General features: G+C 38.4%; 1 protein-coding gene across 2 annotated transcripts; it reads right to left on the bottom strand.

The window, feature by feature from the left end:
- Positions 1–30,919: 30,919 nt before the first annotated feature.
- LOC110107851 (uncharacterized protein At4g29660) lies at positions 30,920–68,466 on the bottom strand. Of its 2 annotated transcripts, none has more exons than XM_020838276.2 (3): positions 68,104–68,466; positions 44,907–45,110; positions 30,920–31,367 (listed from the first exon to the last, which is right to left on the bottom strand). In XM_020838276.2, the coding sequence occupies exons 2-3, from the start codon at positions 45,087–45,089 to the stop codon at positions 31,257–31,259; spliced, it is 294 nt and encodes a 97-aa protein (XP_020693935.1). In that variant the 5' UTR covers positions 45,090–45,110; positions 68,104–68,466; the 3' UTR covers positions 30,920–31,256. The 2 variants fall into 2 exon arrangements, with proteins under 2 accessions (XP_020693935.1, XP_020693934.1); XM_020838275.2 differs by having other exon boundaries at positions 68,216–68,463.
- Between the last annotated feature and the right edge of the window lie 1,186 nt (positions 68,467–69,652).

The following is a 69,652-nucleotide window of genomic DNA, read 5'->3' as shown; positions in this document are numbered from 1 at the left end:
AGATGATACAATATTTTTCTTGTCATATCTAAATAAAAGAATGAAACTTTTTTCAAAAAAACGTATTTCTATTTTTAAACATATTATGTAGAATTTCATGTTCATCTTTTGAGATGATATGTTATTCTTTGAACTATGTTTGATTATAGAAATATCAATTTTCAAAACCCTATTTTGATATTGAATCCATTGTAGAATATTATGTCAGCCTCTCGAGACCGTACTTTATTCTCAATGCAGTATTCGATTACAAAATATGAGAAATCAAAATCTATGTGGTGACACAATTTTTCCCACCACATGGGTTTTGGGTTTGGAGATTGGAAGATTTGATATTTAAATAGAAATTGTACCATCTTGCACTTAAAGCGGATGGTGGGGGAATGGATGATGAACCCGATCAAGATCCCATGGTTTTGTCGTCCTGGGCCATCATGGTCCCTAGTCTAGTTAGTCAAAGGAGGTAGTCGACCCAACCTAACAGAAGGATCCTTGTCAGCAGCCATGGGTTACTTCGTCCATGGGGACCTTGTAGACCTGGGATGGGTATTTGCCTAAGGGGACAAATTTGAATCCACGTTAGCTTACGGAGAGCTTTGTACCCTATCAATCATATCCTATTGATTCATATCTCAAGGATTTGATGCCAATAAGTAACGTATTGGCTCTGGCCATAACCGATATTTCGTGGTGCCATTTAGCGGCAAAACCACTCAGTTTAGAGGGCCCCGAGTTGTCATAACCGTTTATCCTGCAGTGCCATTTGGCAGCAGACAGCCGGTTAGAGGACACGTACCACGTCCTTACTAGCAGTAGATTGTTTGAGAATGGATCCTTGTGATATTTTCGACCAGGCATTTGGCACTTTGTGAGCTGAAGTTATATTTAAATTTGTCCACCTTAGTAAACTATTGCGGAAGATGGATGGATTTTGCTTTAAGTGTTGGGATGGATAGTTTCATTTTTAAATATCTAAGATTTTGGGATTTTGAGATTTTTTTGGATTTTGTGGAGTTTTGATTTTTTGGGTGGAATTTGAAAGTGTTTGGAATGGACCCCTCCGGTTGAAATAAGCAATCAACACGGCCATCATCGGGGTGACCTTGAGGTCACTTAAAAAATATTTGGATTTTATAGAGGTTTGAGGGCATTTTTGAAATATATTGTGGACCCTCCGGTTGAGATAAGCAATCACAACGGCCATCATCGAGGAGTTTTGGAGTTATTTCTTTTTATTGATTGAACCCTGTCGAGCTGTCGACAGAGGATCGGATTTTGTAGGCTTTATGCCTTTGCTTGTGAATTTTCTTGATTGTAGGCCTTCAAGGCCTAATTTGAATGTATTGAAATAAATACACTGGTCGCCACAACCATGTATTCGTTTAAAGATTTGAACCCTGTCGACTGCTATTGGTCCATATAGAAGGATCAGGTTCGAACTAGAATTCACTTATCGATCCGTGCAGCATCTCTAGGTGTCACGTGTGTACCAAAAACACCCTCGTCGGGGCCCATGTGGGTTACGATTGTATTTATCCCCTTTTGGTGTACCTATGTGTATACAATTTATAGTGTACGTGCATGGGTATTTAGAAATATTTGTAGACGCCTTCTGTCTTCTTGTACAGAGGTTGCAGATCCGGTGGCATGCTAGTCTTGATATTGACTCCCCCCGTTCTCAATCACCGAAGATGATCTTTCTGAACTTTGGAGTCAATGACTGCTAGTTTGGAAAGAACTCCTTTCAGGATCTTTGGTGTAGAGGACTTTTAATTTTTGATATTTGTAGATATCGAAGCTGTTTTCTTCCTCAGTATAGGATCAAGAAGAGGCATTGGAACACCAAAAAGTTTAGTTCTGATTTATTCAAAACACTTCTTTTCGATCTTGCCAGGGAGGGTGCTTTTTGTACATCGAGTTGCCCTTGTACTCGACGTACTTGTAGATCCTGATCACCACTGTTATAGGTGATATCTATACTTGAGCCCACAGTAGTTCGTTGTACCTATGACATATCCACTGTTGTTATCCACAAGTGATTTGTGCTCATTTGTAGGGATCCATTATATCCACTACGAGCTCTTAGGAGTATTCGTAGGGAGGCATTGTCAACTTTTGTCATCTCCACCTTTCACCACTCTTGGGTGGTTTGAGGATTGCATTTTCTTGTAGAGGATGGTCCTCTACTAATGATCTCCCGTATTGTCATCTCAATCAACAGGCATTGTAGGGATTGTCGTAGGAGTTCGTTGCATTCATCTTTCGTGTGCATCGAGATTTCATCTCCTACTTGCAACTTGTTGTTAGCTTGGACGACTGTGCACTTAGATCTTGATTTGTTCATTCATCCAAAGCCCAGTTCTATGTATTCCATTGAACCCAAGTCCAAGGTTCAACTCATGCTTAAGTCTTGTGTGTTGTTCTTGAAAGTTTAAGTTCTTTATTGCTCCTGTCAAATTTGGATCCAACTTGAGTTCAATTTGAGTTCCCTACTCTCCACATACTGTTCCAGTTTTGAGTTCAAGTAGTGAGCTTGAGTGATCTTATTCAATTAATGTTAGAGTTCATTTGAGTTTGAGTTATATGTTCGGGTCCCCTGATGTTGCACAGTTCGAGTTCCAAGAACAAGTTCAAGTGCTTGTTCAAAGTCTTCTGGGATCTTTTGAAGTCCTTGCAAGTTCAGTTTCATATTTGGATTGACTTGAATTTGGCTTTAATTTGATTTTATTTCGTTTGATTTTGACCCTTAAAAATCATTTAGAATTTTGTTCAAATTTAGGTCCACAAGTACACTGTTCTTCGTACAAGTCCTTTGCTCATTTAGTTCAATTTTCTGTATATTTTTGTTCGAGTACATGTCTTCTACATTGTTGCCTAAGAAGATCTTCTTATTGTCAAGTCTTCGTATATGTCAGTGAAAATTTCAGCAGCACCTTGGCATATCCCCCGTTTGGGGGAAAATAGGGGAGCTAGGCCTTCCCACCACGCTACTAGAGCGTGTATGGTAGTGTCCTTAGACACGCGCGTAGTAATTTTCATACCACCATGCTACAAAGAAGCATGTATGGGGCCTTCAGCATACCCCGTACCTAGAACAACAGTGACGTACCAGAACAGCAGTGACTCCCCACCACCTACAGAGCGTGTATAGGCTTACCACACCTCGTCGTATGCGTCGCACTGGGCTCCTCCTACTGTGCTTACAAGCGCCGTATAGGTGGTTTCCTCGGTCCGCTGCAAATGTCGAAAATGGGATTTTGGAACATCATACGTTTGCGTAGCAGTCGTTGGCGCCGATGTCGAGGTCAAGGACTGTCCCACCATGCACAAGAGCGTGTATAAGCTTACCCCCTCGTCGTATGCTTTGCCTGGGCTCCTCCTACCGTGCTACAAGAGCGCGTATAGTGGTCTCTGTCCGCTGCAAACGTCGAGAATGGGATTGGAGTTAGAAATTTAATACCTTGGGGTTGTCGCGACTACATCAGCAGTATCGGGTAGAAAATGAGGTAAGGGCACTTTATTTTTTTATTATATTTAATTTAATTTAATTAATTAATAAATTATTCAATAATTAATTATATTTATTTATAAATAATTATATTAATTAAAAATAATTAATTACATTTAGTAAAAGTAATTAAAAAATTTAATTATAATTAACTTTAATTGATTTAATTAATTCATATTAATTAACTTTAAAATGAATAATAATTAATAATAATTAGGAATATTAATTAAATTATACTTTCAATTAAATATATATAATTATAATTAATTTTAAAAAATTAATTATAATCATTTAATTAAAATTAAACATAATTAATAATAATAAATATAATTAATTAAATTAATTATAATTAAAATAAAATATAATAATAATAATAATAATAATAAAATAACATCTCTCCCTCTCTCTCTCGGGTTCGGCGGATCCACGGGATTTGTCCGAGAAGTGCACGAAAGGGATGAAGTTACCTTCACTGCACGTGAGCTCTCATCGTTGATCCCGATCAAAATGTTGTAGCTTCCGGTCCTACAGGATGGGAATGCCGTCGAAGGAGCTAGGCCGAGCAGCCACACAGGAGCCGGAGAAGTAGCACCAAAGGGAGAAAGTTTTCTCACAGCCAGCGAGCTCCCTTGCTTCCGATCTAAATGTCGTAACTTCCGAGCCTCAGGATCGGCGAGTCGTCGAAGGAAATGGAGTCAGACGGCCTCGACGGAATCGGAGAAGCGCACGAAATGGAGGAAGTTATCTTTTCAGTCGGCGAGCTCCTGTTGTGCTTCCGATCAAACTGTCATAACTTCCGCTCGAACAGAAAGGGAACGTCGTCGCTAGAGGAAAATGAGAGGAGGAGAGCGGGAGAGGAATCAGAGAGGAGAGAGCTCGGGAGGAGAGGGATTTCTTTCGGAGCTCTCGCGTGGGGAGGAAGAATACACGAGAGCTTTGCTCTCGGTTTTAACAGCACGAAGGGTGCAGCGAACGAGGCTGGGTCGTGCGACGTGCATCCTGCTTCGACGACGTGCGGAGATGTCCGAGCAGGTGAGGATTTGAAATTTAATTTCTTCTCTTTTCTTTTGGTACAGCAGGTCAACAAATGCCCCCCAACAAATGTGGTAGGCGTCTGGAGCAGGCCACGTTTATTGCATGCTCATTGACCCTAGGGATATCTAAATATTTCTTCTAGATGTCACACTAGGGTTTTGATTTAGTGGATCTCCAAAAATTTTCTTGGATGTCATACTAATTTTCTCTCTCCACTGTTGTTTTAGAAATATCCATAGATGGTTGATATCTTGATGAAGTTTTAAATATTTATTTGGAAATCTTGACGTGCAGCGCGATGTCGACCTAAATAAATATTTAAAAATCCCCCAATCTTTAGGGACATTTGTAGATGTCATCTAGTGAACTCATTCTACAGATTTGGCCTGAGTCCTAAGATTTTGATCCTTCTGTCCTGTGCTTTGTGCTATGAACTTGGTGAAGGGTTGTCTGATTTGTCTTTGCTGACTTGTTAGAAAATTTGTATGCCTTCTGCCCTTTGCTTCTAGCTTTGGCGGGATTGATAAAGGGGTAGATGCCGGTGACCTAAATCCTTAGGTTTGTACTAGGTTAGTGGCGAAAAGTCATCGGTCCAAATCTTTGTGCATAGCAGACTTATTGATGACAAAATCCTCTTAATTCAGCGATAGGTTTTTCATGAACTTTAGGATAGTTTTCTTTGTCCTTTGCTTTGTGCTTTGATGGACTTGTTGAAGAAAAATTCCTTCGATCCTCGCTTTGTGCTTTATGGATTTGTTGAAGGATTTGCAAGTTCTGGATTAAGTTGATAGTACCGAATATAGATAGTATCTTAATCCTTAACCACTTGAGAAGACTTTAATCTGAATCGCTTAAGTTCATCAGATCGGGAGAGCTGAATTTTGACAGCTCTTGGTCCTCTGGTTGCTGAAATGGGGGTTCCTCTACTACGGCCTTTCTTATGGCTTGTTGAGTAGATGGAGCTGCCAGCGATCCAGCCATATTTGGGCTTGTTGGATCCGACCTTTTACACCCATTCAGGCTTCAAACTCGAGCTATGGAGATTGTGCTTCCCAATGCTGATTTTACTGAAGTTGGCGGATATTAAGTCATCCTTTGTGGTTGTAGATTTTGGAGCCTACGAACATCCGGTAGTTGCTCAAGACTCATCTTCCCTTAGAACTTTGATTCTCAGATCAATTAGGAGAATTTTGTATACTACGATCACTTGAACTGATCGAGTTAAATTGGCCTTTGTTCTTCCTACAGTCCCTACTGACGGGTTGATGAAGTAGGGGTTCAGCAACTACGGCCGTTCTTATGGCTTGTTGAGTAGACTGAACTGCCAGCGATCCAGCCATATTTGAGCTTGTTGGATCCGACCTTTTACACCCATTCGAACCTTAAGCTTCAGGCTGTTGAAAGACTTCAAGCTTTTCCGGCTCAACTTTGTAGGAGTGTGTAGTTATAAAAGTCTCTTTCTTGACCTTTGAGTCTTGATTTGCTGGAGGAGGTGTCTCTAACTTTTGAAAGATCACCTGCATATACTTTAGAAAACAAGTTTTTATATTCTTTAGCATAAAAGAATATTTGAACTGATAATTTTAAATATTTATTCGGGGATCTCGGCATGCAGCGCGATGTCGACCCGAATAAATATTTAAAATGCCCCCTATCTCGCAGGGACATTTTAGAGCAAAATAAAATTGCAATTTTTGAGATTTTAAATATTTATTCGCAGATCACGAAGCTTCTGAACTGCGAAGATCGGGGCCAAGCAATGCTTCTCGATTGGAGAGTAGCAGATTTCTTCTCCTATCAACCTCCGGCTGATACAGTATATTGCATTCTCCTTGCCTTCTTCATTATGCTGGGCCAATAGTGCTCCGAGGGACTCTTCTAGTGCTGTCGTGTATAGTATAAGAGGCTTCCCGGGGATTGGCGCTGTAAGAATGGGTGAATTTAACATATATCTTTTAATGCTATCAAATGCTTCTTGGCACTCTTCGTCCCATTTGAAACGGACATCTTTCTTCATCAGCTTTGAAAATGGCTGGCACCTACCCGACAGAATCGATATAAATCGCCGAATGAAAGCCAACTGCCCTTGTAAGGAGCAGAGTTGTCAAAGGTTCCTTAGAGGTGGCATCTCCATGATCGCCTTGATCTTGTTAGGGTCAACTTCAATACCTCAATGTCGAACAATATACCTCGGGAATTTCCCTGAGGATACCCCAAATGCACACTTGAAAGGGTTCATCTTCAGATCGTACTTTCTGATCCTTTCTAACACAATTCTCAAATCATCAATATGGTCTTTTTGATCTGTGCTTTTGACAACAAGGTCATCCACATAGCACTCAACCTTTTGATGAATTAAATCATCAAATATACGAGTCATCACCCTTTGATATGTGGCACCAGCATTCTTCAAGCCGAATGGCATAACTATGTTGCATAATATGCCTATAGGCGTTCTGAATTATGTATGCCTTTCATCTTCAGGTGCCATTTTGATTTGATTGTAGCCTGACGATCCGTCCATGAATGAGAATATATCGTAGTTGGAAGTATTGTCAACGAGAAGTTCTGATACTGGGAGTGGAAAGTCATCTTTCGGGTACGCCTTATTGAGATCCGTGAAGTCGATGCAGATACGAATCTGGCCACACTTCTTCTTTACAGGGACGATATTGGCAATCCAGTCGGCGTATTTTTCTTCTCGGATGAAGCTTGCTTCTATGATCTTCTTTCTTTACGCAATTACCTGCTCTTCAATCTCTAATCTCATTCTCCTTGGAGCTTGTTTGACGGGTGATACATCCGGTTTGATTGCTAATCTGTGAACTGCTATATCAGGGGATAAGCCAGGTATTTCAGCATATGTCCAGGCAAAGCAGTCCCTGAATTCACATAGTAGCTCTTTTATTTCTTCTACTTGATCTTCCACAGATTGATCATCATAAGCTTTGGCTTCATATACCTCATCTTCATCATTATCAGATTTGATTTCCTCACAAGTAACTGTTCGACAAGTCTCTTTTCGGAGGAATTTTTGTTTGATGAATCTGTGCCCTTATATGCATCTATATCCTTTTGTCGTAATGGACGCCGATTTCTTCCATACCAGAGGCCCAAGCTTGTACGAAGCTGTCGTTTAGTGGTAGGAATATTGATTTTCTTTCGTAACATTCTTTGAATATTTTTGGTATTAAACCTAGGTAGCCTCGTAGGAAATGATTCTTCAGAATCGAGGAGCATACAACACCAATCATTATTCTCCTCTTCACGTACTCCCGTAGAATATAATACATTTCCAGGTGCAGTCCCATTTTTACGGGGAGGCAGATAAAGAGTGAAGAGTTCTTTAACCTTATGCACCTCACGTGAAATGATTTCTTTGAAATGTTGCAAGGGAACACGTGTGACTACGAGTATGCTGTCTGAAATTGACAGACTGTCTATTCTTCTAGAGAACACATTCTGCACTGAGTTCATGTAGATTGAGTCGTAGTCATAATCATCATTTGAAAATTCAACATGCCTACTCCACTCATCCGTGGACGACATACTTTCCAAGATTTGTCAGGAGTAACATCATCTTCATCCGTGTCACTCCCAAGATGAGGTATATGTTTCTTTTCTTTATGAATGGTTGGTGATTTGGGAAGATTCGGTGTTGCCTTCTTTCTTCCTGTACGCTTCTTCTCATCTTCTTGCTTAGGTTTCTTTACAGTCTTTGAATTTGATGCCCTAGCCTCAAGAGAACTAGAAGGCTTTTGCTTCTTTGGCATGAAGTACCTAGCATCTTCATATATTGTTACTTCATGTACTACAAAGGGTTGAATATCACCAGAAATTTTGAATTCGTCTCCTTCTCTGAGATACTTCATACACTGGTGTAATATTGAAGGGACAACGCCATATTCTTGCACCCATGGGCGACCTAGTAGCGCCTTGAATGAGGTGTCCACATCAATCACGGGAAATTTGGCTTCTGTACGGAGTTCTCCAAATACAAGAGGGAGCATAAATGATTTAAGGGTTTTCTGTCCTTTCTCATTGAAGCCATGCACCATCAACTTATCTTGTCCAAGATGTTCCACATCGAGGCACAATGATCTCAATTTTTAAGACTCATGAGATTTACAGAAGATCCAGAATCGATCAAGATTCGATTGATCATCATACCATCACTCTCTGCCGTAACATACAGAGGGTGGTTGTGATCTGTTGTTCCAAGCATCAGATCAAACTCAACAAAAGTGATAAGAGGTTCATTTCGAGCTTGCAAAACCTCAGCCAAGTTACGTTCAGCAAAATACACCTCATATCTTTCAGGGTCCTTGAGAGATTAGATCAAAGTCTCCCGAAGGTCTTTAGACATTAGTAAGGCATCATATATACTGAGTTGCGATGGGATCTTCCTCAAGTGAGATAAGATATTTTAATCTATCCCATTGGATAAAGTATTATTTTTATTGGGATCTTCGGGGATAATATCTTCATTGATAACTATCACTTTTCCCTTATCTTTATTCGAAACCCCCTTCTTTGGTGGAGGTGGCAGTACTTTACCACTTCTCAACTGTACTTGGGCCACCTCATCTGATTTAGACTTATTTAATGAAGCATTCTCTTCAGAGTCAGCCGTTATCACGCCTGGAGATTCGCCTGTGGACTCGGAATCGTCTCCCAGTTTCACTTACTTCATTTGCGATGCTACGCTTGGGTCTGAATCTTCATCATCTGGAAAACATAGATCTTCTGAACTGAATTCCATTGATGACACCATTAGACAGAACTCAGGGGCCGTTTTTTCAGCGTAATTCTCCCTATCTGATATTTCTGATGTCGTAAAGATGACTCGGCATGTCTCTGTAGGAAGGGATTCATCCTCAGCTTCTTCTTCCTTTTCATCTATTTTAAGCTCTTTCATAAAATCTCCAAGCTTGATAGGCCTCCTAGCGGTCTGATAATATTCACCCAGACTATCAATAGCCTTTTAAGTTGCAGTCTTCTTCGCCATAGGCTTCTTCAGCTTGGCTTTGTTCTTTGAAGACTTTGACTTTGACTTTCTAGATTTTGATGAGCTAGCCTGGCGAGGTTGTTGTTTAGAGGTGGATGCTTATGACACAGGCAACCATTTTAAGTTCAGTACTGGCTCAGTAGGAGATTTTCACTTGATACCCGGAACTCCTTCCAGCTGTTTCAACATCTTGGTTGTCTTCTTGGAGACCACATTCTCCCATTGCTCATCTTGAATAGGTTTTTTTATTTTTTTTTCTTTAGGCGGGAGTACGGAAGAGGACGTGACTACCAGGGTGAATTCCTTTCTGGGACGAACTAATACATTATCTGATAATATTAATTCTCCCCTCTTGTATATCTTTTCCACCAATCTTTGATTACATAGCAATCTTCAATTGGATGGCTAACTACCGGATGATATGGGCAGTAGTTTGGGTCGCCACTGTGTTTAAACTCTTCAGGTCTTTTGCATTCTGGCAATTCTAGACCATTCTTGAGTGCTTTTCGGAATAGTTTGGCAACACTCTCCTTCTTAAATGAATATTCTTTATTCATTTTCTCCTTGAGAGAGGGGAACGTTCTATCACCAGTTCCTGTGATTTGCCAATGGCTCTCTCCTCCACCGGGAAAGGCTCGAGGTTTTTCATTTCCTCCAAGAACCAGCTTTGGTTGAGGATTTGGATTGTAAACTTGTTTTGATTTTTCTTCATATTTTATAGGCTGCTTTCCTTTATCCATATTATACACTGCCTTTTTACCTTTATCAGGCCTAGGAAGAAATGCGGAGTAAACATCATTTCTCCTAGCATCAGGCGCCATGGCCTTTTTGGGTTTATCTGGGAGGCTTTCTGACTTTTACAAGTTCAACTTTTCAAATTTTTCCATATCCAATAGATCTTGAAGGTGGTGATTCAAGACATGCATAAGAAGGGTTGTATTTTGTCATCAATGTTTCCCATCAGTAGTTGAATTACATGTTCTTCCTCTAGTTGTTGCTCGCACTTCATACTAAGATTGCGCTAGCGTATTATATATTTCGTTACTGACTCATCCTTCCTCCCTTTATCAAGGGCAAGATCAGCAATGGTAGTCTTCTCTGTTGCACTGGCAAACCTTTTCATGAATAATGCCTCTAGTTCCGCGAAGGTCTTTAGAGAATCATTTGGCAGTTCGGCATACCATTCAAAAGCAGTTCCACTCAAGCTGCTTACGAATTACCTGAATAGCAGAGCATCATTACCCCCTGTATTCCCACAGGTAGCTTTGAATTGTGCGAGATGCTGTCTGGGATTTTTATTTCCATCGAAGATGTTGAACTTCGGTACAGAATACCCCTTTGGATAGGGAACCTGATCGTACTCTGCTGGGTACGGGCGACCTTTCCCTACCAACTTCTTTGCCTGTTCAGCAGCTAAAATGGCCTTGATCTTTTTACTAATTAAGTCTTCCAGCTGTGATGCAGTTACAAGTTCAGAGGCACTCGCCACATTTTGTCGAGTACGCTGGCGGGTTGGATCATCATTCTTATCGCCACCTTCAGGTACACCTTTCACTCCTGAGGCTTGGGGCGCTTGAGAATTTTGAGGATTAGCAGCTTGGTTGACGGGTTGAGCCGGTGCAGGGCCCACAGAAGTGGTCTTCTGCATCATCTCCATCATGACCGTCATCTAAGTCATCATCTCAGTCATTTTATCATTCAACTGAGAGATTTCTCTATCATTCTTCCACATTTGTCTCCTCATTTAATTTCTCATTTCAGCGAGTGTAATGTCTTCTCCAGCGAAGGGATTTCTCCGACCTCTTCTTCTTCCTCATCTCTTTTCTTTTGAAGAGCGAGCACATCGGCTGGAAATGAATCTAGCCCTGTGGCGACGTCGATAAACATGTATGCGCGGCTATGATTGTTGGTCATCTTCATCACCATCATCATCTTCAACATCAATGTGGCTGACCAAATAAACCACCTCGATCTCCATAGTATCATCATCGTCATATTCTTCTTCATCTTCTTGTACCTGAATTTCTGAGCGACGGCGCCACTGAATTTCAGGTTCTTGACTTCGAATGACTACTTCTTCAACCCGTGGACTACGATCAAAGTGAACTTCCTCTTTAGCTGAAGTAGGAGAATGACGGGATCTCCTGGAAGACTCTCCGGGATGTCGACTCTCATTATAATTGTCTTCATTATGGGCCTTCTTTTGGACCCATTTCTGACGAGTTCTGTTGGCAGGGGCGGATCTCCAGGAGACATCTCCGGATGTCACACCCAAACTAATCCTTTCTTGCAAGATATTTTCTCTTCGAGGCTTCGGCCTCCAAACTTGCTTCCCTTTCCACCGGGACCTTTCGACGGCGGATCCCCGAACGTATGGTTCAGGTGTCATGCCCCGATGTTCACCGCACGGAGCCTGTTGTCGGTAATCCCTTATTTTAACTATCACAACAGATGAAAGTCTATCTCTTGGAGGAGTTCTTCGGGCCTCAACAATTAGTGGCCTCTAGAACTTCTTTTTCATTAAGCCTTTTTCCTTGACTGTCTTCAGTACACGGTGTACCCGGGCAGACAGACATTCAGGCTCTTTTATCTTCTGAGGGGCTGGGGCTTCAGGTCGACGCTCCCAAAAGGATTTCTTGAGCTCACCAGAAGAGCTATTTCTCTTTACCCACTTCAGATTAGTGAATTTATTCTGAGAGAGAATATTGACTTCTGGTTCTTGTGCTGGCATGTTAGAGGGATGTGTTGGTACAGATAATTGCTGAGCTCACAGTTCCACATTTCTCTTCCTCCTCTGCCTTCTATTAAGCCTTCCTTCAGATGAGGAAGCCTCAACATCATACCTCCCAGATGCAGCAGTCTCTCTAGGCAGGTTAGTGGTGTTGGCAGTCACCACAGAAACTTTCCTTCCATCAACAACCTCTTTGTAGTAAGGGTTTCAGGCTGGGATAATCTTTCAAATACAGAGGCTCTTCCTTGAGCAGCACCTCTGACAGCAGTCCTTACAGAGTGAGACCTTCCAGAAAATTCATCAGAGTTTACGCCGTATACAGAAACGGCTGATACCCTTGCAGTAGCTACTAAGAACTCGAGCCCACCAAAGTGGATGGTGGCTTCAGCATTTCCAGTTTCAATTATAGCATTAGTCAGTTGAATCCTGGCTCCTCGTCCCAATTGGACGGTCATCGGGGAGTCCTGCATTTTCATTCTGCATAATTTAAAGGCAGGGGTTAGTAATCAGGATTTGATACGTCACCCCACACTTTCATACCACAGAAATAACGTAGAACAAATGATAGAAGCAGGTAAATATAATAGAATTAAAATCTTGCAAATTGAATTTCCATTGATCTTATTTAAAAGATTCATTTTCAGGAAATTTAAAATTTAATTTGCTTGCTACTATAGCATTTTAGTGACCAGCCAAAGATGGAAAGAGAAACCAATCCCCAGCGGAGTCGCCAGAAATCTGTGGGCTCCGAAAATTTTGCCCCGGCCTCCCCGCCGCGCATACTGATTGATTGTACTTTTGCTTGAGTGAGGGAGTTTTAACGAACTAAGTTTCAGGGTAAATTTTAGAAGGCAGATGGGTTTGTAGATAAGACACTACCCAGAGATTTCGCCCTCATTTTGTGAGGACTTTATAATCTGAGTTCTGGTTTCCTATAGGCGCAAGCCCCTATAGTTAATTACCCCTCCCAATCATGAGAGAGAACTTTCGATTAAGGCTAGTCATTGATCAGATACGTAAAATATACGTGTTATCTGGCATATAGTAGCAGCATGGGTTTTGGGTTTGGAGATTGGAAGATTTGATATTTAAATAGAAATTGCACCATCTTGCACTTAAAGCGGATGGTGGGGGAATGGATGATGGACCCAATCAAGATCCCATGGTTTTGTCGTCCTGGCCATCTTGGTCCCTGGTCAAATTAGTCAGAGGAGGTAGTCGACCCAACCTGACAGAAGGATCCTTTTCGGCAGCCATGGGTTGCTTCGTCGGGTATTTGCCTAATGGGGCAAATTTGAATCCTCCTTAGCTTGCAGAGAGCTTTGTACCCTATCAATCATATCCTATTGATTCATATCTCAAGGATTTAATGCCAAAAAGGAACGTATTGACTCTGGCCATAACCGTTATTTCGTGGTGCCATTTAGCGGCGAAACCACTCGGTTCGGAGGGCCCCGAGTCGTAATAACCGTTTATCCTACGGTGTCATTTGGCGGCAGACTACCGGTTAGAGGACACGTACCACGTCCCTATCAATCATATCCTATTGATTCATATCTCAAGGATTTAATGCCAATAAGGAACGTATTGACTGTGGCCATAACCGTTATTTCGTGGTGCCATTTAGCGGCGAAACCACTCGGTTCGGAGGGCCCCGAGTCGTAATAACCGTTTATCCTACGGTGTCATTTGGCGGCAGACTACCGGTTAGAGGACACGTACCACGTCCTTACTGGCAGGAGATTGTTTGAGAATGGATCCTAGTGATATATTCGACCAGGCATTTGGCTCTTTGTGAGCTGAAGTTTATTTGAATTTGTCTACCTAGGCAAACTGTTGCGGAAGATGGATGGATTTTTCTTTAAGTGTTGGGATGGATAGTTTCATTTTTAAATATCTGAGATTTTGGGATTTTGAGATTTTTTTATTTTGTGGAGTTTTGGTTTTTTGGGTGGAATTTGAAAGTGTTTGGAATGGACCCCTCCGGTTGAGATAAGCAATCAACACGGCCATCATCGGGGTGACCTTGAGGTCACTTAAAAAATATTTGGATTTTGTAGAGGTTTGAGGGCATTTTTGAAGTATATTGTGGACCCCTTCAGTTGAGATAAGCAATCAACACGGCCATCATCGGAGAGTTTTGGAGTTATTTCTCTTTATTGATTGAACCATGTCAACTCTGTCGAGCTGTCGACAGAGGATCGGATTTCATAGGCTTTATGCCTTCGCTTGTGAATTTTCTTGATTGTAGGCCTTCAAGGCCTAATATGAATGTATTGAAACAAATACACTGGTCACCACAACCGTGTATTCATTTAAAGGTTCGAACCCTGTCGACTTCTATTGGTCCGTATAGAAGGATCAGGTTCGAACTAGAATTCACTTATCGACCCGCGCAGCATCTTTAGGCATCACGTGTGTACTTTAGACGGTCGCCGGGGCCCATGCGGGTTATGATTGTATTTATCCCCTTTTTGGCGTACCTATGTGTATACAATTTATAGTGTACGTGTAGGGGTATTTAGAAATATTTGTAGATGCCTTCTGTCTACTTGTACAGATGTTACAGATCCAGTGGTGTGATAGTCTTGATATTCACTCCCCCCTTTCTCAATCACCGGGGATGATCTTTCTGAACTTTGGATTCAATGACTGCTGGTTTGGAAAGAACTCCTTTCAAGATCTTTGGTGTAGAGGACTTGTCATTTCTGGTATTTGTAAATATCGGAGCTGTTTTCTTCCTGAGTAAAGGATCAAGAAGAGGCATTGGAACACCATGAAGTTTAGTTCTGATTTATTCAAAACACTTCTTTTTGATCCTGCCAGGGAGTGTGCTTTTTATACATCGAGTTGCCCTTGTACTCGACGTACTTGTAGATCTTGATCACCACTGTTGTAGGTGATATCTGTACTTGTGCCCACAATGGTTCGTTGTACCTATGACATATCCACTGTTGTTATCCACAAGTGATTTGTGCTCATTTGTAGGGACCCATTATATCCACTACGAGCTCTTAGGAGTATTCGTAGGGAGGCATTGTCAACTTTTGTCATCTCCACCTTTCACCACTCTCGGGTGGTTCGATGATTGCATTTTCTTGTAGAGGACGGTCCTCCACTATTGATCTCCCGTATTGTCATCTCAATCAACAGGCATTGTAGGGATTGTCGTAGGAGTTCGTTGCATTCATCTTTCGTGTGTATCGAGATTTCATCTCCTACTTACAACTTGTTGTTAGCTTGGACGACTGTGCACTTAGATCTAGATTTGTTCATTCATCCAAAGACCAGTTCTATGTATTCCATTGAACCCAAGTCCAAGGTTCAACACATGCTTGAGTCTTGTGTTGTTCTTGAAAGTTCAAGTTCTTATTTGCTCCTGTCAAGTTTGGATCCAACTTGAGTTCAATTTGAGTTCCCTACTCTCCATATATTGTTCCAGTTTTGAGTTCAAGTAGTGAGCTTGAGTGATCTTATTCAATTCATGTTAGAGTTCATTTAAGTTTGAGTTCTATGTTCGGGTCCCCTGATGTTGCACAGTTCGAGTTCCAAGAACAAGTTTAAGTGCTTGTTCAAAGTCTTCTAGGATCTTTTGAAGTCCTTGCAAGTTCAGTTTCATATTTGGATTGACTTGAATTTGGCTTCAATTTGATTTTATTTCGTTTGATTTTGACCGTTAAAAATCAATTAGAATTTTGTTCAAATTTAGTTCCACAAGTACACTATTCTTCATACAAGTCCTCTGCTCATTTAGTTCAATTTTCTGTATATTTTTGTTCGAGTACATGTCTTCTACATTGTTGCCCAAGAAGGTCTTCTTATTGTTCAAGTCTTCATACATTTCAGTGAAAATTTTGGCAGCACCTCGGCATATCCCCCGTTTGGGGGAAAATAGGGGAGCTGGGCCTTCCCACCACGCTACTAGAGCGTGTATGGCAGGTGTCCTTAGACACCGCGGCCGTAGTAATTTTCATCCCACCACGCTACAGGAGCATGTATGGGGCCTTCAGCAGTACCCATACCAGAACAGCAGTGACGCACCAGAACAGTAGTGACTCCCCACCACGCTACAAGAGCGTGTATAGGGCTCTCCCACCTCGTCGTATGCGTCGCATCGGGCTCCCTCTTACCTGATGGATACAACAGAGGCGTATAGGGTTCACTCGGTCCGCTGCAAATGTCGAAAAATGGGATTTTCGAAATCATACCGTTTGGCGTAGCAGTCGTTGGCGCCGATGCGAGGTCGAAGGACCTGTCCCCACCAGCTATACAAGAGCGTGTATAAGCTTCACCCGCTTCGGTCGTATGCTTGCACACCGGGCCTCCTCCTACGTCTACAAGAGCGCGTTAATGTGTTCTCTCGGTCCGCTGCAACGTCTAGATGGGATTTGGGGAGTGTAGAAATTTACCTTGGGTGTTGTCGCGACTATACACGTATGGTACGACAAAACTGAGCAAGGGCATCTTTTTTTTTTATTAATATTAATTAATTTAATTAATTATAATTATTCATAATTAATTATATTTATTTATTAATTATATATTAATTAAAAATAATTAATTACATTTAGTAAAAGAATTAAAAAATAATTAAATTATAATTAAATTAATTGATTATAATTAATTCATATAAATTACTTTAATAATAATAATTAATTAATAATAATTAAAATTTTAAATAAATTTTTTCAATTAAATTAAAATTCATAAATTAATTTTAATAAAATTAATTATAATCATTTAATAAACTTAAACATAATTAATAATAATAAATATAATAATTAATTAATTATAATTAAAATAAAATAATAATAATAATAATAATAATAAACAAACATCCTCCCTCTCTCTCTCCGGTTCGGGGATCACGGGATTATGCAACGAGAAGTGCACGAAAAGGATGAAGTTACCCTTCCACTGCCACGTGAGCTCCTCGTCGTTGATCCCGACAACAAGTTGTTGTAGCTTCCGGTCCTACAGGAATGGAGAATGCAACGTCGAAGGAGCTAGGTCGACAAGCCAACACAGGAGGCAGCAAGTTGAGCACAAAGGGAGAAAGTTTCTCTCAAGCCAGCGGCTCCTTGCTTCACGATCTAAAGTCCGTAACTTCCGGCCTCAAGGATCGTGCGAGTGCGCGAAGAATGGAGTCGACGGCCTCGAACGGAAATCGGAGAAAGCCGCACGAAATGGACTGAAGTTTCTTCTTCAGTCGCCGAGCTCCTGTTGTGTCTGCGAAATCAATAACTGTCGTAAACTTCCGCTCAAACAAAAGGGAAACGTCGTCGCTAGAGAAAATGAGAGGACGGAGAGCGGGAGAGGAATTCAGAGAGGAGAGAGTCGGGAGGAGAGGGATTTAACTCTTTCGGTAGCTCTCTCCTGTGGGGAGAAAAATGACACGAGAAGCTTTGCCTCGGTTTAACAGGTAACGAAGGGGGAAGCGAACGAGCTAGGGAGTCGTAGCGACGTGCATACTGCTTGCGACGATCGGAGAATGTCCCGAGGAATGGTGAGGATTTGAATTTATTTCTTCTTCTCTTTTTTTAGTACAGAGTTAACAACACCATAATGGATGAAGTAACCATTAAGTAATTTTGGAATGGGTTAGCCTTCTTGACTTATTTTTGATCAAGTGTTCTTGGATACGAAAAATGAAGACCTGAGGGGGAGGATCAATCACCAACCCCCAAGAGAGTCTAAATTAACAAGAGCATCAAACTTGTTTTTATTTTAAGGGTCCTAGGAAGTAGAGAATGGAGTGATTGGAGTGTGGTTTGTTGAGGAATTTTAAGTTCGAGAGAAGGACCTATCAGGGGGAGGTTGATGTGGATGAATTTTAAGAAGTGGTTGCTGAGCGGAGGAAGAGGAGGGATGTGTCTCTTATTATGATGCTGACTCTGGGTGAGGAGGAGGTGGGGGGTGGAGGGGGTGGGGGAGGACACTTAGAGTTAGTAGGAGACCATTCCTGCTAGGGTTATGGTTAGAGCTTCTATAATGATAGTGATCAACTTTAGAATGGCCGTTATTATGTTTTTGGAGCAAATATTAGAAATGTGAACATAAGATTTATAGAAATCACAAGCTGAGGGTTTCCAGTCATTCACCACTTTAAGAAATTTGGATTTGCCAGCTATTGATATCTCAAAAACATCAAAGGGTAGAACCATTAGAGACTTCAACGCAAACCCTAGCAAAGGTTAACCACTTTTTTTTAGTCATGAGCTTGTCCACTGCAAGGGGAACACCAATGCAACTGGCATCTAAAAAATCCACTCTAGGTTCCAACAAACAAGAAGGAGATCTATGATCTTAATCCATAACAGAATGTATGAGAATTCCTCACATATGAGACTAAACTGTGGAGGTCATATTTGTAAAATTAAAGGCTTACCTAGTAAGAACCTAGGGATGCCTGATTAGGCCATATCACAATCTTCTGGGGAGGTAAACTTTAGAAGAAAAAAATTTATCTAAAAGGGAGAGCAGGTGGAGAGAACATTTAAGAGATAAGGTTTGATTGATAACAACAAGCAAAGATCCATAAGAAGGATGCCTTCCAATCGATTTCAGCTCCTTCAAAGATAAAGGACAAAATGATGGAGACCATCTGTCCAACAAAATTATATTTTCCCTCACATACTAAGGACCATTGGAGAAGACTGCTTCCAAAGTTTCTGGTTCATCAAATACATAAAGAACCCAGCCCAAACCCCACGAACGAAAGCCCACAATCACGGGCTCCGGAAGAGATATCCTCTTCCAGAGTCTAAACCACACAGTACAATATCTCATATCCGTGCTATCATGCTTGGTGACAACCAACTTAGGAACCATGTAGATCTATCCTTAAACCTATCACTTGCAAGTTGACTCTGACCCTCCAATTTGTATGTTCTAGGTATGCTAAAAAATCAAAACAGATTAAGTGATTTAATTGATTCAACCATTAATTTGTTTCACAACTACTACGATCCACAGTTGAAATTGCTTCAACTAAAAATCCAATATAATTGAATATTAAACCAATCTTTAAAGCACAATATACTTGCGATCATTTTTTTTTTTTTTTTTTTACCAAAAGGTTAAACCAAACCACAATATAAATTAATTTAGAGACTAATTTGCAAAATAAATTACAAAATTATAAAAAATTGGAAAACATACAAATTTACTAAATAAATTTAAAAACTATAAGAATATCAATATAAAAGATTAATTCACTTAAATAAAAAAAATTCCATTTTATATTTCATAATATAATTCTTTTTTTGGTCAAATATTTACATTATTATTATAATATTTAAAAAATATTTATTTGTTTAAACTTCCTGTTAACGCCTCCTAGATTCTAATTGAACTTTTTTCTGATTTTAGACCGATTGCTTTGTGTAATACTCTTTATAAAATCATTGCAAAAATTATTGCTAATAAGATGAGGCCTATTATGCCCTTGATTGTCAAGCATAATCAATCGAATTTTGTGAAGTCAAGAATCTCCACGGATAATATTCTTCTTGCTAATGAAATTCTGGACATGGCTCGTAAAAGAGGAGGTATTAAGTATTTTTGTGCAAAACTAGACATCCGTAAAGCCTTTGACATTGTATCAAGTGATTTTTTTTATCTCTAGGATGATACAGAAAGGCTTTCCTAGCACCTTTATGAGCTGGATTAAAGCATGTGATTCTGATGTGAACTTCTCTATTTTGGTTGATGGTGCACTTGAAGGTTACTTCACCTCTACTGCTGCCTTAAGGCAAGGATGTCCTCTTAGTCCTTATCTCTTTTTCTTGGTTATGGATGCATTTTCTTCTTTGTTGGATAATGGTGGATTCAGAGGGATTAGTATGAATGGCTAAAGTTTATCTCATCTTTTGTATGCGGATGATGTGTTAATTTTTGGAGAAGCATCTTTAGAGAACTGTAATAATCTGATGAACATTCTCACAACTTTCTCTAACACTACTGGCCTTCACATGAATCTTGACAAAAGCTCTATCATGTTTCCAAGGAATGTGCACAATCAGGAAGATCTTTGTCAGGTGCTTTCTATACACAATATTTCCCAAAAGTTAACTTATCCTGGGATTCCTTTGTCTTTTTAAAGATTAAAAGTTGCAGACTATATCCCTCTCACTAATAGTATCACTAAAAAGCTGTCTGGGTGGAAAGCTAATCAATTATATTTTTCGGTCCTATTGCAATTTCTAAAATACACTATCTTGAACTCCATTGCTTATTGGATTCGTGGTGCAATCTTGCCCAAAACTGTTTTTAAACACTTTAAGAAAGTCTGCTCTAAATTCCTTTTTTATGGGGATTCCTCTGCTAGCAAAAAAATTCATATGATCTCTTGGGATTCGGTCTGTAAACCCAAGCAATTCGGCGGTTTAGGTTTGCCATCCTTGCAAGCTATCCAATTTGCATTTAATTGCTCGTTTATTCTTAGAATGTATAACATTGATTCTCCTTTATCTGCTTGGTTATCTAGAAGATATATCTCACCTTGGCGCCCGATTTCACCTCTTGCTACAAGCTTCTGGAAATCTGTTTTCTCTACAGCTGTTGTAGCAAAGGAAAATTTTTCCTTTAAGATTACTACTAAGGCCGCCATTTCCATGCATTGTGATCATTGGTACAATAATGGTAAGCTAGAGGAATTTATAGATGGGCATCATTTACTGAATGCTACTAATTTTGACTCTTTAGTAAGAGACTTTATTTTTGGCAATAATTGGGTTTTGCCTGATTCCATACCACCCTCTGTCATTAATGCTATCCAAAATCTTTGTATTGTGGAGGATTCTTCCAATTATCTTTTGTGGGGAAATCAATCTAGTAGCAAGCATGCTGATTTTATCAATGAGTTTTACTCAAATCAGTCTAGCTGCTCATGGTATAACTTGGTTTGGCAGCCCAAAAATGCTATGAGATTTTCGTGCTACACTTGGCTAGCAATTGTTGGGGGCTTGAAAACTGTTGATGAATTGCATTAAAGGAATATTTTTGTCCATGCTACCAGAAGTTTATGTCATATTCATCCTGAAAGTGTGAACCATTTATTTTTTGAATGTTCCTATTCGTTTGCTATCCTCTTGGCACTTATTTCTGGCTCCTCGGGTATGCTTTTTAGACCCTCTATTCTTCAATTCTTTGAATGGATTGATGGTGCGCATAGTTTTCAACAAGGGGAAAAAATTTATTCTTTCTCATTTCTTGTTGTTGTATTTACTACATTTGGAGAGAAAGAAACTCGAGGAGGTTTGGGAATAAAATTAGTAGCAGCACCACAACATCTTTATGCATTAAAAAAGTTGCTTTTGAGAAAGTCATTATGTGGAGGAACTCATCAAAATATTTAGATATGTTATAACTGGGTCACAGTTTGAGCTTATGATTTACCTATTGTTGTTGCTCTGAATTATTGGTTTTATGACTATATTGTCGTTCTCGTAGCCCACTGGATTCTAAGATGTCCCATTTGTTATGGTTTGATTTTTCTGGAGATGTTTTTCAGTTGGGAATTTATGGGGCTGAAGTTGGTGCTTTGAGTTGTTTACTGTTGGGTTTGCTGAAGTTTTTCTCTGCAGGTTTTGCCTTGCCTGCGACGATGATGAGGCTCCACCTTAATGCTCCCCTTTGGACGGTCTTCGAGCAACCAGGGATTTGAGTTATCTGTGATGTTTTGTTTAATTACACTAAGTCCAGGCATTTCTGGCGATGGAGCTAAGTTTTTTTTTTTTTTTGATGTTTTGATTATCTTGGTTTTTGGCAGTGATTTTCTTTAGCTCATTTTGAGCATGCCTCTTTATTTGTATGAGGCAGTTTTGTTTTTTACTTACTTGTAACCTTTTTTCTTATCTTTAATATACAGGCCAAACCCAAATTTTTCAAAAAAAAAAAATTTCCTTCTAGTTCAATGCTAAATCTTATTTTAAAAACTTTGATTTTACGTACACGACGGAAAGTATATTTAATATAATTTTTAGAACCGAAATATGAGGATAAAATATAATTCAATAAAATTTATATGAAACTCGTATTGATTGCCGAGTTCTCTTCGTTGATTCCCAAGCTTACAACATTGTGTGCATTATCCTTGCAAAAGATGCTCATTAATCCATGCACTTATTACATTACTAAACAATGAAAGATTTTGCTGGTTGATGATCGAAATCTGACAGAGAAAATCTTCTTTGATTTTTTAATGATAAATGAAAAGGAAAAAATTGCTTGTTGCAAAGATAGTTGAATCTGGTTCACACTCTTAATGAAGGTGATTGGTGGTGGTTAAATAAGGAATTCTCTAAAGAAGAACTCAATTGGGTGATTGATCACCTTGGAAACAATATTTTTCTGGGTATTGATGGTATTTCTTATTCATTCATTAAATATTATTGGAAAATTATTTGTTAGGATGTTTGGAAGGCAATTTCTCATTTTTTTTACTTATGACAAGATGTCTTCTCTTCTTGGAAAGAAACACTCATTATGTTAATTCCTGAAGTTAGTAATGCGATGGCTCCCTCTAACTTTCGGCCAATAAGCCTTTGCTTGTCCATTTATAAATTGGTGGCTAAATTGTTGTTGAATCGACTTGAGAAGGTTATTCATAAGATCATTTCAGAGGAGCAAGCGGAATTCATCAAAGGTCGATCCTTATCTGATCATGTACTTTTGGCTCAGGAGGTTTTCAATAAATTCAAATTTTCAAAAGCAAAGAAAGGATTGGTGGCTTCAAGATTGATATGGAGCAAGCCTATGACAATATGGGTTGGTCCTCGCTAAGGCAAGCTCTGAGGTACTTCAATTTTCCTACAAAATTCACAGAATTACTTTTGGAATGTGTGGAGGATCCCAAGTATTCTGTTTTAGTTAATGGGAACAATTCTAATTGGATTGAAGCTAAATGTGGTTTTCGACAAGGTTGTCCCTTGTCTCTATATCTCTTTATTATTTGTTCTCAACTCTTATCTGATGCTTTCAAACTATAAGTAAGAAATCTTGGAATTAAAATTGCTCCATCTACTCCTAGAATATCTCACCTATTATATGCAGATGATATTCTAATATTTTCTTAAGCTAAGGTAAAATATGTAAAGAAAATCACATCTATTTTTTACAATGCAATTGGATGGGGCAAGTGATCAATGTGCAAAAATCGGTTGCTTTGTTTGGCAAAGCTGTCAAAATTAAGAAGAAGAAGGCAATTTCCAAGATTTTGAATCTCAAAGTTGTTAAGGAGATGAATTACTTAGGAGTCAAAATAGCTTTGAGGATGCTTGTTGAGGCAGATTTTCAGAGTTTGCTATAGAAGGTGTTATCCAAGCTAAATGTTTGTAATAACAAGTTCATTTCATTGGAAGGACAGATGGTTGTTGTTAAATCGGTATTACTTTCTATTCCAATTTTTTCAGCTTCCCACTCGCTTGTTCATTAGTTCTTTATGAAATTGATAAAACTTGTAGAAGTTTTATTTGGCATAAGAATGATGGCAAATTTGGTATTCACTGTGGCATGAGATGTGCTATGTAAACCAAGGAGCTATGGTGGTCGAGTACTTTATTCTTTAGTCTCTACAGGAGGTCCTATTCATGCCAAATTTGTATAGAATTGTATTGATAAGCCAGGATCACTTCTTAATCAAAATTTGAAGGCTAAATATGGAAATGATCTTTGGGAAGCTCAAATTAAACAAGGTATTTCAAGTACATGGAAGATTATTTTGGATGGCAAACTCTTTGCGTCCCATTGTTAGATGGGAAGTTGCTAATGGTAAGTCAATCAAAACTCTTAATGACGTATGGATTCTGGATAGGAACTTGCTTATGTGGCCAACCTTTGTGGCTGATTTAGAAGAAATTGGTTATTAAGTTGAATGTTTTATCAGCAATGGAAAATGGGACATTTCAAAGTTTAATGTTTGTTTAGGTAAGCATTTAGTTGACTTAATTTGCAAAGTCCCTATTAAACCTGGTTTGATCCAAGATCAATTGGAGCAAAAATCAAAGATGGCTGGGAAAACGATTGCTAAAATCAACTGCAACATGGTTCATTGAAAATGGATTAGAAAGTTGAAGCTTCAGCCTCGTGTGGATCTCTTCTGGTGGCGGTTGTTTTCAAACGCATTACCAACCTTTGTTTCTTTTAAACTATAGGAGGCTTTCTGATCAATTAAATTGCCCAAGAGGATATGGATTGATTGAAGATGAGAGCCATGTTGCAGTTGAATGTTCTATTCTGATTATTGTAATTAAGCTTCTCAATAAATGGGGCTTTCAAGATCCTACTTTTTCTTCATTCTTTGAATGTATAAATAAGTTGAAAGGATTGGCATTCAATAATTGTTTTTTGGGAAATTTTATTTCTCTTCTATTTTTTTTTTCTTGGAAAAGCATAAGCAAACTTGTACATGGAGTTAAAGTAGATGGTGTGACGATGATTGCAGCAAATGCTTGGTATCTAGCTTCGGTTTCCTCTTTTACTTATATTCATTCGGACAACTGGGATGCTAACCAACTCATTCAGTTGCCTTCTATTTATTAGCGTCCTCCTCCACCCGAGTGGATAAAAGTGAACATTGATTCTTCTCTTTTTAAGTCCAATAGTGCTGGTATTGGTGGGGTCATTAGAGATCGTAAAGGGAGGTGATAGGAAATACTTGATTTCAAGTATTTCCTAGCCCAAATCAGTAGAAACAGCAACCAAACTGCTCTTTACAGCTGGAAAACAGCCACCAACAGTGGAAAAACAGAGAAAACTGAGAGAAACGAGGGAGAAATCACACAAATAGTTGATTTTAATGATAGATGCAAGAAAAATAGCGAAGATACAGTAGATCCTCTATTCGAGAGGAGGATCTCACTCTCTCAATCTCTAGAAAACAATCTAGAGCCTTAGCCACAAAAGAAAACCCAATAGAAGTTTCAGCAAATTTCACATAATCCTCACCCTAGCTTTTCCCCCTTAATGCATGAAATTCAAAATTAATACAAAAGGACCTAATTGCCCTTGTCGCACCCAAAAAACCCTTAAGGCCCCCGGCCCCCCCCCCCCCCCCCCCCTTTTGGCTCCAGAATTGAATTTGAATATCATCAAGTGGACCCCACACCTTCCTCTCTCCTAGATGCCGCTGGCCCCCTCCTGTTGTAAACAAATTGAACCGGACCAAGGGGCTGGGCTGGCTGGACCGGTCCATAGAGCACTGGTCTAACATTACCGCCCTCCCAAAGAACCACCTTATCCTCAAGGTGGAAGTCAAGAAACTATCGTTTCATCCGCTCGTATGGCTCCCACGTGGCCTCGTAGTCAGGGAGGTTATTTTATTTGATCAGGACTTCTGTAGCTCCATCTGCTTTCTAACGAACGTCCATAAGCTCCAAAGGTTCCAATATCATTTCCATCTCATCAGTTAATGTCCCTGGTAACTCCAAACTGGTAGCATAATCTCCAATGGCTATCCTCAGCTGGGATACATGGAAAACAGGGTGGATCGTCGTCGTAGGTGGTAGCTTCAAACGATATGCCACGGTTCCAATTTTCTCTAACACTTCATAAGTACCAAAGTACCTTGAAGCAAGCTTCTCATTCCTTCGGTTGGCGACCGTTTTCTGTCGTTATGGACGGAGTTTCAAAAACACCCTCTCGCCCACTTCAAACTGAATGTCCCTCCAATTCCCATCAGCTTGTTTCTTCATAATCTATTGAGCTCTCAACAGATGTCTTTTTAACTCTTCAAGATTTTATCCTTCTCCTCCAAGTACTCCACTACTGAAGAAACTGGAGTACTGTTACTCCCAAAATGCACCAAGTAGGGTGGATCCCTTCCGTACAACACCTTGAATGGGATCATCTAAGAAGCTGAATGAAAAGAGGTATTGTACCAATACATGACCCATGATAGCCATTTAGCTCATAGTTTGGGTGTCTCTAACGCAAAGCATCTCAGATAAGTCTCCAAGCTCCTATTGACTACTTCTGTTTGACCATCCGTCTGTGGGTAGTAAGCAGTACTCCTTTTTAGCACAGTCCCCTGCATTCTGAACAATTCCTTCCAGAAATGACTGAGAAACATTTTATCCCTGTCTGATACTATCGCTTCTGGTACCCATGTAATCTGACTATCTCCCTGATTAATGCTGACGCTACTGTCACCGCAGTGTATGGATGGCGTAGAGGAATGAAGTGAGCATATTTTCTCAATCTATCTACCACCACGAAAATCATAGTGAATCCCTCAGAGCGGGGTAGCCCATCAATGAAGTCCATAGATACCACCTCCCAGACTCGACCTGGTAAAGCCAAAGGCTGCAGTAACCACCCTGGTGACATAGCTAGATACTTATTCCTTTGGCAAACCTCGCATCTGGATACTATCTCTTCCATATCTTTATGCATACCTTTCCAGTACAGCTTTGCCGCCAGTCTCCTGTAGGTCTTTAGTACTCCTGAATGACCTCCCACTACAGTTTCATGGAACTCCTAGAGCAAATGTGGAATGTGAATTGATGTTCTAGGCAACACAAACCTCGCCTAGTACAACAATCTCTCCCCCTCCAATGAGTACCTTGAATAGCTGTCCTCTTCCTTTAGTAAGTCAGCCCTGAACTTGCCTAGTTATTCATCCCTGGCACTCTCTTCCTTGATGGCTTCCCAATCCAGCATCATTGGGACTGATACAGCCATCATCTGCAGCTCCCCCATGCATCTGGAAAAGGCATATGCTGTCTTATTTTCTACCCCTGGCCTGTACTGAATCTCAAAATCATATCCCAACAGTTTGGATAGCCACCTCTAATGATCCTCTATCACCATGCATTGTTCCAGCAAATATTTCAGGCTCCGTTTGTCGGTCTTGATGATGAAATGTCTCCCGAGTAAGTAGGGGCACCACTTTTGGATGGCCAAAATGATTGCCATTAATTCTCTCTCATAGAAAGATTTCAGTCGGGCTCTTACAATCAACACATGACTGAAATAAGTAATGGGCCTGTGACTCTGCATCAATACTGCTCCTAATCTATACCCGGATGCATCTGTCTCTACTATGAAGACCTGAGTAAAATCCGGCAAAGCTAAGACCAGGACTGTGGTCATAGCTTTCTTCAACTTCTCGAATGCTGTCGTGGCTGACTCCCCCCATAAGAACTCATCTTTCTTCAACTTCTCAGTGAGTGGCCATGCTATAGTGCTGTATCCCTTCACAAATCTTCTGTAGTACCCTGTAAGTCATAGGAATCCCCTCAACTCCTTTAGATTTTTAAGTAGTGGCCACTTTAATATGGCTTCAATCTTGGACTGATCTGCTGCCACCCCTTCCTTGGATACCACGTGCCCCAAGTACTCCACACTGGCTTGTGCAAAGCAGCATTTCTTCAACTTAGCCCTCAACTGGTGGTCCTGGAGAACCTCTAACACCTTCTTCAAATGCCCCCAATGCTCCTTCATCTGTTCTGCTATACATTAGGATGTCATCGAAGGATACGAAAACAAATCGCCTGAGATACTGTTTGAAGATCTTATTCATGAGTACCTGGAACGTGACTGGGGCATTGGTGAGGCCAAAGGGCATCACTAGGAACTCATAGTGGCCCTCATGAGTTCTAAAAGCAGTCTTGGGCACATCTTCTTTCTTCATTCGAATCTGATGATATCCTGATTTCAAGTCGATCTTACTGAAGATCACTGTTCCACTCAATTCATCTAACAGCTCATCAATCACTGGTATAGTAAACTTATCAGATACAGTTTCCTTGTTGAGTGTGAGGTAGTATACACAGAACCGCCAGCTGCCATCCTTCTTCTTCACTAATAGAACAGGACTAGAGAACAGGCTAGTGCTGGGTTGATGATCCCTGCTTCCAACATTTCTCTGATTAGCTTTTATATTTCATCTTTCTGAAACTGAAGGTAATGGTAAGGTCGTACGCTAACAGGTGACACTCCCTCCCTCAATGTGATGGCATGCTCCTGCTCCATGGGTGGTGGCAGCCCTAGAGGTGGTTGAAAAACCTCAAAAAATTCCTGAATCAAAGGCTGTACAGAGAGGGGTATGTCTCCCCCTTCCTCCAAACTTACTCCCTCCAATCTATGTAATTCCACCAAATAGCCTTCCCGCTCCTCCTGAATTGTCTTGATTATGGATTTGAGAGAAAACCCTACCTTGGCCAGCCCCACATCACCTTGAATAACCCTCTTCCTTCCTCCCTTTACCAACTCCATCGTCAGAGTACCCCAATTGATCTTGGTTTCCCCCAAGGTCTGCAACCACCTCATCCCTAGGATGACATCCGTACTTCCTAATTCTAGGGGAAGGAAGTCTTCCTTCACTTGGATACCTTGGATCTTCTGCACCACCCCTCTACAGACTCTTCTTCCCATTTCTACCTTTCCCGTGCCCATCATCACCCCATAGCCTCCGGTATCTACTAACTCCAACCCCAGCAACTCCACAATCTGGGTGGAAATGAAATTGTGGGTTGCCCCACTATCGATCAACACCACAACTTCACGGTCAGCTATATCTCTTTTCACCTTCATACTGTGACTTAGAGAGAATCCCACTACGAAGTTAAGAGAGACTTCTGCCACATCCAGATGCAGCTTTTCCTACAACCTCAGAACCACTTCCCCCTCTCTCTTTTTCTTCCTCGTCTTCACAAACGAGGAGAACTTGAAGAGTTCGATCCTTTCACTTAGGCCCTGGCATGTATTTTTCGTCACATAAAAAACACAGCCTTTTTGTTCTCTTCTCTTGCATTCCCTTCTCAGTAAGCTTCTTGAATTGCCCCCCATTTCCTCCTCCTGTTGCTTTTTCCTTCGAAACTTCTTTCATCCCTCCTATGGACGCTCCCTTGGAGGCTAGGTGGGTAGTCGTCAACCGGTAAGTGCCTCCTGAGCTGATGTTCCTAGCTCCCTTCTCCAGATTCTTTTGATTTTCGACCAGTTGTGCAAGCTTCATGGCCTCCCCCTAGTCCCTGGGCATCAGGACCTTCACCGCTGCTATAATCTCTGCCTTTAACACCTTCATGACGTTCCCCTCCAGCACAATATCGGACAACCACTCTACCCTGCTGACCAGATGCTTAAATCTCTCTCGGTAGTCCGCCACAAACCCCTCCTGCACTAGGGCAAAGAACTGCTCGTAGAAGTCTCCTCCCCGGTCAGTTTGGAAACGCTCTATCAAACTGTCCTTGAATTCTTCCCAGCTCCGAATAGCTCTCCTCTGATCTCTCCGCTGGTACCAAGAGAGTGCCTTCCTTTCCAAACATAAGCCCGCTGTCGATAATTTCTCCTCCTCCGTTAAGCCGTTAAAGGCAAAGTACCTCTCCACCTTGTAAATCCACCCATAAGCATCCTCCCCTTCAAAAATGAGCATATTTAATTTCCTCACCTTCTGATCCCCGCCATTTCCCCTTAATCCTCCATAGTTTCCCCTCTCCCATGTGCCTGGGCACCCCCATGTCTCCCGATCTTCCCTTGCTCTACCATGCCCCCATCCCCCTTCAAGATCCTCTCTCCGATCTTCAAAAACAGCCCCCCGGCGTCCATAATAACCCCCCTGGTGCTCCCAACTAGCACCTCTTGGCTCCACACCTCCATAGCCTTGCCTTTCCCCATATCTTCCTCCTCTCTCCTCCATCTGGAAAGGCTCCAGATGACCTCTTCCCCTACTCCCTTCCTCGATTTCCACTTCCTCTTCCTCTCGATGGATTTCACAGTTGGTGTTTTCTCTTCAGACCCTTTTGCATCAGACGCCGCCGATTGAGTTTGAAACTCCAACATCTTCATCATCATATCCCGTAGATCGGCCACGTATCCTTCCATGGAAGAAATTCTTTCCTCCACAGTCTCCTTGATTTGATTCATCTCTCCTTCAAGCCTCTCCTCCAAAGCATCCACCTTCTTAGCCGCCATCTCCTATGGCTTGAAATTTTTTTGAGAAGATTTCTAGATCTGAAAAATATTTTAGTAATTTCCTCTTTACCGGCACAAATTTCAACCGCTGAAATTTGTCAAAAAATAGCCCACGATTGATCCCAAGACTTGCTCTGATACCAATTTGATAGGAAATACTTGATTTCAAGTATTTCCTAGCCCAAATCAGTAGAAACAACAACCAAACTGTTGTTTACAGCAGGAAAACAGCAACCAACAGTGGAAAAACAGAGAAAACAAAGAGAAACGAGGGAGAAATCACACACAAACAGTTGATTTTAATGATATATGCAAGAAAAACAGCGAAGATACAGTGGATCCTCTATTCGAGAGGAGGATCTCACTCTCCCAATCTCTAGAAAACAATCTAGAGCCCTAACCACAAGAGAAAACCCAAGAGATGTTTCAGCAAATTTCACATAACCCTCACCCTAGCTTTTCCCCTAACTAAATGCATGAAATTCAAAATTAATACAAAAGGACCTATTGCCCTTGCCCTAGTTCTACCAATAGAAGTTGTGATAAGTTAGCAAATCTTTGTGTTAACTTTGCTTTATTTAGTAATTTTGTTTGGAATGACTTTTCTAGTAGTGATATTCCTCCTTCGTTTGCAATGTTGTTAAAGGAGGAATGTGTTGGATTGAATAAATTCATTAGGTTGTAACAGCTTTTTATTTTTATCTAATGCTATAGGCATTTTCTCAAAAAAAAAATGAAGATTTTAATATATTCAAAACCAGGCTGAAAACAGTGCATCAAGAGTAACGGTTTGCACTGATGCTAGGAATAATTCCCAGAGCAATGTTTTGAATTCAGTAGACAAAAAACATAAAGAAACCTCATCCCTTCAGATTGCCACATGGAATTCATTGTTCTTCTATTTCTCTTGCGAGCTCCTTTGAATACAACTACAATTTCATTTGGGATGACTTTTTTATTGCTTCTTAAAGCATTTTTCTATAACAAAAAATTTAATTTTTGTACTAAAAAGATTCTTTAAGAAGCAATAAAAAACCCGTCCCAAACGAAACCTACGAGAATTACTTCATGGGAGGGAGAGTATCCCCGTTATAGATCCTCCAAGGACCCCAATAGAATTTTGGCCTCATTAATGGCACAGCTTCTCCTGGATGATCTTCCCAGTATTTCTCCTATTTATAACAGAGATTAATAAGATTTAGCTATGCAAGTGATTCTCCCACAAACGTATGGGACAATAAATAGTTCAAATATATGCTGAGAGATAGTCTAACAGAATTAACGAAGCACATTGATGTTGAAATGTATTTTGAATCCTTTGTAATATTTTGTTCAAAATGATAAATGGAAAACAAATTATCAATGACCTACATGAAACAACAACAACATAAGGCCTTTATCCCACTATGCGGGGTCGTCTACATAAATTTTTTTTTTTTCTCCATTGTCCTGTTAAGAGTCAAATTCTCATTTAAATTTAATAAAAAATGGCATTTCTAATATTTTCTAACATCTACCTTTCTTAATATAAGTCAAATCAAATAGATGTAATTTCCTAACTGGGCAGAAGGCCGTTGTTTTATGTGACCAAACCATTTAATGTGACTCTCTCTAATCTTATCTTCCATGGGAGCTACTCCAACTTTTTCAAGTATATGCTCGTATCATGTCTCTAAGAGTAAGGCCATTCATCCACCTGAGCATCCTCATCTATGCAACACAACTTAATATTACGCTTCTTTTTTAATGCCCAGCATTCTATAGCATAAAGTATTGCAGGTTTCACCACCATCTTATAGAATTTTTCCTTAAATTTGAGGGAGACTTTTCTATCACACAACAAAACCGATGCATTCTTCCACTTCAATCATCAAACTTTAATTATACTAATAATATCCCCATTTATTTCACCATCACTCTGAACAATAGGCCCAAGATATCAAAATGTGTACTCTTATTAATGAGTGATCACCTAAAGTCACAAACCTCCCACTAGATCTATTATTACTAAAATTATACTCCATATATTCGGTTTTAGATCTACTTAAACGAAAGCCTTTAGAAACTAACATTGACCTCCATAATTCAAGTTTACCTTCGACTCCCTCTCTCTAGTCTTATCAACAAGAAAGAAAATCATCGGCAAAAAGCATACACTAGGGTATCAATGGCCTAAATGGATTGAAAAAAATAAGAAACAATAGAACAAAAGACAAGATAAATGGTTAACCTTAATCAATAACTTATAATGCTTCAAATCATGGTCAAGAATGGTCAGAATCCGATCAGATCAGTTTCTGGGAAGTCATAACTCTGCTATTTTTCTGATTCTACCATATACTAAAAAAATTTTCATTTTTCTTTAGATTTCAGGACAAAAATTTGCTGGCTTTCACCCCATGTTAGGTCATTCTGGCTGAAATTTTTCCAATATAGCCCGTCCTACATAATAAAAGCAGGGCAAAAATATTTTTCCAATTCCACGAGAAATTGACAGCTGAAAGGATTAGAAGTGATAATGAGAAATTAGATAATCAAAAGGCTTTCCAAAGAGTCAATCAACATATGAATACAACGTTAGATATTAAAAAACAATATAAACAATTTCTAACACTTCTCATTATGGCTGCTAGCTTAATATAAAGATGCTAGTCATTTACTCTATTATATATGACATCTATAGTTATAAGATTATATACATATTTCTAATTCTTTTATTTACAACAAATTTATTATTTTTAAATTTAAAACTTATTTAAAAATATAAACATCTTAAATGCATAAATAAATGATATAAAATAATAAAAATTCAAGCTAAAACTAAACACCAAAACTGCAAAAATTATAGCAATTATCAAAACTAAAATGAAAAACATGAACGAAATAATAACCGAGTTTTAAAACCTTGCCTCTAACAGTAGTTGAAACTGCCCGTACATAACTAATGACTCAGATCGAGCTAAACATAGAAATTGGTCATAAATTTCAGTGTTTATCACAAGTTTTTACAAATATCCCATCAGACGATTTACTGGAATCTAAATAAGTTTCACAGCCTTATATTTTACCACGTATTAGGTCGGAGGTTTAAACAAAAAATCAAGTATCACAGTTCAATATTTAGAAAAATGCATGAATTCTGCATAGAAATTCTCAAATAACTTAAAGCTAGAGATGCAATAAAGCTGGTCTCAAAATAAATTTATAATTTGCATACACAAGGTCTCTGCATCTGTTATATAATAGACTTATAGATTAAATTCATTTTGTTAGGAACCTGAAAAACATTAATTTTGGTAGGACTATACCAATAAACATAAAAGAAATTATGGCAGAAAAAATGTATTTTATCATTTACTCAGATAAAAATTGAATGCCACACTATTCTTATGGATGCTTTTTTTAAGCCTAGTGCTTCTGTCTTAATCATGTTGGAACTTCATTTATACTATGTACACCCCAAATCACATGTTCCAAGCTCAAGTCAACCCGACTGGCTAGAAAAGTTTGATCTCCCGAGTCAATTAAACTGAACTAGATCGATAGGTGGCAACATATTGTCAAATATAATATTTGGAAATTTTGATGCATATCTCATATAATTAACTAGATATAATTAACATTTCTTATTTTTTTATGATAATATTTCATTAGGTCATATTTGCTTGTTTTGTACTTACCTTTAATATAATAAATCCTTGCACTACTCCCATCGATATATAGCAGGTCAAAGGGTAAAACTAAACACAACTCATTATATCGAGCTCTCTACTTTTTGGCAATAAAAAATCATAATGTTCTCCCTCCCCCTTTCTCCTTGGTTATTTGTTTTTTGTAGCCAAACTAACGAGTAAGTCCAGGTGTTTCCCATGAATAAATTTGAATTCAACATTCTCTAAGATAATGTGTGCATGGAAAAATGCAACTAACCAGAAGCCAAGCTTTGTAATAGCAAAACAGAGAACCAAAAAGGATAGTACTTGGAAAATTCAACAAATGCATGCAGAACTCAGTAAGTACTCGGGGAACTCTACAAGTACTTTGCAATATTGACATGAACTTTAGAATCTCAGTACTTGGCAAGCACTTTGTGAATTCTATACTCAACAACTACTCGCCAAATACCTAGGGAATATAGTACTTAATCAAGTTGAATTTAAGAATTTGGCAAAATCATTCCTCTTTCGAAAAATTTTCATTTTTATTTAAGAGAAATAGAAAAGAAGGAGAAGAAGGGCATATGCGAAAAAAATTATCAAAGAAGGTAGAACTAAAAAATCAAGAATAAACTTTTAAACTTGAAGTGGATCGACTTCACAAAATAGAGTTAGTATATTAACAACTTAAATCAATATTGAGAAACTTATTTCCCGAGTACAACTCAGTCAAATAAGTACAAGGTAAACTAACTTTAAGCTTAGGATAAAAGTGATTTCGACTTAGCCTCAAATTTAAAAAATTGCTAAACTACTTCTTACATGAGAGCTAAGACCGCAAGTAGAAGAAAAATCTACACTTAACGAAATTACCTTATGTGCTTAATTCATAGCATGAATTTCACTCTAAGTAAATCTCTTATGAGCTTCAACAAACAAATAATATCCTATAACTCTCAAATATTGGATTGAAACTCAAAGAAAGTCAAGCCCTAGAACATGGACTATCTACTTTCGTGATAAGACTCACATTTGTTGACCCGTGTACTGTTAGCAAACTGAAAAAACAAAAAAAAAAAAATTCACTCGTACCTGTACGGTGCCGGATTGCATGTCGCGGCAGCTTCGAACCCCTCTCCTTACACGTCGCTTGCACATCGTTCGCACAAACTCCCCAATCCGCGATAAATAGCGGAGAAATGAGAGAGTCGGGGCTGCCTCTCTTGACTCCTCTCCCCATCGCACACTTCTTCGGTTCCTTCGTTGCTGATCGACTTCACCCCTTCGACGTCGTTCCCTTCTGTTAGATCGGGGGCAATGAATAGGAGCTCGCTCGCTCGTTGTAGAGGCATCTTTCTTCCTTTAATGCACTTCTCCGGCACCCTCAACGACATTCCCTTCCTGACGGTCGGATGTTACAACATTTCGATCGGAAGCAGCAAAGGTAGTTCGCTCGCAGTGAAGATAACTTTTGCCCTTTCATGCGCTTCTTTGGCTTTGCCCATCCAGTGACATTCCCTTCCAGTCGGATTGGAAGAAACAACAGGAGCTCGCTCGCTGTGAAGGTACCATCTCCCTTTCGCGATCTTCTTCGGCCAAATCCTGCTGCCGAACAGCCCTCTAGAGCAACCAAAAAATAATATATTTAAGTTAATTATAATTAATTAATTTGATTATAATTATTTTTTAACTATAGTTAACTAGTATTAATTATGAATTAGTAATAATTGATTAAATTTAATTATAATTAATTATGTTAGTTATAATTAATATTTATTACTCAAAATTAATTAAGTTTAATTATGCTTAATTAGTTTTAATTAGAATTAATCATAGATTATTTTTTACCGACCCGGTCGGGTTGCCGGGTTGACCCAACCCGACCCGCGACCCGGTAGTGGGTGAGTTCGGGGGTTGCGCCGTCACGGGACGCCTGGACGCGGAGCGCAGGAGTCGGGATGCCGTCACGCCGGTCAGGCTGCACGCGGACGCGGGAGTCGGGACGCCGGTCAGGCTGCATGCGGACCCAGGAGTGCAAGAGGACGCGGGAGTCGGGACGCCGGTCTGGCTGGACGCGGGTGCGGGCAGGTCCGGCTTGACTGCTGGATGCGGGAATCGGGATCCGCTGCTCCGCGCTCCGCAACTGTGCTGGCTCGCCGCCGGCAGCCGGGCTGGACCGCTGGACAGTGGACGCGCGCGAGTTCGCGAGACCTGACGCAGACGCGAAACGGGTCAATTCGGGTTGACCCGCGGGTTGTCGGGTCAACCCGAACCCGACCCGTTTTTTCAAACGGGTCAAAAATCTGAACCCTGACCCGACCCGTTTCGTAAACGGGTTGACCCAAACCCGAATTTTTCCTGGTCGGGTTTCGGGTCGGGTCGAAAGTTGACACCCCTAGACACGATGGCGAAAAAGGATTCATGTAGTCGACCCCACGTAGTGGGACAAAGGCTTAATGTTGTTGTTGTATGATTAATTATCTTTAATTATAATTAATTATTTATTAATTATATAATAATTATAATTAATTAAATCTAATTATAATTGATTCTAATAAATTATTAATAATAATTAATTATAATTAATTGATTTAATTATAATAATACTTTTATTTAAAGAAGAAGATGAAAGTTAAACTTCTCTTACCTCGATCCACGAGCCAACACAGCCGACATAGTCGCCGACGACTCCTGCGCAAGTATATGTTCCAAATCTCATCCTCGGTGTGTGTGACACCATGATGGATCCCATATATGAGCTCTTGTAGCACGGTAGGGAGAAATCTGATGCAACACAAACGATGAGGCGGGTAGGGCCCTATACATGCTTTTGTAGTATGGTGGGGACAATTTTAAGTACCCGTACACGCCTCATTGCCTGCGAGGAAAGAAAAGTGTGTATTTTTTTAACAGGTGCCTTGGAGACCCCATACACGCTCTTGTAGCGTGGTGGGATTGAAGACCATGACCGTGGTGTCTTAGAACACCTATCATACACGCTCTTGTAGCGTGGAAGGCCCAGTTCACCACATCCCCCCCAAACGGGGATATGCCAGGAGGTTGTTGAAATTTATAACAAACAAAGAACCTGTACTTGAGCAAAAAGATAGAAAATATCAATTGCAAAGGGAATTTAAATGAAACGCAGGAAACCAGACTTAAAGTGAATAGACATGTGGTACCTCAAAGACCCCATACACGCTCTTGTGGTATGGTGGGTTGAAGATTATTGTCTTGGTGTCTCAGGACACCTACCATGCACGCTCTTGTAGCGTGGTGGGACGAGCCCAGATCCCCACATTTCCCCCAAACGTGGGATATGCCGGGATGCTGCCGAAATTCAGGCTGAAATATACAAAACTTGAACAATAAAAAAGACTCCTGAGCAGCAACACAGATGACCTGTACTTGAACAGAAATGCAGAGAACTTGAACCAAGAATAAGAAACTGAAACTTGAACTGAACAAACAGGGGACTTAAGCTGAATAGCAGGGAACAAAACACTAAAATACTAAAATGCATAGTAATAATCAAAATGCAAATGATAAATGATAGATTTGATTTTTCAAACAAATATCAAACCATAAGAAGGAGACTCGTGTTGGGAAACTTTCAAATGTAGCTGGTTTACAATCAACATCAGTCAACTACTAAATGCGCAAGTACCTCCCACATGCAGCAATCAAAGACCTTCAATGCAAGCAATAGTTAGCCTGTAGATTGAAAAGGCAACACTGAAGATTGATGAAAGAAAACCTATCATGCATACAAAAAATCACATTAAGACAGCAAACATTGAATACAATAATGCCTTGAAGGTCATATCAATAGCTTGTGTACAATTCGTCACAGCAAACAAGTACCCCAAACCACCTATGAATGGTGAAGGTGGACATGATGCAAGTACAACAACTCTCCTATAAGTACATCCAGAAAATTGTAGTGGCCAGAAGATTGTAGTGAACATGAACATTCCCTGCAAACAGTGATAATTGATATGATACTTGTGGATAACAATAGTGTGCATATCATAAGTACGACGAATCCCATGTGGACACAAGTACATACAACACCTAGAAACAACTGTTGGAGATATATACATGTAATCAATAACGTGCACCAGTCTGTGTCAACATGCAAATGAATATACAAATCTACCTACAATTAATAGCTGATAACTAATGATAACCAGTGATGAATACACACAACAATGTTCCCCCCACGAATACCTACAACAACAATGATTGAGATGCTACGAATAGGGTAGATCCCTTATAAGCATAGAATTGGGTATAAAGAGAACTCGATATACGGAGGAAATTCGCTAGTAAATCATCGAAGCAAGACTCGACTGTAGTACGAAACACAACGAATTGAATGATTCTGTAGAGTCAAAGAATAATCAGTTGAAGAGGTGTTTCATCTTATGGCTCCTAATGAAATAACAAGGACTTTCGATAACCGTGAGTACCTGCAAACTACCGCAAGATGCCCATTAATTTGCTGTCAGCGGATGACACTGTAATGCAAAGTCAAATGATTTTATGAATCATTCTGTAGAATCAAAGACTGAGCACTTAAAGAGAAAAAAAAAAGAGAAAATAACTCGTTCTATCATCTCTTCTAAAATAACAAGGCTCCAAAAATTATACTGCGCCATTCAAATGAAGATTCGAAGATCAAGTCCCTCAACTCAATGTCTCACCATCGTGGCGAATCAAGGACAAAGCAATATAACAATGTACTAACTGAGCCTTTGGTCTCAGCAGCTTGTGATACATCATTTATTGCAAAACGACCTCATGTCGTTTAAATGTGTTTATCCAATTCAAACAAGGGACAGTTGATTCGCAGATCCAACATCTTGATAAATGAGAAAATGGAATCTACATCAGAACAATGAGGTATCTTATGGCATCTGGGTGACAGCGCTACGAGTCACTTATAAGCAAAAACGGGAAATCAATAGTAAAAGTTCATGAGCTGCTAGAGCGCAGCACCATGCCACCGGATCTGCAAATTTTGTACAAACAGACATAAGGCGTTAAAATAAAACCCCATGTATCTGGCAGTAATAGCCATTTATGCAGTCAGACACCACTTTGCAATGCATGCAAATATCTTAAAATACACCCCCTCATACATGTATTGCACTTGCATGATAATATATTGTATATGCATGTATCACAACCTATAGAATGTATTACATGAGCATGTCATATGACATCAATATTACATGTTAAAAGAATCTCCTGCATAAGTAGAGGGTATCACTCTATTATGTCATTTGACACTGTAACTACACTTCAAAATCATCCTCCTGCATAAGCAGAGTGTTTCACTCTAGCAAGTCATTTGACACTACAATTATATTTCAAAAATTATATCATGCATAAATGTGAACGCATCGTGTGAAATGCATCCAATGGTGTATACCTATGTAGGCCCTGCTGATCATGTTGTAGGTACACACGTGACGCCTGAGAATGCTGCGCATGTTAAAGAAATAAATTTGGATTAGAACCTGATCCTCTGTCAGTGAGTAGACAGAGTCAAAAAGGTTCAATCAATAAAATAAAATATTTATAAATTCTCCAATGATGGTCGTGTTGAATGAAAATATCAACTACATGGGATAAAATATTTTCAAATGCCCTCAAATTTTCATAAAAAACAAATATTTTCAAATAATCATATATTCCCTGAAGATGGCCGTCTATGATGCACAGACACGGACACGGCGACACGGATACGACACGACACGGACACGGGACACGTCAGTTATTGAAAATATAGGACACGGGTTGGACACAGTATTATAGTTTTTATAATTAAAAAATAGTGTATAAAAATTAAATAAGTATAATTTTAAAATTAATTTGAAAATAATAAGTCATTTAACTAGAATTTATGCTTGAAATGATTAGTATTAGGATGTTGAGAGTCAGGCGTCAATGTCATTTATCAGTCACAGAGAGAGGAGATGAAAATACCTTTACTGCCAAAAAGAAATGAAAATGAGAATATTCGATGATTAGGTATTAAATGCGGATGTTTATTTCGTGTTGTGGATAGGAAATAAGAAATTTAGTTAAATCCCATCAAATACAAGAAATTATATTTTAAAAAATTCATAAAATATTTAAGATATGCATGTCGGACACGCGTATCCAATTTGTATTTAATATTTTTTAATTGGACACATTTTCGACGTGTTTGACACGTGTCGGAGTGTTGGACGAGTGTCGTATCGGATACGGTGTCGGACACCGCACGCCTCTTTGAGGAGAAGTGTCGATGCATCATAGATGGCCGTTTTTATAGAAAATATCAACAGAAGGGAATCATATATCTTCAAATGCACCCAAATGCCCATAAAATTTCAAAAATGACAAAATTCATATATTTAAAATTAAAAACAAACCATTAAACCACTTAAAGTTTAAATACCCATCTACCATCCATAAAAAATTGTCGAGGTGGACAAATCTGAAAATTACTCCAGCTAACAAAGAGATAATGTCTAGTTAAGAATATCACTAGGATCCATTCTCAATTTATTTATTGCTAGTAAGGACATGACACATGTCCTCTGATCGGTGGTTTCGTCGTCAAATGGCACCACACCTACGGTTTCGCTGCTAAATGGCACCGCATGTAAACGGTTATGATTGGGACCCTCTGAACCGGGTGGTTCACCATCAAATGGTACCACTATATTACGATCATGGCGAGCGCCCGTATGCTACTCAATGGCATTAAATCATTGAGATATGAATTAATAGGATATAATCGATAGAGCACAAAGCCCTGTGTCAGCTACAGTGGATTCAGATTTATCCCCTTAGACAAACATCCACCCCATGTCTACAAGGTACTCTTGGATGACGTAACCCATGATTGCTGACAAGAATCCTACTGTCAAGTTGGGCCGACTACCTCCTCTGACAAAGTAGACCAGGGAACACAACGGCCCGGGATGACATAACCATGAGATCTTGATCGGGCTCATCATCACTCCCCCACCATTCGCTTTAAATGCAAGTTGGTGAAATTTTCAATTTTAAATATCAAACTTCTCAAATATCTCAACCCTATGCCACTACTATATGTCGGATACCGCGTATTACGGGTACGACGTATTCATTGACGACTAGCCTTAATTGAAAGTTCTCTCATTATTAGGAGGGGTAATTAACTATAGGGGCTTGCACCTTTAGGAAACCAAAACTCAAATTTTAAAGTCCTCGCAAAATGAGGGAAAAATCTCTGAGTAGTGTCATATTTATAATCTCAATCTTCCTTCCCAAAATTTACCTTGGAACTTAATCGGTTAAAACTCTCCCGAAAAGCAACAGGGAGGCCGGTGCCAAATTTTTGGAGCCCACAATATTGAGTAGTAAGAGGTACTCTTTTCTAAGTAATCAATCAAGATGATTACTTCCACAATGGAAAAAAGTCTAAGGGGAGGCCCATCTTAGGCATCGACAAGGTCAAATGACAAAAATAGCAAAATGCCAGATTACACTTGAAAAATAAATCTTCAAACTGGAAGCTATTCAACATATTTATAGACATTTCTACTCTGCACACTTTTGGATATTAGTTCATACAAGTTAGCTTTCAACTATTAATTTTCTTATTCATTTATGTTTCTTCAAAGACGTGAAAATTGGAGAACTAAATATACAACCCAAACGGCCTATGTAAAGCTCGAGTCAACTTTGTTTGGCTAAAAGAGATCAATCTCATGAGCTAATCAGATTGAACTAGATTGATTGATAACTTCATATGGGCCCTTATTTGAAAAACCTTAATACATATCTCATACAGTTAAAGAAATATAAGTAGTATTTCTTCTTTGTTATGACAAGACTTTATTAGGCCATATTTTTGCAAGTTATGTACTTATCTTTGTAGTAACAAAGTTTTGGCCCTACTCTCATTAATAAATAGGTGGTCATAAGGCAAGAAAATACACAACAAATTATCTAAAGTCTCAACTTTTTGGTAATGAATCATGAGTTCTTCCTCTCTCTCTCTTTTTCCCAAATTCCCTGACTTTTGTAGCCAATCTCATGAGTAAGATCCAGGTGTCACCCACGGATAACTTTAAATTTAACAAAGCTAACATCAAACAATGAATACTAAGGAATAGTGCTTTAAAAATTATCATTAATCGCAATTCAAGTTAAAATCAATTAATTAAACATGTACATCAATGATTAAGTAGATTTTTTTATGAGTGGTTCTTAAATTCTTCTATTTACATTTTTGCTAACAATTAGCAACTTCACATTGATTTTGGGAAAAACTTGAAAAGCAAATTGAAGTTTTAAATAAGATCATCAATGGTACTTTTTAGACATTTAGAGATAGATTATCTTACATGAAAATAAAATAATTTAACTTTTTCTAATAGGCATATTCATGTGAAGTTGCAAGGCATTGTCATTCTTAACTATTAATCAAGGGAAAATAATGTTCACTAATTTGACAATAAATATTTGTTAAATTATGTTGAAATCTAATTTATTTTTTATATATCCAAAATAATATCTTATAATGTCATTATCATAATTATACTCTATTAAATTTAGAGAATTGGAGAGGAAAAAGGCTTTTTTATCATACAAAACTATCCCTATATATAGATCTATACACGATGTCTAAATAAAGAAATAAATAACTACATAATCATACATAATTGTCTTAATATAATCCTTCCTAAGTCAGCCATGCAAATATAGAATGAGATCAGCGTGATCCAGGAGCCTCCCAAAGATTCCCATGCTGGTCGTGGGATCAAGGGTTAAGGGACAATTGAGATTTAACACATGATCTAGGTGAGCCTCCCACAAATTCCCATGCTGGCTGTCGGATCAAGGGCTAAGGGACGGTTGATATTTAACAGCGTGATCCAGGTAAGCCTCCCACATATCATCATGCTGGCCATGGGATCAAAAGGCCAAGGGACGATTAAGATTTTAATACTGGCCCTCAAGCTGAGAATACATATTTGTCATTCCTAGATTGGTAATTAGTCCCAAACAAAATAGAGTTATCAAGTCCCTTAGTGCACCAAAGAGTCCTCCATTTGGTCAAAACTTTGGAAGGAATTAGTTGCAGACATTGCAGAAGCCAATGATAGCAATGAATGCTATATAAATCAATCCTGCAAGGTCCAGGGCAACAATGAAAGCAGCGTTGAATAGTAGCCCTCAAGATACCAGAAATAGCAATAAAGCACGAAGGTGGGACAAAGTGGATTAATTATCCTTCATACCTGTGTACCTTTGGATTCTCGAAGGAAGGTAAGAAATGAAGGCACTACAAAGAAATAATATATATATATATATATATATATATATATATAATTAGGGTTGCAGCAAGCTATAGGGAGAACAGCAGAAAAAAAAAACATATCTCAAGCACGCAAATCTCCTCTTGTCCGATCAATCCAACATTCAACCTAATGCAAATCAGTTGTCCAACCCCAACCGAACACTCTTGTTCGATCGACCCCATACAAGCGCATGCAACGCCTCTGATCCCTCTAGTTTGACCATAGGAAGGAGTGCAAGTCTTACACTCTTTCTTGTCCCAGCCCTAGACCCTCACGAGAGGGAACTCTCAACTCTTTCCATACGCACACAAGAGGAGGTCCTGTGCTCAACTAGTCTCGCTTCTGCTCGGTCGACTTGGGCGTCGCACATGAGGAGAGCCCTCCCACTCGATCTCTCCTAGGTCTTGGGCACACGAAGGAAGTAGGAGTAATATTCCTTAGAATTTCGGCAATGAAGTCGGTGAAAGGACTAATATTTCTAACAGTGCAATTCAGATGAGCCTCCCACGGGACCTCATGCTAGCTGTGGGCTAAAGGGCCAAGGGACGATTAGAATTTTAATGTACTCATAAAAATCATCATAATTGATATTATCATCGTGCCAGTCTTATCAAATAACAAGAAAAAATAAAAGAAATTCTTAATTGCATTAATTAAAAGTATTTGCATGTATTAATTATGTGAAACAAGGATTATGTAATTTATAAAATCATCCAAAAGCATGGCATATACATGTTCAGTAAAATTAGCAAGAAGGTGCAACCCTAATATACACACCTAAAGTTTTCAGTTTTGCTAAAGTTAACACAGTAGCACAAAATATACATGTACCAGATGAATGATCTTTCTAAATAAATGAATTTTTTTATCATATGCTAAAGTTATCTAGTTAATTTTTTTCCTTTTTGTGCAACTGTAACTATTGTGGAAAGATATCACATTGAAGTAACCATTATGTATTTAGAGTTTATACTTTAGCCAATCTGATGTTTATTTAGATAAGAAATAGCCATACAACCATAATAAATAGATTAATTTTAATAAAAGGAGCCACATGCAATTCAATTGCTAGACACAAAAAACATGCTATTAGGATTTTTCACTTCAGTGACACGAACCAATAAATATCAATTATGGTTAGGCCTAAATTCAATGGATGTTAAATTATACATTATTCCATTCAGTCATGGTTATAAATTCAATCTTTGATTTAATAATGTTACTTATTTTATGAAAGATAATATGAGAGTTAAGAAAATTCTCAATTCTTTAAATCTATTTCAAGCTCAGGATTTTTCCTTTCACTCACTTAATTGCATAACAGTGCAATCTTTTTTTCTTTCTGACTACTTGAAATTCAAATACACTTCAAAAATCAAAATATTAAACATTATCTAACAACACTGTTATCGCCATTTTTTGTCATTTTAGTTATTTTTCATGTTTAGTACCCTTATTATTTTTCCTAAATAAAAAAATGCTCCTAAAAGGAGGCCTAAGCTTAACAATGAGGTAAAAAAATGCTCCCGATCAGATTTATAGTGTATCACTCATGCAACAAATTCTTTAGGATCATTCTTCATTTCATATCCACGCAGTTCAAATAAATAATGAAAGCAAAAAAGTTTAAACGATGCATATGAAATAGTGGCAATAAAAATCATAAATACTGAGAAATAGCAGTGACGACGTAAGAAAGCTCAAGTACCTTATAAAGCTGTTCTGTTATTGCCGATCCAATAACACCAGTATAGAATGCAGCCACATAGATGATCGCAATAGGAGTGAAGGACTTGGGACGTCTGTAAGGCTCAATCATGTCCCACAGCACTGTCTTCTCACCCTTGTAATAGAGATAATTTGAGTACATCTTCCACATCCGGCTCGTCATCTTGGTGTATCAAGCAAAAACCTAATCAAGATAAATGTCCTCTATGAATGAAGAAATGTAACTCAATGTAAAAGCTAAATACACTTACGATTAATATTTTCAAAATTCTACTCTTCGAATGAAGAAAAGCAACTCAATGTGATGGCTATAGTCTTCTCTACAAAACAACAAAGGAATAGGAAAACAATTTAAATATGGAAAGTACAAATGAGATCACCAGAAGCTTTCATGAATTTTAATATTCAGCTCATCATCAAACCAGCTGAAGTTCAGGATCATTATTGAGATATTCACATGTTATCAATCTTATATATTTTTGTCGTATAAAATCATGTTGCACTCCTAAAACAAGAATGAGAAGTATAAGGACAAATATAGGTAATGGACAATCCTATAATCTATGCAATAACAATAAATGAAATATTGGTTAATGATACTGGTTAGGATTAAGTTTAAGCTTTGTTTGGGCAGCTTATCTTTCTCTACTTTTGATATTAAAAGCTACTATTCCAACCATAGCTTATATAAAGCTTTCATCAAAGCAGTTCCCCTTGCCATCAACTAGTTCCCCTTGCCATCACCCTCTCAAATTCTTGTGCCACATACAACTAGCACATCTTCAATGAGAAAGTAGAAAGATTCTAGTTTAGTGTTATAGTATTAACGACAAGTATAATTGGCGCTTCAACATCACTGAGTAAGGAACAAATAGGAGATCCTATTCCCAAACATGTTCCTTTTTTTATTAGGAAGGCAACAAAATGGAAAAAGGCTTGGACAGTCTCTCAGACAGAAGTTCGTGAAAAAGTTTCTCAGCCCATTGTCACTCCAACACCAATTGTTGACAATGCCAACTTTGATCCTAAAGCACAAGCTCTACATGATAATGCTTGATTTTTAGATGATAAGTTGTCAAATAAAAGGGAATGTGATTCTTTGGGGTAGCAACAAAATTTTGGTGACAACCATTCAAGGAAAAGCAAGCGAATGCATTCATCATTTGAAGGGAACATGATAATGAAACTGAAGGCAAGAAAGCCACTGATTAAGGATCTAGCTTGATAATTGTCATACCTAATCTCCTTGATGAAATCTTTCTTCTCACGTAAAGGACCACAAACCTTCATGACCAAATTCAAAAAGACAAAAGAAGTTGCTATCTAATAGTGGGCTTGTTTTTATTACTTCAAAAATACAAAATTAACGGGTTAAGAAGATTATGGATTTTAATACTGCTCCTAAGTGAGTTAATGTCAAGCCAATCACTGTCGCATAACTTAATGTTGAGCCTCCGACTAAGTTTTTAGCAGCGAAGGCATTTTCTCATGGAATGGAGCATGGGTTTTACTTTGTGGTCTATAGTGACAACTTGAGTTCAACATCCTCTTTATCTACAATTTTTTGCTCTCTGCCTAACCTGAATGGAAGAGATGAAAGTTGCTGGTTTCTAGAGCGGTCTACTTTACAATACATATTGTAATTCAACATACTAAGCTCATGCTAGAGATCATTAAGTTAGAGCACGATTGGTTGGCGATCACTATGATTTAGGAATTAATAAACGAACAAATATATATCTTGCATTTGATAATTGCAATCTTTTCATAGATGATCTCAATCCCTGTAAGGTTTATCTTTCTGGTGCCATGAAGAACTAAGCTCACAAATACATTTTTCAAGGATGAGAGATGCTTTTATTCATGCCACTTCAAAACTAAGTTGAATTTTCTGCAACCACACTACATCATTAATATCCATAATAACCTCATGAAGGAAAATGACGAGTTGAAAATTGACTTCCAATGAAATTGATCTAACTGCCTTCAATTTCCTTAAAACCGAATGTTTAATTTAAGATGATTAAGTAAATTTCATAAGAGCAAGCATTTGAGTAGTGGAAATTAACCCTTCATTAAGAAAGTCCACCTATAGCAACCTCTTAATTTAACCTTTAATGGTGGAAAGAAGCTCCATCATCCAGTTTTGCTGATGGGATTGGAAGAATAAATAAGGATTTCTTCCTCTCGCATGGAAGTTTGACGAAAATTGATCAAAAGACTAAGCAATGTTGTTAAGTTGAACAGATTGAACCATTGATTTGGGAGAGGGCCAAATAATACCATAAACATCCTTTATTTTCAGAAATAGTTTGTTTCTAACCTATTTTTATTAGCATAGGTCTAGCCCAATCTTATACATGCACAGTCTACACAAGTGGCATGGATAAGGTTCCTTACCTGACGGCTAATCTTGGAAAATAAATGGCTTGGTTTGACATCAACTTCTTATTCCAAGCCAACATTAAAGACAAATACCCCCGGAGGAGGCACAAAGGGGTTTTGTGAAGGTACACACTGACTTCGCACATTACTAACTCCAATTGTTCTATTAGTCCTTTATCAAATGATGAATCCTCCAGTTATTATAGTTGGTCAGCAAAGACTAAGTGGGCCTAAGTAATCCAATCTCTTAATTCCTTCAACTAACATCATGGAAAAAGTGTTGTGATGGAAAGATAAAGGGATGGAGACCACAATTAGAAGTGCAAAATGATGCTTCTTTTCAGAACCTAGAGTCAAATGCCTTGTTCTGAGGCAATTCACTTGAAGGTTAATCAGGAAGTGATCAAGACATTGAAAATTATCCACAACTCATGCTTTACAATGACGACTATGACATCAAGATACGAGGCCATTTATTATATGGAGCTGAAGCATGAAGAACATTTTCACAAAAGATATTTACCACAATCATTGTTGTATTCAAAAGAACCACTGCATCATCGGAGAGGCTAACAACGGGACAATAAAAGGGTGGACACAAGCATAATGAGTATCCAATCCCACAAACATAAACTTGACAGTCAACTACCAATCTAGAGCACAATGATATTCGTAATTAAGAGTATTCTCAAGCATTAAGTTTGTGATGTAATTAACTATGAGGATTTATGCCCATGAGAAACTACAATCCCCATTACTACAATAAACCTCAATCAATAGGATCAGCCAACCAAGGAAAAACTCTAGGACCTTATCTTAAAAATGCTTTTGAAACTCCATGTTACACATTCAAAATGCCAAAAGAGATGTAGGAAATGGATCACATCACAAGCTCATAAGCTCCATTTAAATTCTACAACTATATGATCAATGGGTGTGTTTCTAGAATTAAATAACAATAAGGCAATTCCATATAAGCATGATAAGAAAATCATTAAAAAGTTATAATACCAATGCTACAGAGTAAACCTATATAATATACACACTAAAAATAGCACATCTTGGATCAAAAATTATTCGTGGATGACAACCGATGGACTAGCAAGCCAACCTGGTGAGCTAATATTTGTGAGAATGGAAAGTGAAAAGAATAGATGGAAATTTATAGAATGCTCAACAAATTATGGGTCTCAAAACTGACAAAATATCCACTATATTAGTCAAAAAGTCCAACATAAGGTCCCAATTTGTTCCTCATCTCCTCATATTTATACGGTTATGATGACTACATCAAAGAAAATATAGAGAAAAAATAAAAAATACAATGCTACACAAATTAACTAATACAACACTGCACACTACTCTAGACACGTTTACCCCCTGATTGGTTGAAGAGAGTGGGGGTTGCTGAGTTCAGACGATCTATCTCTAGGTGAGATTAGTAGTGTTGAATAAGCACTGGGCAAGCTCCATAGCATGGTTGAGCTTATTAGTGCCAAGTAGGAGTGGGCGAGCCTATGAGCAAGCTCCAAGGAGGTGGTGCTTGAATGTTCTAGAAACTACTGGTAGCCTGTGCTAAGCCTTAGATCGACTAAATGAAAGGACGAGTGATTCGTTATTATGGACAAGACAGGCTCAATGATCGATCGATCGTGGTAAGGAAAGTTGACGGCAACCTAAGTTGGCGTTTTCCTGTAGCAAGGTCTGAAAAAGATGGTCTCCCTGAAAGAGAACGAGTATCTAAGGTCACTTAGAAGAGGAGCGAGTGACTGACGTGATCCAGGCATGTGGTGAGTTGTTAGCCAGGAGAGAAATCCTCAATTCGCCCCACAGAGAGCAAGCTCCATGGTAGGCCAAAGTGAAAAGCGCCTAGTAATTACCCTGGGCGAGTACCCAACAAGTTTCAAGCGAATTGTACCTCTTGTTGGACGAGTTTTGTCTGTGGGCCCTACTTGAGGATGAGTTCCCCCTCATAACTTGCGAGCTACCTATTAAATATGTCTGAAAGTATATGCAAGTATACATTTAGTTTTCGTATTCAATTTTCCCTTTGACAAGTGGGTGGCAAAGAGAATGAGTGAATGAAATATTAAATGCGACTACCAAACATGAAATAGGAAAGTAAATGCAAAATTTGCTGCCCTATTTTCACTCTAGCCTTAATGGGTGTGTTTACCTACATTAATGATAATGACGTGATGCCAGCCTACATGTTATTTTCAGAGAGCTCTCCATTGGAGCGTTGCAACACTAGAATGAGATCTGGTTTTGCAATGCTAGATTTATGGCGCTAAGGCGTTGGTTCAATTTTCATAATTTTGTACATTGCTTCTTGTACAAAACATAATAATTAAAAGCAAAAAAAATCATAATATAGGCAATATGAAATTAATAATTTTTATCTTATTAATTTATCTCAAACTTTATGATATTACTCGTCCTTAAGTAATTTATACACACTGAAATAAAAAATATCTTTTTCATTGAATATAAGTTTTCAAAAAAATAAAATTAATAATCTAAATAGTTATTAAGTACATAAGCCGGAAGATTTTTCAATAAAACAATTTATAATATCTTGATCTTTCATTTTAAATTAAACTCACGTAGGTGAACAACTTTGACCAACATAGTTAACCTTACTGAATTTTTAGGATTTAATGAAATTTCACATTTAATTAACCCTTAAATCTACCTATAAGCTTTCCTTAAGTATTATGATTTCAATAATTTCTTTAGAAGCATAAAGGTAATAGCCTTCCACGTTTGACAATTTATTCCTTCCTGGTTTTAGTAGGCAATTAGTTTTACGTAAATCTAATATAGGAAAACTTTTTTTGTGTAGTGTTGTTTAATGTTTGCTTTGCAGTTCTTAAAATTTGTGCAAAATAAAGTTATTATCATCAACAGGTTTAAGTATTTCTATTTAGAAATAGTTTAAATTTTGAAATTTTCTCATTGATTTTAACCTTGTGATCATAAGTAATAGAACAGAACTCTCTACCAATCATATTGTGCAGTGTTGGAAATGGTTTTATTTAGATTTGTTATTTATAATGATATAAATCTTAGATAACATCCCTACCAACAACAAAATATAGAACATGCATGCTTCTTGGCAAAAAGATGGGAGGATATGACACTGTTATATTAAGTTGGCTTCAATTCTACCTATGATCTCCCTAGGTTTTAAATTAAAATAAATCTACACAATCTGATTTCATGGCTCTTTGGATCCCATAGCCACTTAGCTTTAAACCTCTTCACGACCATTTCTTCTTTGCTTCGCATGAAGAACATTTTTGAAAGAGTCATTCATCTTCTTGTATGACACTGTTCCTATTCAATCAGAAGTGCTCGCGACGTAGTTCGCATGAAGAAGAGTACTGAAAGAGTCGCTGAAGAAGCTTCTTCGCCTTGATCTAAGAAGTTGTTCCTGTTGGATAGAAAATCGTGACGAGAGTTTTCCACGAAGGTAATGATCTTTCTCCATTTCTCTATGATGCACCAACACTTCTCCTCAAAGAGGCGTGCAGTGTCCGATACGTATTCGACATGACAAGCGTCTGAAACACCTCCGACATGTGTCGAACACGCCAATAATGTGTCTAATTAAAAAATATTAAATACAAATTGGACATGCATGTCGGACACACATGCCTTAAATATTTTATGAATTTAAAAAAAATTGTATTTAATATTTTTTATTTAAAATATAAAACTAAAACTTTTATTTCCTCTTCACAACATCAAATCAATCGTTCGCACTCAATACTCCATTTATCGAATATTCTCATTTTCATTTTTACAACAACGACATTTCAAAACAATCTCAACATCAAAGTCTGACACTATCTTGATATTGATGCTCGATGCTAGGAATTTCTATATCCATAGCTTGATAGGTCATCTTTGTCCGATGTTGTTGACCTCGTTTTTGTTAACTTCTTTTTTTATTATTATTATTTTTTATTTGCCCTCGAGCACGTTCGATTGAGTTGAGCGAGCCTTGTTGAGCTCGATTCGATCCAAATCGGCGTCGATTTGAGTTTGATTTTTATTGAATTAATTTGTTCGTGTCGAGTAAACTTATGCTCAATTTGAACCTACTCAAACCCAAACCTAGATCGAATTGAGTTGAAATGGGTTTTGATTTGAACTAAATTTCAGCTCAATAGGCCGATCTAAATTTTAACTAAAACTTAATTAACTTTCCAAGCCATTTGAATCCCATGGTCATATCAAGAAATTTGGTCTAACGGCTCTGATCTCCCCAAAACCCGAAACCTGTCGTGGACAGAGATCTCAGTCGCGTGCCTCCTTATTTCGGTATTTGCTCAGGCATCGGCTGTCGAAGCCAGAGCGGGGCAGAACATTTTTTGTGTTTCGAGCGGGGCAGAACGTCGGGAGACGTTTAGAAGGCTTTGACGAAGCCTTGGATTTTGGCCATTCGCGCCCCGTTCCCTCTCTCTCTGGTTCACGAGCTCCAGGCGACGCCGAGTCCCCCTCTCTCCCATAGCTACTGTTCGCAAACCCTAGAGAAGACCAATGCCGGTCTCACCTCTTTGGAGCCCTCTTTCCTCTCTCCCGTCTTTGGCATTCGAAGGCCCGAGCTCTCCCTTTCTCTCCCGCTGGTTCGTGAATCCCAAGAGAAGAACCGAGGCCCTCTCCTTGCTCTCCCGATGCTCTCTCTCTCGCGTAAGCCCCAAGTAGCCGATCCAAATGGAGCTCCTCTATCTCCCGTCGCCTTCTCCTGTTTGAAACCAGAGGCTGGAAGCCCAGTCCCTCTTTCCTCTCTTTTTGGTCGGAAGCCCTAGCAGACCCCTGCTCCTCCGCCTCTCTCACCTGAACGAAGAGAGGAGGAAGTCGAAGCCCTCTCCATTGACCTCTTGCCGAACCCAACACCAGATTCGCTGGCCTCTCTTGTGCGACCCAAAGCTTCTTCTTCTTCCCTAGGGCAGGTGATTTCTTTCTTCTCCTTCTTCTTCTTCACATATTTTCTTTCCTTTCTTTGGGGACATGAGCAACGAGTTTGGTTTCAGATTTCTCAAAGTTTTATTTTTTTTTTAAGAAAATATTTTGATCATGAGTTGGATAATGATATGTGAATGTGTTGGGTATTACGTTTTCTACTATCCAAGCAAAGTTCTCAATGTTTCATATTGTGATTTTCATCTAGAATGGGTATTTGCATGAGATTAGTATGCTGCGACCTCTATGAATGCTTACTTGGCATTGTCCTCTATATTAAATTATGTTGGATCAGTTAATGCTTATTTTAATGGGATGATCGGGTGAGTGGCTTCATGAGATGCAGGTGGAGCTTTCTTTGTTGATTTCTACATTGTAAAAAAAAAGGAAGAACACTTGGCATGTGAAGTTGGCATTCATTTATGATGCATGTTATGTTATTCAAATATTTTATGTGTGGGCTCTAAAAGGCTACGAGAATCCAGCCATTTCTTTATAAAAAGATATAAGTATATGCATACGAGATGTTTGATGAAATGCCTCAAAGAGACCTTTCTTGTATTGAAGCTTTGTTTTAAGAAAATTTGAGTGGTTGAGTTTATCTTGATTGTGATGAATTTAAGAAAGCATTTGTAGTGGCAAACTAGAGAGACATGCTCCTCTTGGGAAATATGAAAAGGGAAATGGGTACTTGTGTTGACTTTGAGTAATACTTGCTTCGTCTTCTCGTTGTGATTTGTATCATGTTGTTGCAAGATGAATTTTCGTTATGAGAAAGGAAAAAGGATGATATTACACTTCTTCCTTTCAATCTTAAATGATAGTTTGATGCACTTGGCTTCAAATCATTTGAATTAGGAGATTATTTTGTCACATAATTGGGTCATTTGTCTTTGACATAATACTGAAACAATTGGCATTTTGAAATGGCATTTATATGTGGAATGTATTGTTTCCAATATTTTGGGAAAGTGGATTGGCATCAAATTAGTCTCTTCTTAATTGCATTTGGTTCATATTAGATTGGAACGAGATAATGAGCTGTCTTTATGCCTTTATGGGTTTGTTGAATTTTATGTGAAAAATGATATTGATAATTATGGTGGAATATTTTTTGAGCATTTGAGAGCAAATTTGGCATCAAATAAACTCTTTTCTTCTCCTTACCAATAACATTATAATTGATTTTGAGCCCTTTGGCGAAATGTCGTGTATTTGGCATGAGAGCAAATTCATGAATTTGGGATAAAGGTTTATTTGGATTTTTTTTTTTGGTGGCATACAACATGAAGGTGGAAACTTGTTGGAAGATAGGTATGCATTTTAGAGATTCGGTATGATATTACTTGTATCACATTGTTGGAGTATGGTTTTTAACCTTTGGGGAAAGTAAGTTGATATGAAAACCTCCTTATAATGGTTGCATTTTCACTCAATTGTTGAGTTTCAAGCTTATGTTGGGTAAGAGTGGTCTTTGCTTATGGTTGGAAGACATGCTTTGTCATGAAAAGTTGATAGATGATGAAATACTTCCCTATTTGCTTGAGTTTATGCAAAAGATAGAATTTTGGCAAACATGCGTTAAGTCTCTTATCCTCCTCCCCCCTTTTCTTTTCTTGATTTATTTTACAACTTTTCTTACTTGCGCTTTAAGATTGAATGCTTACAAAAATGGAAAGATATTATGATCTGTTTTATGGTAGATAGTCATGCCTCTTATACTTCTTCTTATTAGGGTGCTTTATGGTTTGCTTTATGATTAAAAAAAAAAAGATCTACGAGCTGTTTTACGTTGAAGGTCTCATGAATGATTTTTTGTTGGAAATGTTTTATGAATGTTTTATAATGAAAAGGATTTGCGAAGTTTTCTTATTGGAAAATTTTGATAGTTCTACCCCACACCAAATATAAAAGCACTTGAATGTTTTTGTTTGAAAGTTTTTTTTGTGTTTTGCTTTCTTTTCGATAAGGGGTTTCATATGTCGTTTCATTTGGAGATTTCATTAGTAAATTTTGGGGTTTGGAACTTTATGATTAGCTTTGAGTTGAATACTCTTTGATGCCTTTTTGGAACAAAAATGATCTTTCTTATATGAATTGGCTTTCTTTAATATTTGCTTCTAAGGTTGAATTTTGGAAGAATGTGAAACAAAAGAGAGACTTGTTTTGAGTTTAGTTTTGAGAACTCGTTCCCTCGCTGCTTTGGACTTTATTTAGAATGTATTGTGGGTAGTCGAGTCAAATGTGTCTAAAAGGGTTAGAAAAATATCACCTTTCGTTCCCCATAACACTAGTGACACCTAAGGACAAAAATTAAGGATCGAGTCTTAGATAACATAGACTTAGGATGCATGCTCCCTATAGGATAGAGACGTCAGAACATAAATTTAGTGACATTTTTCCCTAGGTTTAGTGTGCCTTAACCTGTTAATAACCAACCAATCAAATCTATCATAATTTAACTCTTAAAATGTATTAAAAATATTCAATTCTTAATTAAGCTATTATTAACATTTATAATCATTAAATTGCAAACTTAAAACATAAATCTAAATCAAATTTAACCAATCCAATAATAAACTCATAACCAACTTAAAGTTTAAAAGATGTAGATTGAGTTAGAAAAACAAATCTAAACTAAAACTCATTAAGCTAAAAATCTTCTAAAACTCAAAATTCACTAACTCACCTAAAACTCAATCAAACCCTAAGCTAATCTTTTAAAATCAATCAACAAACCCCTTAATACATAACAACCACTCCAAAGATGAAGTTTATTGGATGGACTACTCCGGGCTGCGGGGCTAAGTGTCCTAAGGAGGCATGGTTCCTCGAGCCTGGTGGCATAACGTCACGAATGGACTTAATGGAGTGACAAAACTTTAAAATTAATTGATTTTTAATGATTTGAATCAAACCTCAATTAATAATAAATCATTAAATTCACTTTTTTTTTAATTTACAACCAACTAAATAATTCAACAAAATTGGTTATCACTGGGTAACCCAGGCCTACGAGGCTATTAAGTTAGCCCCATTGAGGGTGAAATAAATCTCACGGCCTCGGTGAGAAACAAAGGTGGTAATCAATCAAATACTAAAATAAAACATATAAAATCAATCCTAAAATACTAATATTTAAACTTAAACAAAACTTCTCTTTTGGCCCCTTAACAAATTAAAAAGACAAATAACTTTAACTAAATTATCCTACATAGGACCTATCCAAAACTACACAGCTTGTCACATACACCTAGACTGGTTTGTTAGGACACGACTTCTGACTCTAAGTTAGGCCGATATTTTTCTTTTGTTATTCAGTGTTTACTATATGCACATGTTATATAAATGCTATCCTTAAATTCCCTGTTTGTTATATTTTCATTTATCTGCATTTATTTTCTGAATGGCATCTACGCTCATATGTATATTTCTTTTTTATCTTATTTTGCGAGCTACATCAGGTCTTGCACGGTCAAAAATCAAGCGACATCATTTGCTTAAGAGCTTTTAAGTGACAGCACCACAGTCAGAATCAAGTGACATCATTTGCTTAGAAGCTTTTAAGTGGCTGCGCCACAATCAGGTATAATTTCTGCAACTTAAACTCCTAATTATATATCGAAACTGTACACATCACACACATCTTGTTAATAGCTATTCTAGCATGTTTAGGTAGTTGGTTATAGGTTAGTGCACTAACGAAGCTTTGGCCCTATAGGTCAAAGCTTGCCCCCTTCTGTGAGCCCTAGAAACCCTTATGGTCACCTTAGGCCTGCAGTGTAGGCCCACCCATTTGTGCTATATGCATCGTTATTTTCCCACACGAAATGGACACCGCTATGATATTCCATTTTCTCTCGGTTTTGGGTATGATACCCCCCACCTTCTGTGAGCCTTAGAGACCATTAGGGTCATTTAGGTCTGTAGTGTAGACCACCTATTTGTGCCATGGGCATCGTTATTTTCCCACACAAAGTGGGCATCGTTGTTTTCCCACACGAAGTGGGCATTATTATTTTCCCACACGAAGTGGGCACTGTTAAGATGATTTTCTATTGTGATGTGATATGGGTACCTTGCCTGGATGGTACCCTTGGTGTGTTTATTTATTTTTTCTTTAATATGAATGTCATGCATGCATTTTTTACACACTTTACTTCACAGTGCACCTTACATGCATGCATTACATCAGTAAACCTAAGGATATTTTTACTTATGCATTTATTTCATGTATCATACATGGCACTAGGTATATTCTTTTGTATATTACAGAGTCTCTAATTTAAACCTTTTAAATTACAAATCCTTGATTCCTTAGGATAGAGCTTTCCTATCTTGTACATATATAGGACGATTGATTGTGTTTAGGATGTTAGCTGGCGGCTCACTCCAGGCAAGCATAAGCCCAGGTCGTACACCCCTCGGTGTGTCTTTCACTTCTGGTGTGTTTTGAGTCTGTCATTTCTCTTAGGATAGTAATCTGATCTTGGTTCTTTTAAACTCAAAATTTTAATCACATCTTTATTCATTTAAAAAGTCTAATCATCACTAAGGATAAAGAAAATAGTTCATTTTCTTTCAAAATAGAACCTAAGAACTTTCTCTACACATCAAATTAAGAAGAGAATAATACAACACCCTTAATCGAGAGTTTACCTAGGTCAAAGCTTAGATGTAATTAACCACGGGGGCTTGCGCCAGTGGGAGACCGATCCTCACATCCAATAAACCTCATTCGAGCTGATGTATCGAATGGGGGAAATCTTGTGACTTTTGGGTCATACATATTATTATCCATCGAGGTGTGTAGGTGAAAGCCGCTATCTTCCATGGTTAATCGTATGTATAACTTCATCTGCTCATCCATCGGCCAGCTTGTGTCGAATGTAAAGGCCTATGATCATTTTGTCCTACGGGATAGTGCGGTCGTACCCTTTGCATTCGAACCCCATAAGCAGAATCCTTTAGGATACCCACAGATGTCATCTTAACATCGACGACCAATATCCTCTTAACATTGACTACAAATGCCCTCTTGACATCAATGTCCGGTACTTACTACATAACATTGATGTCCGACTCTTGACAGTATTATCTTCTCCTTTCTCGATGTCTACTACATGACATCGACGCCTAAATCTCGACATCATAATATTAATCATTTTAAACACAAATTCTAGTTAAATAACTTATTATTTCTAAATTATTTTTAACATTATACTTATTCAATTTTTATATTATTTTTAAAATATAAAAATTATAATACATTGTCTAACCCGTATGTGTCCTATATTTTTAATAATTAACGTGTTTGTATTCGTGTCGTGTCATATCTGTGTTGCCATGTCCATGTCCGTAATTGTATATCATAGCCATTTCTTCTTTGCTTAGAAATGAAGAACATTTTCGAAACAGTCAGTCATCTTTTTTCTATGATGATGTTCCAGTTGTATCAGAAGAACTCACGACGTGGTATTCATTTTAGAATTTATTTTTTTGTTAAAAGTAAATTTTTGGAATAGAAATTAAATCTTTCATATTTTTAATGGAGATCTCACTATTGAATGCTTTTGAGTTAGTAGCATCTTTCAATCAAGTTTTTTTGAGGATTTAATGCAGATATAACTTTTTTTCTGAAAAATCTTTCTTTTGCTTCTCTAAAAACAACCCTTTTAGTTTTTTTTTTTTTTCTTCTTCCTTTATGAATCTAATGAACTTAAGCTTTATCACAATTGCTTACAATTTGAACAAATATGATAATGTGATGTATCCAAATGCGGACATAGTTTAATCATATAACTTCCCTTCTTCCACTTAATTGTTATAGTTTTTGGACATTTTCTTATGAAATAACCATTAATTTTTCTTTGAAATAAGTGCAATATAATAACTGATTGATTAGTTAAAGTAAATCTAAAATTTAATAAACTAATTTTGATAAGATTGGATAAGAATTGAAGACTTTATTTTTCTCCATTATCTTGACCTCCTTTATATGAATAGCCAGCATAGCCTTCAAAATGTTATTATTAGAAAAAAAAATATAAAATTTGAATTAAAACTCTTTCAAACTTGTCAACTTCTTTGCGGGTCGAATTCACCTTCTTTGAATGGTATAGCATATGTGTATTTCTTTAATGGTTGGAATTTTCTTTAGCCCTCCTAATTTTACATTTCAAAACTTGATTTACAAATGTTAATGATGAGGACATCAGTCAGAGATTTCGACATGTGTACCATCGGAAGAATCGTAGATCGAGGGCTACGATTCGGAGCATATATTTTTTATTTATTTCCATGTATCGTTCTATTTGATATTTTCAGTTTACTAGTTTACCCTTATGGGGTGTTGAGTCTTTGTTGTAGCCGATGGGGCACATGAGTCCTTTTGTTTTCTTTTGTTAAGACCTATAAATAGAGGTCCTTTACTTTGAATGATGATGATTATTGATATGAAAAATTCAGCTTTTGCTCATGATCACTTTGTGCGTTCTCGAGGAGAGGAGTAGCCTAGGAGCGACTAACACGGACTACCCAACAGCCCCTTCATGGAAGCTCTTGGTTTTTTATTTTTTCTTCCCCTTTTCTCTTTTCTTCTAGCTGTCCCCACCTCCCAACCCACCTACTTGCCGCCAGCCAACACCCCAACGTCTCCCCCCCCCCCCTTCTTCTAGCCATCCCCACCTCCCAACCCGCCTACTGCCCACCAGATCCCCTTTCCCCTCACCCGTCCCACTAAATCCCTCCCACCTCCCTTCCACCAGAGCCAACACCAAAGCCGCCGGCTCCATTGGAGCCCGACCCGACGGCCAATCCAAGGCTAAGCCTTGGAGTTTGAATTTCAAATTCAAGTAAACTTTCATTACTTTCCTAAATTAACCCCTTGTCATTTAGGAAGTTTCCTAATTGAATTCAATTTGAAATTTGAATTTCAAATACCTTCCAAAGTGATGCAACCCAATTAGGAAACCATTCAAATCTAATCAAATCTGAATTTAATTCAGAATTTGATTTAATTAAAAATTCAATCACTTGGGCCCCACTTACATTGAACCTAGACACAATTTTAAACCCCCATAAGGCCGCCCCCCTCTCTCCACTTTGCCACCTAAGCAAAAATTAATCCCCTCCTAAATTCCCTAATAGCCGCCGACCCCATTAACCCCTTAATTGGGTTGATTTGAATTTAATTTTGGCTCCCCCTCTCTAAAGAAAATCTGAAATTCAGAATTCAGATTTTTCTTCTCACCTTCCCCCCCCCCCCCCCCCCCACCACTTGGCTTAACCCAAAGGAAACCCTAACCCTAGCCGCCCCTCACCCTCCCCAAGTCATCTTCAACCATCCTCTCCCCTCCGCCTCACAAATCTCAAGATTGTTCTTCTCCAACCGCCACCACCGCTATGCATAGCTGATCCGGAATTCGACCATGGCTTCTTATATGATGATCAAGGACGAACAAGTATTCTCGGATCTTCTTTCTTTGACATAAATCCCGACGAAGACGATTCAGTGGAGAATTATAGGGATCACATTCTCTTACGCTAGAACCTTCTATCGAGGAGCACCTTCTTGCTAAAAGTTGGATTAGGGGTGTCAATATTGGACCCGACTGGAAAACCCAACCCAAACCCAACCCGAAAATTTTGAGTTTGGGTTGACCTGAACCCAAAGCGGATCGGGTTTGAGTCTAGAAAACAGACCAGTTAGCAAAACCGGGTCAAGTTTGGGTTGCCCCGCCTGACCCGCGGTCCTCCTGCCCACCTGCCCTGAGTCGCATCGCGTCCACGTGGCTAGTCCGCGACTAGCGTCTGCCGTCCGCTTGACCGGCATCGAGTCGCATCACCAAAAATAGTTAGCGTGACTGGCATCGCGTCCGCGACTCTTCGCATTACTGGCATCGCGTGACTCTAAATCCTAAACGAGTCGGTTCAGGTCCGGAAAATCAACCCGTTTGTAAGAACGGGTCTGGTTGACCCGAACTCGAATAGTGCCGGGTCAATTCCGGGTATGACCCGAACCCGACCCGTGACCCGAAATTGACACCCCTACGTTGGATACTCACTAGTCAACTCGTGGATTCCCCGCTGTCGGCCACCTCTCCAATGAACTACACCTTGGGCGTCATTTGTCTTCTAGTGCCTTCGCTAAGCTTGTTCTCAATCTTCCCCCACTAAAGCACCCCACCAAGAGTGTGAGCGAGGGACCCAAGGTGAGCAAATCTATTTGTTAAACCGTGGATTAGTGTTTCTTTGTCGTAACATTACTTTCTCTATTTTATGTTGTTAAATTGAAAGCATCATGTTAATCTAGTTGTAACCGCATGCCTTACATAATTTCTACTTGATAATTCTAAAAGCCTAATTTGGGAGAATAAGAAGTATATAACTAGTAAAGCTTTAGTAATCAAATATTAACATCCCTAATCAGTTCTTCTTAACTTGCATGGTCTCACATCATCTTGGTATCGGAGAATGGTTGCTCTTGCATGTGTTAGGTTTCAATTAGAAGTTTCAACTTGACATTGTTAGGCCTAACTAGTTATTCTAACATTGCAATTATATCATTTAATACATCGCATGTTTGCTGTCCTTTAAAATTCTGCACCATTTAGAGGCCTTTAGGTTAGTGTAACCTAGTGTTTAGGTGCTGCCTACATCCTAGCAACCCACCCAAACATCAAGGCAACCTAACCCATTGTTGTAGTTTGCTGTTTTTGTCATTTCTGCATCATTTAGTTGCATTGTAGGTGTGCACATTTAGTGTCTTAGTGTTGTCCGAGCCTTAGCAACCTTCCTAAACACCTAGTGACTTAAAACCAATAGTGTAGCTTACTGTCCAAACCGTTCTTGCACCATCTAGTGATCTTTAGGTGAGTTTGGTTAAGTGTTTAGGTGTTGTCCTCGACCCCACAACCATCCTAATTGCCTAGATCAATTAAGTCTCCCTTGTAGCTTGCTGTCCAGTAATTTCCTGCACCATATAGCGTGTCATAATGGTGTTTTCTCCTCGTAGAGTATTATCCCTTACACCCAATCTTCATTAGGCATCTTAGCGCTTCCCAATGGACCCGATAGGACTTCAAAAAAAGTTAGATGACCTTGTTAACCTAGTGGGCTTTATGATTAAAACTATGAGGGAGAAACATGTTGACTCTCCCCACGCTAGGTACGTGCCCCATTCGTTTATTCATACTAGTCGGAAGGTACCCCATTCCACTTATCAACCTAGACCTGAGCCTAAGCCACAACAACTTCACTTAAAGTCACATTACTGTCTACCCACCTTTGATGGTTCCTCGGACCCTTACTATTTTAGGTAATGAGTTAGACAATTAGAGGACTATTTGAATCACATGATATCCCTAAGTCTAGCTAGGTTAGCATTGCGGAGTCTCACCTGAGCGGTAGTGCTCGCCAATTTTAGATGAGGTTGGAAGATCATAAGACTCTCGTGGCGAATACCCTACTTCCGATTGGAAAAGCATGAGACGAGAACTTGGATTAAAATATCTTTCCCCTACTTATGTCCACCCATCCTTTAGTAACACCAAGGTTGCTGCTCCACCCTATAGGTCTGCACCTAGCCTTGATGGCCGACCCTCTATTGGGTCTTCTGTTGAATCGGTCCCATATGACTCCCAACTTGAGCTGACTCCTAGCCATCCCAGTCAACTTTGTCTGAACACGAGTCCTCTCTGCGTGGTGAATCCCGATTCACCTCTCCACGAGTAACTTTACCACCTTTAAAATCAGTAAGGATTCTAAGGCTATCCAACCTTTGGTAACTCCAATCCTTGACCTTGCAAGTGTAATTGTACCCAAAAGAATCACTGCAAAGGATAAACTCCCTGAACCTGAGACTGAGTGCATCCATTTCATGGATACTAATGATATCATTGACAATGAGAAATTCTTTGAGGATGAAACTGAAGTGATTGAATTTGACTCTCGGCATGACTTATACCCTGATTTAGGAAATTTAGAACCTTTGAACATTGATACCTTAACCTTTCCTGATTCTAATCCAATCAATGATATCCCGTTGGATAAGGTCTGCCTGGAATATATTAATTTGATATCGAAAGGAGCTGATCTGACCGTGAACACATTGAAATTAAATTCGGAAGGTTCTGACTTAATCGTATCTCCTACTGAGATGACTCTGAATAATTCTGATTTAATTTTGATTTAATTTCGAATTCTGATGGCGATGTGGATAGTCTCGAGTTGGAATTGAGTCCATTGAATTCACTACCTGAATTAAACCCCGATTTAATTGACCATAAATCCATTGATCTTAGGGTTATAACCAAATCTGATTCTATTGAGGATAATAATATGATTTTGGAAGACAGTACTTTGAGTTTGAAAATTTCTGAGCCAAATTTGAATAATGAGCCTTCTCTTATTTTATTGGAGTCTATTTTAGAAGTTGCTCCTCTAGATTTACATTTGAACGAGTGTGTCTTTCTTGATTGGACTAACCTCTCCATTCTTCGTACTGACATTAATGTTAGAGAGAGTTTTAGCCCATACTCTCATGACATCTCTCTAACTGTTGTACCCACATCTGTTTTGGACACTCTACCCCATCTTTTGAGTCTCATACCTGCTGGTGACTCTTTGGGCTATCCCATTATGATTGTGAGTTAGGACCCATCATCTTATCTTGTTCTTGATTCATTCATTTTGCTCGCTATATTCTTGTCCTTCCATGTTAAGGACCATCTCTCTCCTAGTTAGATGAATTTGCTAGATTACACTGCTGCCCCTAGGAGACTATCTAAGACCCTAGATGAAAATTCCAATAGAAATGCCCTTGTAGCTAAGGATGTCTTCAGTGCTCCTCCTACACCAGTTCCGTTAGACCAGAACACTTTATATCCTCTCATTTTGTGACTAATCCATCTTTATTCCATCTATGTTTGCTTGTGAGTCTGTATGTTTATGTGTCTGTTTTCTGTCGAAATTATCTCTATTTAAAACTTTTGTGTAAGCTCACAATTCTTGTCATTCATCAAGCACACCGAGTCTCTTGCATCACATTTGCATCTCATCTTCAAGAATTGCATAAGTATATTAATACAAAGATTAACAAAAGCAATGCTAGTTATAAACTTAATGCTGATCTCAAGAGACGGTTCAAAAAATTTGATATTGGAGATTTTGTAATGGTTCGGATTTGTCCGGTGCGGTTCCCACAAGGGACCGTTAAAAAGTTACATGCTAGAAGCGCTGGACCTTTCAAAATAACAGCAAAACTAAATAGTAATGCTTATGTGTTAGACCTTCCTGAAGGTTTTAACAGTAATCATTGTTTAACATAGAAGATCTTGTAGCCTTTGAGGGTCCAGAGTTTAACCCTCCTAATCCACTAAATAATGAGCCTTATATGAACCCACCTAGTGAGAACCCCAACCTACCTGATACCTCCACTCCCAAAAATTACCTATTTTACCCAATACAGAGAAGATTGAGGCAATACTTAGTGATGAAATCATTTCCACTAGAAACGGTGGTCAACAAAGGTATCTAATTCAATGGGCTGGGAAACCGGAGGCGGAGAACACATGGGTTGATCGTGACGAGCTGCAGCGATTGGACCCCGACTTACTAGAGTAGTATGAGAGCTCCAGAGATGATCACTCGACGGGGTTGAGTTTTCTCCCATATGTGAAGAATGATGAGGACATCAGTCAGAGATTTCGACATGTGTACCATCGGAGTAATCGAAGATCGATAGCTACGATTCAGAGCATATATTTTTGATTTATTTCCATGTATCGTTTTATTTGATATTATCAGTTTACTAGTTTACCCTTATGGGGTGTTGAGTCTTTGTTGTAGCCCATGGGGCATATGAGTCCTTTTGTTTTCTTTTGTTGAGACCTATATATAGTGGTCATTTACTTTGAATGATGATGATTATTGATATGAAAAATTCAGCTTTTGCTCATGATCTCTTTGTGAGTTCCCGATGAAAGGAGTAACCTAGGAGAGGCTCACACAGACTACCCAACAGCCCCCTTCGTGGGAGCTCTTGGTTCTTTTTTTTCTTCCCCTTTTCTCTTTTCTTCTAGCCGTCCCCACCTCCAAACCCGCCTACTTGCCACAGGACAACACACCCCGCGTCTTCCCTCCCCCCCCCCCCTTCACCCCGTATCCCCTTCCCTCACCTTCCCACAAATCCCTCCACCTCCCTTCCACCGGAGCCAACTCCAAAGCCTCCGGCTCCATTGGAGCCCCACCCACCGGCCAATCCAAGGCTAAGCCTTGGAGTTTGAATTTCAAATTCAAGTAAGCTTTCATTACTTTCCTAAATTAACTCCTTGTTATTTAGGAAGTTTCCTAATTGAATTCAATTTGAAATTTAAATTTCAAATACCTTCCTAAGTGATGAAACCAAATTAGGAAACCATTCATATCTAATCAAATATGAATTTAATTCATAATTTGATTTAATTAAATATTCAATCACTTGGGCCCCACTTATATTGAACCTAGACACAATTTTAAACCCCCATAGGGCCGGCCCCCTCCTCTCCCCTCTCTCTTTCCACTTTGCCACCTAAGCAACAATTAATCCCCTCCTAAATTCCCTAATAGCCGTCGGCCCCATTAACCACTTAATTGGGTTGATTTGAATTTAATTTGGCTCCGCCTCTCTAAAGAAAATCTGAAATTCAAAATTCAGATTTTTAATCTAACCTTTCCCCCCCACCACATGGCTTTAACCCAAAGGAAGCCCTAACCCTAGCCGCCCCTCACCCTCCTCAAGTCATCTTCCACCATCCTCTCCCCAACTCCTCACAAATCTCAAGAATGTTCTTCTCCAACCGCGACCATCGCTATGCATGGCCGATACGGAATTCGACCATGGCTTCTTATATGATGATCAAGGACGAACAAGTATTATCGGATCTTCTTTCTTTGACATAAATCCCGACGCAGACGATTCCGTGGAGAATTATATCTTACATAAGGATCACATTCTCTTACACTAGGGCCTTTTATCGAGGAGCGCCTTCTTGCTAGGCGTTGGATACTCACTAGTCAACTCATGGATTCCCCACCGCCGGCCACCTCTCCAACGACTTACACCTTGAGCGTCATTTGTCTTCTATTGGCATCGCTAAGCTTGTTCTCAATCTTCCCCCACTAAAGCATCTCCACCAAGTGTGTGAGTGAGGGACCCAAGGTGAGCAAATCTATTTGTTAAACTGTGGATTAGTGTTTCTTTGTCGTAACATTACTCTCTCTATTTTATGTTGTTAAATTGTAAGCATCTGTTAATCTAGTTGTAACTGCATGCCTTACATAATTTCTACTTGACAATTCTAAAAGCCTAATTTGGGAGAATAAGAAGTCTATAACTAGTAAAGCTTTAGTAATCAAATATTAACATCCCTAAGCAGTTCTTCTTTACTTGCATGGTTTCACATCAGTTAATTACTTTTATGCAGATTTTATTTATGCTAAGATGATACTATTTCATCTACTCTTGGTATCTAATTCCTCTACCTTAAAGCAGTGAATGAAGAACATCAACCTAATGCAGGCTATTATACCATTTCAGCCAGTTTTATGTTTCTTTGCAAGTATTGTGCTATTTGCATTAATTTGTATAAAAAGCCTCAGCTTACATTCTTTCTTTGTCATGTTTGTGTGCTTTCAATGGTTTGTTTATGTTACTGTAGCTGACAGGAAATTGCTTGTTGCTATAGATTATTTTCATGGCAGTCTATTATATTGATGTTTTTAGCTAGTTTCTAAAAATAAGGCTTCTAATTGACAATAAATAGAAGTTTTATTCTAGAAATTAAATTATCTTGATGATTACCATGATTCTGCTAAAAATATCATCAATCAATGCTACAAAGAGATTAAAGGATAGATCTCAAGAAATGGTTATGTTTAGTCAATTGTGATAAATGACATGGAACAAAAAAGCACATTTTGTAATAGTGAATTTGACTGACTTGATGCTGACAGGGTTAAGCTGCAAGAATGTATGAGTACATCGATATTAACCGTATTAGGACAACAATCTTGTAGTAATTCATTAAAAAATTCCATAAGAAGAATACTTTATCACCCTTGCATTGTAATTTGTGTTCACGTGTCTCTAAAATTGACAGAAGCTAATGTTAAGATAAAAAAGAACTTCAAAATAAAATAAAGGGTCATAAAGTATTCCTTACATAAAATTTTGTGAGGAGTTCCTTGTATGACGTTTGTCGCAGTTTAGGAGTTTCTGTATACTACTTCGTCATAAATTCTATAAGTAAAATCTTCGGTTTTGCCTCTGATAGAAATTAACTGTATCTGATTACTTCAATGTACTATGATATGTTTGGCTCACATTCATTCATGCTCCTCCTAAGAGTCAGTTGGACTGTAGGTGCAATGATTTATTTAATGAGTGGTCTAGGAGGATTAAATTAGCCAGTCCATCTATTTAGGCTGGCAAATGGAACTGTTAGGGCCCTCTAGGATTTTGACGAGCCTGTAATGGTTGGATGTTTATTTTAAATTTGATGATCTATCATCTCTTATCATTACAGATAGTTTAAAATAATCTCCTAATACTTAAGAATTAGGTTACACTAAGTTAAGTGTTGCAGAGATGAGGATGCTTAGGTGGATGAGTGGCTTGACCCTTAGAGATAGGATACGAAATGAGCATATACATAAAAAGGTTGGAGTAGCTCCAGTTGAAGATAAGATTAGAGAGAGTCTCCTTAGATGGTTTGGTCACATTAAACGGAGGCCTGTCAATGATCCGGTTAGGAAAGTTGAGGCATTAGATTTGATTTATGTTAAGAAAGGTAGAGGTAAACCTAAAAAGATTTGGTTAGAAAATATTAGAAATGATCTTTCATTATTAGATTTAAATGAGAATTTGACTTTTAAACGGACACAATGGCGAAAAAGGATTCATGTAGCCGACCCCACGTAGTGGAACAAAGGCCTGATGTTGTTGTTGTGATTGTTGTACTTAAGAATTAGGTTCCTTACCGTTATTAAGAAGATGGATAGCTATTTTTTAGGCGTTCTTATATTTTATATTTTGTATCTATTTATATCTATTATGAATGAAACAATAGTTGATTTTTCCAAGCATATATAATTTTTTTCTTTCATATATTTGTTGTGAACGCCACCCCTTCTCACTTTATTTTCCTTCTTTCGATTGATATAAAAAACAAACAGAGCTTGTTTCTAGCAATTGCAGGGATCTAAAAATTTGCTCGAGTCAAGAACACAAGGATGACAATAGTTTTTCGTAATTAACTTTTTCTTTCTTTTCAATCCAAATCTATGATGAGAAGAGGATAATGTGACAGGATAAAAAGGGAGGGAGGTATAATGTCTTAAATAAGCGAATTCAACAGTTATACAACATTCATTGTCAATCCTCGAAGAACATTATGACTTACTCCAACTGCACATAATCACAAGGCTAAAAAAACACTCATTCTCAATACATCACAGTTAAAGAGATCGACCTTAACACATCACCTACGTTTTTGAAGAAACAAGGACAATAAATTTCAATATCAGTTCTCGCTGTCGAACTCGATCAGAACATCTAAATTACAAAATAATGCAAATCAAAACAACTCCTACAACGTAATATCAAATAAATGAAACTGCAATAAATGGATAAAAACCAAAACTGATAGGTAATGTAAAACAGTAAAGTTTCCGGCCAAAAGAAGGAGGAGGATTCAGCCATGTCGGATCCAGAACAAAAAGCAGATCCTTTCAAAAGCGCCCAGAAGAGAGAAAGAAAAAGTAAGAGACCCAAACATTACAGCCACAATAAGAACCCAGGTGAACTGTGTGAAAAATCTCCAGAGAATTATAATCACTACAAAAGAAGTTCAATTGCATTCACAACTTTAGACGAGGGCTCTCAAACCGCACGTGAAGGGAGGACTTTCGGCGGCCAGCGGCAAGCTCACGCCCAGGTGGGTTCTCACGCGAGAGAGAGGACTTTCGGTTAGGACGGCAGGCCGGCGGCGAGCTCACGTGAAATTGGTTTCTGACGCGAGAGGGAAGACTGTCCGGACCGTGGCTGCTTGGTTCGCCTCTGGAACGCAAGAGGGGCGCCTTCTCGTATACAGGGAACAGGAATAAGAATAGTTGCAATATCTGCTGTTGGCTTTTCTGGAAGTGCCGCATGAACGGCTCAAAATTAATGAATCATATGCTATATTTAAATATTCCTAATTTATTTAAACTAATTAATGTATATGACTTGTTAGCAAATTTTGCCATGATTATACTAGGAGAGTGTGAAAGGACGAAGGGTTCTCTGCCCACACTAGGAGAGTGTGAAAGGACGGAAGGTTCTCTGCCAATATTGGGGATAAGTGTAAAAGGAAGACGGTTCTCTACCGCACCGGGTAGTGGTGGAAAGAGTTTTTGTAAAGGGTTCTCCGCCTTGCTGTGGGTGCTAAAGGAGAGTCACTAGTGGTATTAGTGCAATACTCGGAGGGTGCCTCCGGGGAGTGGATGTAGGTCTGGTTTAGACCGAACCACTATAAGTCCTATGTCTTTTAAATTTTTACTACTTTTTATTTTCAGCATTTTATTTAGTTCTAAAAATTGTGGTTGAAATTTTTTTTCTAAAAATTCATTAAAGTTTATTTTCAGTTCAACATATTCAAAAGGGATAATTTTTTAAAATACCAATTCACCCCCCTCTTGGATAGCCTTAGGACATAAGCTTAGGTTTAACAACCTAATTCATAGTGAATGAATTTCCACAAGTGGTATCAGAGCCTTGTTTCAAAATCATAAGGTTTAGACTACTTTTTGATTAACGTAGATGGTTACATTTAGAAACAGAAACACACCTGAGGGTTACTCTATTATTAGACCTCCATTGTTTGGCAATATACCTTTTGATTTTTATAAAACACGCATGTCTACTTTCTTACAGTCACTTAATTATCGTATGTGGATCTTAGTCCGGAAAGGATATATAAAACCAACTAGATTAGTTGATGGAGTTAGAGTTGAAACACCTTTTGCAAACTGGACAGTAAAAGAACGTGACTTAGCACAACTAAACGCCAAATGCTTGAATAATTTCTTTTATGCTTTAAAATCAGAAGACTACATATAGGTTTCCACTTGCAAAAGTGGAAAGGACATATGAGATAGACTTTGTATAACATATGAGGGGACTAATGAGGTTAAACAATCTAGACTCAATATATTATTGCATGATTATGAACTGTTTCGTATGAAACCAAATGAATCTATTTCTGATATGTACACAAGATTCACACAAATAATCACTTTTTGCATGCATTGGGTAGGGATTTAACAAATGCTGAAATGGTTAATAAGATT

The sequence above is a fragment of the Dendrobium catenatum genome, unplaced genomic scaffold (genome assembly GCF_001605985.2).
Source record: "Dendrobium catenatum unplaced genomic scaffold, ASM160598v2 fragScaff_scaffold_847, whole genome shotgun sequence".
In the NCBI taxonomy this organism is placed as follows: domain Eukaryota; kingdom Viridiplantae; phylum Streptophyta; class Magnoliopsida; order Asparagales; family Orchidaceae; genus Dendrobium; species Dendrobium catenatum.
This window is presented reverse-complemented; position numbering and strand designations above follow the sequence as displayed.

What these genes read in the sequence shown, in the direction of transcription:
- LOC110107851 (XM_020838276.2), bottom strand. Translation starts at nt 45,089, where the DNA reads ATGACGAGCCGGATGTGGAAGATGTACTCAAATTATCTCTATTACAAG. An exon ending in TAACAGAACAGCTTTATAAG is followed by an intron (nt 31,368 to 44,906) that starts GTACTTGAGCTT and finishes TGTTATAAATAG; the next exon opens with GAGAAATACTGGGAAGATCA.